This window comes from Seriola dumerili, unplaced genomic scaffold, assembly GCF_002260705.1.
Source record: "Seriola dumerili isolate Sdu_G_001 unplaced genomic scaffold, Sdu_1.0 BDQW01000822.1, whole genome shotgun sequence".
In the NCBI taxonomy this organism is placed as follows: domain Eukaryota; kingdom Metazoa; phylum Chordata; class Actinopteri; order Carangiformes; family Carangidae; genus Seriola; species Seriola dumerili.
In genome coordinates this window covers 3,199,811-3,263,493 of record NW_019175077.1, presented here as the reverse complement: position 1 = coordinate 3,263,493, position 63,683 = coordinate 3,199,811, and the positions used below count along the sequence as shown (strand labels likewise).

At 40.3% G+C, this 63,683-nt stretch overlaps 1 protein-coding gene across 2 annotated transcripts; it reads right to left on the bottom strand.

Annotated features, from left to right (window-relative positions):
- Nucleotides 1-3,005: 3,005 nt before the first annotated feature.
- pdcd6 (programmed cell death 6) lies at nucleotides 3,006-32,304 on the bottom strand. 2 transcript variants are annotated; one of them, XM_022766289.1, is made up of 6 exons: nucleotides 32,108-32,304; nucleotides 24,872-24,933; nucleotides 14,277-14,321; nucleotides 10,939-11,109; nucleotides 10,046-10,155; nucleotides 3,006-3,497 (listed from the first exon to the last, which is right to left on the bottom strand). In XM_022766289.1, exons 1-6 carry the CDS (start codon nucleotides 32,188-32,190, stop codon nucleotides 3,399-3,401), a joined length of 570 nt encoding a protein of 189 aa, XP_022622010.1. In that variant the 5' UTR covers nucleotides 32,191-32,304; the 3' UTR covers nucleotides 3,006-3,398. The 2 variants fall into 2 exon arrangements, with proteins under 2 accessions (XP_022622010.1, XP_022622011.1); XM_022766290.1 differs by having other exon boundaries at nucleotides 10,951-11,109.
- Nucleotides 32,305-63,683: the final 31,379 nt, after the last annotated feature.

Below are 63,683 nucleotides of genomic sequence, written 5' to 3'. Positions count from 1 at the left end.
CACACACTCACATACACACACACTCACTCACTCATAAACACTCACTCACTCACAAACTCACTCACTCACAAACACACTCACTCAGTCACTCACAAACACATTCACTCACTCACTCACACACACTCACTCACTCACTCACAAACACACTCACTCACTCACACACACTCACTCACTCACTCACAAACACTCACTGTCACACACACTCACTCACTCACAAACACACTCCAACTCACACACCACATCAACACACCACACACTCACTCACTCATAAACACACTCACTCACAAACTCATTCACTCGCTCACAAACACACTTCACACACACCCACACTCACTCACTTAAAAACCACCACACTCACTCACACACTCACTCACAAAACACACACACCCACACTCACTCACTTCATAAAACCAACAACTCACCACACACACACACACACACACACTACACTCACTCACTCACACACTCACTCATTCAACACACTCACACACACCACACACACACTCACTCACTCATAAACACACCTCACACAACACACACAACTCACACACACACATTCACTCACTCATAAACACACTCACTCACTCACCAAACTCACTCACACTTCACAAACCACACTCACTCACTCACTCACTCACTCACTCACTCACTCACTCACTCACTCACTCAAAAACACACTCACTCACTCATAAACACACTCACTCACTCACAAACACACTCACTCACTCACTCACTCACTCACTCACTCACTCACTCACTCACTCACACACATCACATTGGCAACATCCAAAAGTGACATTCAACAAGGTGAAATGTAAATAATATGATCACATGACTGGAATAAAAAAATATTATTTCCATGTCTAAATATAATTTCTATTAAAGTCAGACCAGGAACAGCTGCATATCAAGTTATTTTCAAGCACTATGATGGCATGATGATGAATTCTAAATCTGCTTTCATCAGATCTTAACCAACATAACTCTTTTGTTTACAAACAAGGAATGAAGGGACAGAGTAAAAAATGTAAAATCAATAGACTTTTAGACAATTGCAGCCATGTTTTGGCATCATCAAAGTAACGTGATATGTCATGTGATAAACACTTAGAGCAGTGAAAATGTTTGTGATAAGATACTGAAAAATATCACACAGCATTCAACTGGGTTCACATTCATTGTCAAAGCTACCAAAGCAAGGACATAGCATCAGAACAATCGGACTACAATTGGTTTAGCCAATTTTAATCCATGAACATTTATGTAAAATTTATCTTAAAGACATAGGTTTAAAAATGTAGAATTTCAAAACAAATCGACATATTAAAGTTCCTTTAACAACCTTTGTCAAATTTGTCTGTAGATGATTTATATACATATATATAATAGTGAGAATAAGATGAGCAGCCTTCAATAGTTTGTTTAAGTGTAGAAGACCTTTGGTCTTGGAGATTAAAATGATGAAAAATTTTGAATCTAAGCCAAGCCGTTTTGGAGATAGTTGTGAAATGGTAGAACTGATCGATACCACACCAATGAGTATTACTTTTGGTGTCTGAGTAGTGAATGGAATTTGAAACAAACAAAAACATGTTTTTTTTACACATATACAGATGGGTTGAGATCTGGTGACTGTAAAGGCCAAAGCCATCAATTAAGTGACCCCTCATACCCTATGGATGGAAGCATTGTCATCATGGAAGTGATCACTCCCATCAGGGTAGAAATATTGCATTATACTATAAAAGTGATCAGTCAGAACAACTTTGAATTGATTTGCAGAGACCCTTCCCTCTAAGGGCAAAAGTGGACCCAAACCATGCCCACATGCCCACAGAATAACAGAGCCACCGGATCCCCTAACTATAGGGGTCAAGCATTCAGGTCTGTACCGTTCTCTTGGTGATGAGTCTTCTGACCATATTACTTTTTTCCACATCTCTGTAGACTAATGCTTCTGGTTTGTGCACCACTTAACTCTCAAATGTTCATTCATCTTTTTAATGAGGGATTTATGCGCTGCAGGCGTACTATAATATCCCTCTCTAATGTCATTGTCAATGGATGCATCGACATTCTCAGGCACCTGTGGAAGAATTGCTCTTCTGTTTTTCCTTACATAATCATAAAAATGCACAAGCATCTAGGTCATCAAATGTGGAGTCGACCACAATTTCCGAGCCTATCTACTTTCCTATATATCTAAATGCAGATGTCACTTAAATCAGCGTTCCTGTTAAAACACTAGAAAGTTGAGCAGTCTTTGTGACTGAGGCTCCTGCCATGTGTCCCAACAATGAACCCTCTTTCATCACCACTTATAGATCTTTTCCTCGATACAGAATCATCTGGGCCTGCTCAGCATTTTTGTACATGCTACAGAGCATAATTGGATGTTAATTGCTTATGTATCATGCAATGCACCAGAGTGGAAGTATTTGCATTTGTTACGTTTCTCACAAGTTTGTCACTCATCTGTGGGCACACTGCAGTGGTAAGTACTACAGCAATACAGCAGAGGGTGACATTTAGCTGTGTTAATTCCATGGATTCCCCCTGCATTCACTTGACTTTGATGTCCTGTAAATAATAAAAGCAGAGTCCATTTAAATTTATTTTTATTTAATAAGAAAAAGATTTCTCTTTTGTTTGTTTTTTTACACATTTTAAGGCATCATGCACAAAACAAAATCCATACTAAAGGCATTATGCTTACCCTCTACCAAAAATTCTGTTTTAATAATTGAAGATTTGCTGTTAAAAATAAGTTTGTACAAATATGGCATGTAAGCTGGCATGTCAGTGAATCTCAAAGCAGAACATCACCTGCTTTCACAGTTCTTGTAAACATGGCTTTGAGCAAAATAGAGCTGAGGAAAAGATAAGAGAAAGGGAAAGCATGCTTCAAAGTGGGGCTAATTTCCCTGAAAAGCATGCAATGCATCTTAAATCATATTTACAATGCATCATTTTACTCTCAACAGAGTTATTTTAAATTGCATCAATTAAAGTTAAGAGATTAAAAAAGTTTATTGACAATAACAGACAGACTGACAGATGTGTTCATAATATTCCCAACAGAGAGTCCTCAACACAGACATTGTTCAGATTGGTCACCCAAACAAAACACTGCAAGATACTATTTTAAAACATCGAGCTTTAAAGTTGCACTTCCAGACACATACTCTCATCTGGAAGGTATTACGAACTCAAAAAATGGAACATTCCTTTAAGTTTTCTTGTTAGTTTTATAAATTTGTGTGAAACAGCCAAACTGTGGCTAAAAATTAGGTTTAAAAAAAAATCTTGTTGTGTCCACAATTGCAGACATTCGGGGGGTGCCGGTAGCTTTTGCACAGTTGTTTCCAGTTGTGCTCTCCTGTACTCATCCGTGTGTGTTATACTATATTGAAGACCATGGAAAGGTACTGTTCATATGATACCTGGATCCAGCCATCCTGATCTGTATCGTATCGCCTGAACACGTCAGTCAACCTCTGTGGAAAGAAGGGCCAATAATAATAAATTTAACTTTTTAAACATAACAACACCAAACTGTAATTTATTATTGCTCTAAACTCTCCAATACAAAATTGATATACATTTATTCATACAGTTTAGGTGTTGTATTGAAAGATCATTGCTTCAATACTTTTCAATCACAATTTTACGTCATCATATCATATTTTCATTTCAAGCATTTACCAGCATAGTTAACAGCTATAAACGTTCAACTTTGTTTCACAGAATAGTGCTTGTTTTCTTTACCCTATACTGCTGCACATGCAAATATATCAACTCAAGTTGACTCATTCAAATCTAGCTCAGAAATGGCTTTTTTCTTTTTTTGTTAATAAATGTTTTTTATTTATTATTTATTTTATTTATAAACATAGGTTATACATGATGCTTATAGCATTTTCATGTTATAAGCTTTTGACACCTACTACCACAGAGCAATCAAAAAAAGAGTGGCAAAAACCTATAGAAGTCATGAATTGTTCATCCAAACTGTTTTTTTAGGTCCTGGAAGTGTCTTAGTGTTACCCCATCATAGGGGTCACTGTATTTTCTCAGTCCTTTGTCAGCCAATTTAGCGTCCTTCTTGTTAAGTAGAAAGTCTGAATCATATCCTATCCATCTCATAATTTGTATGGTTCTTTGGTCCTGTTCTCACTGACCATCATATGCCAAATCCTAAGTGATGTCTTTATCCATGGATTTGCCTCCTTTAAATGATTAGTCAAACCACTGTCGTCTATAATCGCTTTCAATGGAATGTCACTTGATATCTGGCATTCTACCTCTTTCCACTTAGCTTTATAAGATGGGTTGCATATGCTGACCAAGGTTTTTATCTGTACTGCCTGGTAATAATTTTTGATATTTGGAAGGGAGAGGCAACCTTTATCCCTAGCCAGTTGGAGAGTCTTAAACCTAATCCCTGGCCCTTTTCCTTGCCAAATGAATCATGATATCAATTTGTCTATTTCCTGAAATCTTTAATTCTGGAGGTCCGCTGGAATGGTTTCGAACAGATATACATTAATAGTCTAGCCACCAGATTCATTTTTATGGCGTCCACCCTCTATGCTAGCCCTAAGAAGGGCAATAGATTCCATGAGGTCAGGTCAGATTTAATCTTGCAAATTAAGGGATTGTGATTTAGTAACACAATCTTGTTTGGGTCCTTTGGGATATTCACTCCTAAATATTTCATTGAATCCAATTCCAAAATTACTTTGACTGATTGGCTAGGGAGTAATTGAATGTGAGAATTTGGGACTTGTGGGCATTTAGTTTATAGCCTGATAATAATCCGTATTCTATTGGAGTTGTAAGCAATTGTGGTAAGGAAATAAATGTATTTCAAGATATTGACCACGGACAGGGCTATATTTTGCTTCTCTTCTCTTTTTTAAATATGTGAAGTGAACGAGTAAAGTGACTGAGAAAACTGTCTTGAGCACACTTGTACACTTAGACAGAGAGGACCAGGAAACACATCGAGGAGCAGAAGTCTCCCGTGCAGCTACCGCCTTGTCTGGACTGTTGTCTCAGGCCTACCACTCATGCTTCCCATCGCCGGGCATTACCCAGTTCGTCATTGTTCACCCATGTTCCAGATGACAACTTAGGGATTTGTGAGTAATAACTAACATGCTATTTTGTTTGTAACTCCGGTTAGCGAGCAGAGCTGTGTGTTGACGGCACGACAGCGGACATTGCTGAAGTTGTAATAAACATCACAATCCAATATTCTGAAACTACAAAAACACAACACTCTTATGTACAAGTTAATTTGTTGGTCCGAGACACACACACTGAGCAAGGGAGAGAGAGAGAGAGAGAAGCCAGAGCTAACTGCTAAGCTAAAGTAACAATCAGTTCTGAATAGCATGTAAACAAATGCTGAAGCAGCAGCAGAGAACTGTGGATGCTAGAGCAGAACTGGTAAGCTTAAATGTACAGCAGGTAGTTAGTCACTGTAGAAGAAAACAACAACATTAACTGTGTTCAGATAGAGCAGCAATAAACTACCGGTAACAGAAACTCACCCGTTAATGAAAGGTAATGTACACTGAGTAAATGTGTTACTACGCTACATTTTTAAAAGGGGAAGAGGAGGGGTAAAACGTCTTATATGGTGATGATAATAAAAATATATGATAAAAGTATTAAACAACAACATTTAGGCTGCCTGGGAGCCAGTATCAGTTCCCAGGTGAAACCAGCACCGAAAGCAATCAATTAATTCCAGTCAGGCTCTTTGCAGCCTGTGCATACAGCTGATAATTATTAATGTACACTCAGTTGACAATTTATTTGGAACATCTAGCTAAAACTGATATAGTCTAATACAACAACCCTGCAATAAATCGTACCTCATGAAGATTATACTGTTTATACAGAGGTGTTTCAGTTATTTAGCCTATCTTCCTTGATATAAATGGAATGGACAAAATAGTAGAAAATAATAGAAACTTGAAAGCCTGGCAAGTGTCTTTATGTAGCAGTAGTTTTGTGTTGGCATCAGCTCCAAATATTTCTGTCTGTTTGATTACTAATAATCGGAATCAGCACTGAAAAAAAACCTATCGGTTGATCCCTATTGCTGTTAGTCAATTTAGGCTAATTCTGTCCTTGATTAATTAATGTGTTATTCAGTTAATACCTAGCAATACACCATGAATGAATGAATCCAAGTTTATGTTAAGTTCTATGTGCTTCTTTACAGTATTTAATATATACAGTTCATCATACTATTTGCTGTTTTTTTTTTTTAATCCTAAGAAGTAGGATACTGCTCTGATCATAGGTACTATCTTCTTCTCTAATGTGGTGTTCCTTAACTAGATATGAAATAAGTACAATAAAGTAATTTGATAAACATGACCTACTCTGTCTCTTTCCAGTCTGCTGAGATCAAGAACTGCCGGGCGAGATGCTGTGATGCATTGTGGGGTTTTTAGTATCAACAACTTCACTTCTGGCCTTCCTTCCACCTTGCAGGTAGCACTCTTCCTGATTTACTCACCTGATATAAACAGATTGATTTACTCACTGGTGTTAAATATCTTTGGTTTTATCTGAAGTTAATGTAAACATTGATGTGTGTAGGGTAGATGGCAGTCCCTGTATTAGAACCCTCCCCAAGAAGGATGGGGTGCAGTTACTGATCTCAACAGCATGCACGTTATTAGTAAGAAGCATGTCAAATAATCAAAGTTAACAGCTCTGAGATATAACTGAATATTTTTTGGTGTGTCCAACTGTATTTAACATTGCCAAGGACCCACAGCAGTACATCACCTGTGAGATCATAATAATGCTGAAGAACCAGTGCACAGCATGCCTGTTTAGCACAAGCAGAGTGTTCTGAAAATGAGCTTGAGATGTTTGATGTTTAGTCAGGCGGAACATTAGAATGCAGCCACAGAATGTCATTCTTTGTCGGTACAGCTAATATAAATAACATTTTTTTAAGCTTTATTAAGGTAATGGTAAAAAAAATAAATAAATAAAATGCTTTTTTAAGAACTTTACAGTGAATCTTAGTGTTTCCTGTTATTTCTTTTACCCCCAGATCCACCAAGGATCCAGCTGATTACTGGCAATTTGAAGGTGGATTTTTCTTCATCTGCTATGTTGCATTGTCACTTCTGATACAGATTCATTGACCTTTGTGGTATGTTTTGATTTTACTTATTAATACACTGTATAGTTGGGATTCTGAAATAAAAGATAGTATAATGTTTGTCCACATATGTTGTCAGACCTATGTGGAGAATACTGTGGAAAACAAGATAAAACTGAATTGGAATATACAGTACAAGCTAAAAAACAACAGACCACAACCCCCTCAGCTCCACAGCACACCTCTTTCAGAGGTGAAATCATGAACTCCTCATCATATTAACCTTAACAGGCAAGACAGACCAATGGAGAAATCCCAGTTTTAGTCTTTCAAATTATCCTGGGGGTCTCTGAAGAACTATTTGTGAATAATTGGTTGATATTGTAAATTTACATCTGAACATATTAAATAAAAGTGCTATAAAGTCAACAGTGGTGCGTATGTTATTTGTAATTAGGTTTCCAACCCCACTTTAGTTGAAAGACTACATATAGCGACTTAATAATTTAATTTGCATTTCTTCAGTATATTATATTTTATGAGAGATGTAAGAAAATGTATCTGAATCATTAAATATTGCATTTAGATTGTGCTTCTACAGGTTTTTAACATAACTTTACATACTTAAAGATTAAATGTTAACACAAATACTGCAAGTTGATGTTTGAGATGATTTACACTGTATTTTTTACTTTGTCTTCCAAAACAAAATGTTTACTTTACAATATTAGGCATGTGTTAATATTTCATTGATTGACACTTAATTTTATTATTATGAAAAAGTTTCTCTGCAGAAACTTTAGTGGCGTCACTTTATTGATGGTGTTTGATCATAATAATTTAGGAAAAATCTGTAAAATAACAGTTTTTCTCTGCAGGACTACGAGTGGCATCACTGAAAGTGTTTGATCATAACAATTTAGGAAAAAATCAGTAAAATAACAGTTTTTTACCTGTAGAAACTTGAGTGGACTCACTTTATTGAAGGTGTTCGATCAAAATAAATTAGGAGAAATCTGTAAAATAACAGTTTTTCGCTGTAGAAACTTGAGTGGATTCACTTTATTGAAGGTGTTTGATCATAATAAATTATGAGAAATCTGTAAAATAACAGTTTTTAGCTGTAGAAATGTGAGTGGATTCCCTTTATTGAAGGTGTTTGATCATAATAAATTAGGAAAAATATGTAAAATAACAGTTCTTCTCTCTATAAATATTAATGAAACTTTCCATAAATTTATTGTTTTTACACTTTATTCAAATTAGGATATTTTACTTTAATTTTATGTTTTTTGGTGGGCAGCTGCTGCCAGTCATTTGACCTTTTTTATAGATTTTTTTTTTTTTACAGTGTTGAGACATCGTAATTGTACAGAGCCCCTAAGGGGACTTGGGGGGGGGGGGAAACTTGTGGGGAAAAAAAAAATATCTTTTGAGTTTCTGGTGCGCACTAGAAACTTTCACGTGCTCACGAGAAAGTTTCATGTGGGTGTGTGAAAGTTTCATGTGCTCACAAGAAAGTTTATTTTGTATCCACCATTAATCTGTATTTTACCTTGTATAAAAAAAGACCTATGAACCGAGTCGAACGCCTTCTCTGCATCTAACCCCAGCAAGACCACTTCTATATCATTTTTGTTTATGTGGTTAATTACATGCAACATCCCCCTAACATTGTTCTGAGTTTGCCTCTGCCTAAAAATCCTGCCTGGTCCAATTGTACAATAGCTGGGAGAATTGTTTCTAATTGTCTTGCTAGGATTGATGTGAAAAATTTATAATCTTGATTCAACACACTGACTGGCCAAAAGTTGGAGCAGTCTGTCTTATCCTTACCTTCTTTTGGTATTACAGCTATGACCACTTCCCGCCATGAAGGGGGGATTTCCCCTTTCTGTAGAACCCAGTTAAATGTTTTCAGTAGCAGTGGTGATAGAGAGTCGCTATAGGTCTTATACCATTCAGCTGTAAATAATGTTTGAGTCTTGATATTGCCTTCTGCAACTCTCCTACTGTCACATTAGCCAGTAGAGTTTTGAATTCTGAGATTAAAGTCAGAATTAAAAAAAAAAAAGTTTAACATGTGGCCCTAATCCTCTTCCGTACAATTGAATTCAGTCTTCATGCAAAAGTATTTTTCTTGTTTTTAATATACAAATCTAGAAAAATAGGAATGTGATCAGACAAATCCATTAGAAAAGGCTTTAAACCCTGTTATATTATATTATATATTACCACTCTACTGTAACTGAAGAGTTTATCAGGCTGTTACATTTGGCAGTAGAAATTAATAATCTGAATTATTAGACTGTAATGAATTTCTTAAATGTGCATAATTAAAAACTGCCTTATAAATACAAGAGTAGGCTTGTTGTGATGCAAGTGCTAAGGATATCCTATATTCATGTACCCTAGCCTCAGAAAGTATTCAGACCCCTTCACTTTTTACACGCTTTATTATGTTGTATTTAAAATTTTTCAAGAAATGGTTGCAAATTTATTAATAATTATTTATTAACAATCAACAAAAGTATTATGTAAAAAAGTATTCCGTTTAGAGAGCTGTAGTACTCTAAACTGTGATCAGGTACCCCCTCTTTGCTTGAATTATCCTTGAGATTTGTCTAGAATTCATCTGGAGAAACCTTTGGCACACTCAATTAATTGGACATAGTTTAGAAAGCCACACACCTGTGTATATGAAGGTCCCGCAATTTACATTGCAGGTCAGAACAAAAACCAAGCCATAAAGTCCAGGCATGGATCAGGGAAAGGGTATAAAACCATTTGTAAAGCTTTGAATGTTCCTAGGTGCCTGTGTAAGCGGCCAGCTTGCATGTGCATGCAAATAAAAATAAAAATTTATTTTATGTGTGTGTTTATTATGATATAGTGGAAATATGTCACCTGTAGTACAATACAGCACTGGATGAAGTCATCAAAGGCCACCTGTCCCTTCCTCTGGCGGTCAAACTTCTCTATCAGTGTGCTGTAGAACTGATCTGATAGACGATAGCCTGTACACAACAGCAAATATGACAACAGTAATACAGTCAACATTTCAAAGGCAAACTACAAAATCTCCCTTTCAAAGTCTTTTTTTTTGATGAATGAAGTTCTAAAATGGATTTTGTCTCCTTGGTTGGCTATCATTTAACCTCTGGTTTTCAGCTTTTTTTAATCCCAACATAAGTGCACTGCACTGTAGATGGCAGGCCTGAGCTGTTTGTCAATAAAAATAAAAGGCTGTACAACAAAATAGTTGCTACATGACTGGTAAATGGTAAATGGACTGCACTTCCAGTGCTTTTCTAGCCTTAATTACCACTCAAAGTGTTTTACACTACAAGCCATATTCACCTATTCACTAACACATTCATACAAGGCTTTTCTATTCATTCAGCACCTTTCTATCACACACTGATGAGATATCAGGGGCAATTTGGGGTTCAGTATCTTGCCCAAAGACACTTCGACATGCAGACTGAAGGAACTGGGGATCAAACCACTGGCCTGATTGGCGGACGCTCTACCTCCTGAGCCACAGCAGCAAGTGGTGATTGTAAAGTTGGGATAGAATTCCAAACTGTTCCCTTATTATAAGTATTACAGTATACAGACATGCTATTCAAACACACACACACACACACACACACACACACACACACACAAACACACACACACACACACACAGCTACTGAAAAGACTCAATCTGACCTATTGACCCAGAGATAGGACAGTCCTATAAACAGCCACAGAACCCTCCACAACATTGATTAAATTTAAATGTACAAGCATACTTTGCTGCTCACCAAATCCAGTCAGTGCCTGTTTAAGCTCATTCTTATCGATGAAGCCGGAGTTGTCCCTGTCATAGGTCCTAAAGATGTTCTGCCAGTCTGTGATGTACTTCCACACACCGGCGAACTCGTTGAAGTTCACCCCACCTTTGTTTTCCCTGTCGAACATGGCTGAAAGAAAGAAGGAGGAAGTCAGCAATAAGGTATAATGTAAGAGATATTATTCACTCTTTGTCTCTCACACACACACACACACACACACGTAGAAACAGTTTGATCCCCCAACCATACTCCACTCCTCACCCCCATGTGGTCAAATTCAATTACCTCCCAACAAAGGAATTGTTATTACAGGATTTCTGTGGGACTATTAAGCAAATGATTACAGTGGGCCCTGGGTTCCTCCTGGTGCAGGACAATGCCCGGCCTCATGTGGCCAGAGTGTGTAGGCAGTTTCTGGATGACGAAGGCATCGATGCCATTGACTAGACCTCACGTTCCCCTGACCCAAATCCAATTGGGCACCTATAGGGCGTTATGTATCGGTGCATCTGACGCTGCAAAGTACCGCCACTGACTGTCTAGGAGCACACTGATGCCCTGATCCAGGTCTGGGAAGAGGTCCCCCAGGACACCACCCATTGACTCGCAGGCACCATACACACTATTGAGTTGTCGTGATGAAATTCACGCAAGTTCGATCAGCCTGTGATTGTGAATCCAGCCCACAATGGGTTGATGATTTTGGTTTCCATTGAACGTGGTTACGTCATTTTGTTCTCAACAAGTTATACAATGTACATCAGTAAAGATTTTCAACTTGAATAATTTGTTCATCAAAATCCGATGTATGACTCAAGTTTTCCCTTAATTTCTTTGAGCAGTGTAACAGTGGAGGAAATAATTATTTGATCCCCTGCTGATTTTGTAATTTTACCCCCTTACAAAGACATGAACAGTCCATAATTTTTATGGTAGGTTTATTGTAACAGAGACAGACAGAATATCAACAAAAAATCCAGAAAAAAAACATTAAATAAAGGTTATAAATTAATTTGTATTTGATTGAGTGAAATAAGTATTTGATCCCCTACCAACCAGCAAGAATTCTGACCCCCACAGACCGGTTATGTGCCCATGAGGCAGTCAAATTAGCCCTGTCCCTTTAGGAAAGTACTCCTAATCTCAACTCGTTATGTGTATAAAAGACACCTGTCACAGAATCAATCTCTTCCATTCAAACCTCTCCACCACCATGGGCAAGACCAAAGAGCTGTCAAAGGACGTCAGGGTCAAGATTGTAGACCTGCACAAGGCTGGAATGGGCTACAAGAGCATCAGCAAGAAGCTTGATGAGAAAGAGACCACTGTTGGCGTGATAATTCAAAAATGGAAGAAATACAAGATAACAGTCAATCGCCCTCGCTCTGGAGCTCCATGCAAGATCTCACCTGGGGTTAGGATGATTCTGAGAATGGTGAGGGATCAGCCCAGAATTACATGGGAGGAGCTTGTTAATGATCTCAAGGGAGCTGGGACCACAGTCACCAAGAAAACCATTGGTAACACACTTCGCCATAATGGATTGAGATCCTGCAGTGCCCGCAAGTTCCCCCTGCTCAAGAAGGCACATGTATAGGCCCGTCTGAAGTTTGCCAATGAACACCTGAATGATTCAGAGAAGGCTTGGGAGAATGTGATGTGGTCATATGAGACCAAAATTGAGCTCTTTGGCATCAAGTCGTCTCGCCATGTTTGGAGGCAGAAAAATGCTGAATATGATCCCAAGAACACCATCCCCACTGTAAAACTTGGAGATGGAAACATTGTGCTTTGGGGCTGTTTCTCTGGTAAGGGTACAGGAAGACTTCACCGCATTGAAGGGCCGATGAACGGGGCCATGTACCGTGGAATCTTGGATGAGAACCTCCTGGCCTCAGCCAGAACACTAAAGATGGGTCATGGATGGGTCTTCCAGCATGACAATGACCCATAACATACGGCCAAGGCAACAAAGGAGTGGCTCAAGAAGAAGCACATTAAGATCCTGGAGTGGCCTAGCCAGTCTCCGGAACTTAATCCCATAGAAAATTTGTGGAGGAAGCTGAAACTTCGAGTTGCTAAGCAAAAGCCTCGTAACCTTCAGGATTTGGAGAGTATCTTTAAAAAGGAGTGGACCAAAATCCCTCCTGAGATGTGCGCAAACCTGGTGACCAACTACAAGAAACGTCTGACCTCTGTGCTTACCAACAAGGGTTTCTTCACCAAGTACTAAGTCACGTTTTGCTTGAGGATCAAATACTTATTTCATTCAATCAAATACAAATTAATTTATAACCTTTATTTAATGTTTTTTTCTGGGTTTTTTGTTGATATTCTGTCTCTCTCTGTTAAAATAAACCTACCATAAAAATTATGGACTGTTCATGTCTTTGTAAGGGGGTAAACTTACAAAATCAGCAGGGGATCAAATAATTATTTCCTCCACTGTATATATGGCAGTTGCATAGTGCAATGTGTAAACACAATAGGGATCCAACCATTAACTGTCCACTGATAAGATTAAAATGTACTATTTAGAATAGGTGTCTATAAGCAAAACACACATTGAATCCTCTGGCACAGAGTGCACTGTGTACAGTATAATACCCTATCCCACGTAGGAAAATATAAAAAAAACAAAAAAAAAAAAAGCATATAATAGCCAGACTTTCTAATGTATAAACAGATTAACGAAACGAAAACACACATTGAATCCTCCAGCGCCAAGGACACTGTAATAAAAACCTAATTTTTCAAACCTCAAAATAAAAGAACCAGGCCAGGCCTACCTCAGCCCCCCAGCATAGTGGGCAGCTTGTCTACTAGTTTTATTCAGAAATACCAACATGTCAACATACTTTGGGGTTAGTCTGGTGCGCAGCTGTAAATGTGAGACCCATGGCAGAGAACACCCACTCAGATGGTACTGGCGTCCCAGGATATTTTAACTGTTCAACCTATAGTATTAATTGGTCAAAATTCAAATTGTCAGTTAATGGTTAATTATGAACACTAAAACAGATATTATACTTATATATCATTATATATGGAGTCTGAGGCAATCAGCAGCTGACTTTTAAGATGAGCTGTCCCATTTCCTTGTTGTTGCTCTCTTATTGCTGCAGGTTACAACTAAAGCAATACTGAATGCAAAAATAAGTACCCATCATTTTTCTCAACCCTTAATGAATCTATCTGGTTGTCATGGGGAGGGAGCAAATCAGCAACTTGCATAGTCTATCACTAAAAAGTAAATTTGTGAAAATGAGCTCAATGTCAGTGTAGGTGTTACTTACATATGATGGAGCGGACGGTCACTGGGTTGAAGGGAGTCCATGTGCCTGTGAGACAGAGAAATACCAGTTACTTACCAATGCAACTAGTGGGCTATTTTGGTATTTGTTGTCAGAACAATAAAGAAAAAAAAATCTATAATAATTTATGTAGCAGTTAAAGATGCACGAGAGAGATAAAACATAACAGATCATAGAGCTACTCAGGTAACAATTATGACTGAATAAAGGGTTTAAATTTTTGGTAAGAGTACATGCAGCTGACAAAGAACAGAAGCTGAGAGGAGCTGCAGCAGCTTTAATAATAATTATTTGTAGGGCAGGTAGCTCCACATCACAGCTTAAATTTTACATCTCCAGAAAATAATGTTTTCTTGTCACATACCACATTTTCTCAATATAAATATTTCTGTGGTGGTCTATATTTATTTTGTAATAAGGACCATCACTGTATCACAACATACTAATTTAAGGATTTTGTCTTCTCAAAATTTACAATTTTTTAGCCCTGGAATATTCACTTCATTATCTTGGGACAAGAAATGATAGACATGTTAATAATAATAATCTTGAGAAGAATAATATTGATATAAATATGTGCAGGCCAATTGATGTTATGCTCTTCATTTTTATTGTGAAAGCCTGTGGGACAACTCTTTATCTCAAGATTAAAAGGATGACAATTTGCATACACAGACCTTTATCACTTAAGACATTCTGACATGTCACAGTAGGAAAAATTCAAGTGTAAAAAATTGAATTAATTATGGCTTAATTCCATTTAGCTGTGTTAGTTTCAGGTTCCTTAGCTTTGTTCTTTTTTTACTATACAATATGTACTGTCTGACATTTTATTTGAGTTTATTAGTTCTAGGAACAGAAAATAAAGTCAGAGGACCTTATAGTGTTTTTCCACCACATGGTACCGACTCAGCTTGACTCTACTCAATTTTACTCACTCTTGGTACCACGTACACTTTTTTCACTGCAGATAGTATCCCCACAATGCAGCATTGTTACTATAGCGACGATGTACAAAACTATCATGTCATGTCATCTTCAACATGACACACAAGAGCAATGGAGCATATGGAAGGGATATCAAACACCTGCACCTCCTAAATTGATGTGGTTTTGCAGGTTGACTTACTAAAAGTATGGTACAATAACTAACAGAAATGTAACAGGCTACAGTGAGCGATGTACAGTCACTTGGCTGTTCAAAAATGGTGTGTTTGTCCAGAACATCCCATATCGCACATTGATGACACAGCAGTAACATTTCTCTCTGACCAATCAGTAGTCTGCAGTGTTTACATGTCACCTTTTGGTATCGCCTCAGCTCACTTGTAACATCAATGGAGGTGACACCAAAAGAAGGACCAGATACCAAGTACTATCCACAACTTCTGCCCAATGGAAGACCAAAAAAGGTGAGTTAAGTGGGGAGCTGGTACCATGCAGTGGAAAGGCAATCAGCATCATCTTGAAATCGCTTTAATATCGAATGGATGCCAGTGCAAAGTCTGACACAGATGCCGATATGATCCATTTGTAATATCTCTGGGACAAATATAGACTCATAAAACCCAAGATGGATCTTTCAAGATATGTCTTTTACACTCTCCTGTGGATGTGTGAAGCTGACGCAACAAGATCTGGTCAGGTGAGTATAGGTGTAGTGCTGAACGAGCACCGGAACGATGCTCCCCCACTTTTTTTCTCTAAGTGATGAGATAAAATATCTGTAGTTCGCAAAATCTGGTTGAAATGTATCTACATTTTTAAGCGCTTGAAGATCTGATCACTAAAGTGTATGTCATGCAAAAGATCTAGCGAAAACAAATTAAATGGTCAACATTGTCATATTCACATGTAAGGTGTAATGATTGATTTCCAAATGTTAATCATGCATTTTATCTAATGTGTTATAACAGCTTATAAATGATTTATAAAGTGTTAACAAGCTAATTAGTAAACAAGTTATAAACCATTCATAAATCCTTTATAACGATAGTCTTATTGTAAAGTGGTACCTTTTAATCTAGTGCCATCATCATCAGGTCAAAGTTTTTATTTGTCCAATACTTTGCTTTATTACCAACTACCTGCAAATCTAAAGACAATCCCATTGGTTTCAACAATACTTTGTGTTTAATTCTAATTAGCAAATATTAGCATGCTAACATCCTAAACCAGCTTTGAACATGGTAAGCATTATACCTGCTAGACATCAGCATGTTAGCATCGTCAGTATGAGCATGTCAGCATGCTGACGTTAGCATCTAGCTCAAAGCTACACTCTGCCTAAGGGACAGTATCACAAACACAAGCTTGAGACTTTTTGGCTTGTTTTAACATAGATGTATAATATTAACACAACAGTTTTTGACAAGGGCAGCTTTAATTTGTTTTTTAAAGAACTGTGACCAACATATCTACCAAGCGGACATTTTGCAGTTTAAATAAACTTATCAGTGTTCTCTGGTGAACAAACTATGTAATGTAAATGCTGACTCCAAATAACCAATAAAATGGCAGTGGATGCCCAGTGTGAGGTGGTCAGTATAGTTGAGATGTTTGTGTATGTCTGACTGCCAATTGGGACAATACATCCTCTGTCCAGTGTGCACAGTGGGCTCTCTCACAAGTGAGCTTAACTGCCAGTGGTGAGGTTGAGCAAGACGAGTGAGGTAAAGGGGAGAGAGAGGGAATATAGAAGGTGAGAAGAGAGGCAGACTGGCTAAAAAACAGAGTGAAATGAGTGCAGTGTGCACATACATATAACAGTTGTGCTGGGGCTCAGTGAGCTGCTTGCAAATACACACTTTTTTTTAGCCACACATATACACACACATAAGTTAAATGCTGTTTGCCAAAGTACAGAAGAGGATTAGGGCCACACAATTCTGACTTTAATCTCAGAATTCTGAGAAAACTCAGAACTCATTCTGAGAAAACTCAGAATTCTTTCATACTAAAGCAACGGTTTGACCTTGAAATGGAAAAAAATTGCAGTTTTCATTAAAAATTAAGAAACAATGACTAGGTGAAAACATAATCCCTAATATCACTCATAAAATCCACCGTCTCAACATTATAATTATAAATACATTTTTATAATTAAAGTTTTTACTATTTCGAACATGGCAGAGAACATAGCACCGAAATTTTCACAAATTGCAGAAAAATAAGTAAATAAAATCAGACAGTGGACTGGCAAATAGGTTAAGAAAGTAAAGAGTGTTCCTGGACACAGGGGAATCAAATTGCACTAAGTATACATAGTCTTACATAAAAGCTTCTAATTGGAAGCCACAGGCCTTTTCCCCCTTTATTCTGGCCAACATTACATCATATGATGCAATTTCAGTCATTGACACTTTCCATTCTGAAGGGGTTGGATGTATGGGTGATTTCCAATGTCTCAATATAATTCTGGCAGCTGAGACTATCTCGACCATCAAAACTAAGTATGCACTTTTTGTCACATTTGATATTTCTGTTTTATCTCCCAACGGACATAGATAGAGAATACTGGCAAGGTCAGTCCATAAATACAATTTTTTCTTTTTTTCCAATTCCTATATAGTAACACTGGGATTCAACCAAATCATTGCTAATGTGCCATAAAACATTAGAGATAATCACTAGCCAATGGGTCACACAGCAAGTCATTCTCAGTTTCTGTGTTTTTTTGTGGTTTATGCCACACAATAGTCATGATGTGAGTGACATAGACACAGTACATAGAGCAGGCTAGGTCCAAGGAATCCAGGCACTCATTAACAACACGGGTGCTTCAGACCATTATATAAAACTTACAGGGACTAACAGACAGTGACTGCATGAAGCATCTCATCCACTAGTCAGCTGAAGCAGAAATGGCTAAGCAGCATTGGTGATTGATAACATGGAGAAGATATTGCTTAGCTTGACACACACAGTTAAAACGGAAGGCATTTTGGTTGAAGCCCATCAACTTGAAATGAGAATTTAGAAATAGGGAAAGAAATAACGGAAAACCATCCGTTTCCTGTTTTTTGTTTTGATAATAAAAACAGAGCATATGTTGCATTAGTCTTGCAGTTCGCTCATTCACTTTATTACACACTTTGGGGATAAGACTATACGAAAGGAGCAGAAGAGACAGAGCCAGACCCCGGCTCTGAGACTTCGACATTATTGAGATGCGGAAGAGCTGACTAATAATAAACAAGTAACGTTAGCATGCGGCTGTGTGTCTGCTACAACTGTTAGCTCACTTACCTGTAAATGAACGTGCTTTCGACAATAAACGCATGTTCATTTACAGGTAAGTGAGTTAACTCTTTTGTGTTTAGTTTTCCTGCCCAAAAGCATAGCTAACCTTTAGCTAACTGCAGCAGATAGCCGGTGCTAGTTAATTGATCTGGTTGACGGGCAAACTGAAAGCTAACTGTTGTAGCTGACAAGCAGCTGTATGCTAACATTACTTTAACATCACAGCTGTAACTGCTGCACTGACTTTGACAGTTTTTATTTATAAAGCTCTAGTGTGGTCTTTATGTTAACAAATGTGTATGTTACCAGCATCATGTGTGACAATGCAGACTGTACAGACCAAAGAAATGTTTGGATTAATTTAATAAATGTCCTGTGTTTCTGTTTGGTGTGGGTCCTGCAAAGCTGATGTATAAACTCAACTGTGTTAAAGGCCACCATCAACAAAATGGATCTTAAATATACAGCCAGTGCAGGCAGAGAGGTTTTTACCACCCAGCAGCAGGCTAACTTGACTGGCAAAGTCATTCACATTGCCTCAGTCCATCTGACCCAGTGTGTCACAAAATCAGACCAAAAGCTAAAGGTCAGTTTGCAGTTTAGGCCTAGCAGAGTAATTTTATTTTAACTGATCAAATTATATTTGGTCCACTAAAAGTTACAACTAAAAACTAAACCTACACTTCTTACACTGTTCATCTGTGGATGTAAACACCCTCTAAAAAAAGAGGAAAGATTAACCTCAAAGTCATTGTTCCATTTCAAAGCCAGATGTGGCACAATTTTAACTATTTTTCAGATGCACACTTGAGCTACCATCTTACCTGGACATTTGTTTGAAACATTACAGCATTTTTTATTAATCAGAGATGACAGTAATCCAGAGGGGTCCCATACAATTTAACAAAATTTTTTTATCAATATGATTTCTTATCAAAGTTTGATAAGATGTGTAATGTCAGAGGAAACAATTGTAAACAGGAAGTAAAAACATCCAAGGCACGTTGAGTGATTATAATGAAAAGCCCATTTTGTTTCATTAAATACAAACTAAAAAACAGAGTGATTTATAATACTTTAAGTGTTAGATTTAAACAGTGTCTTTTAATTTATTGGGTGCTTAGAGAGGTTTATCTATGTACAGTCAATGTATAAACATATTCATTCTTGTTCTTGTTTTTTGTCATAATCTCTGCCTCATTCAAAAATAAATAAAAGCAATAATCTTGTTGAAGTTGTGGGTTTGCTTCATTCAGCAATCCCACCAATAATAATCAAAAAAACGAACATTCCATTAATTATTATTGGTGGGATTGCTGAATAAAGCAATTTGCAGTTTGTTGTAGAAACTCCATTCAAACGTCAAAACGTGTGTCTCGATCAGGACATTCCAGGTATTACTTTTCTCAGTGATATGTCTAATAATTTCTGAAATATTTATCATTTTGTTGGATTTTTTTTTTTTTTTTTTTTTACAATGGAAGAGAATGTTCAAATCCTTGAAACCTGTCTCCTCTTTGAAACTCAATTACTTCACCATACTTTTAGCTAGAGACTTCATTTAATCTTTAAACTAGTCCCAAGACTCTCAGCTATTTAACTTGAATTCAACTTTTTGATATCTTGTACAATTTTTAATTTATCACAGTTTATGGTTTATGTTTTTTTCTGATCACTTTTGAGTTTATAATGGGTGTGTATTGCGTGGAATGTTCAGGGCTAGAGTGGGTGACATTACCGCTAGAGTGGGAGAAGTGGATTAACTCGCCGTTAAAAAAACAAAAAAAAAAAAAAAAAAAAAGGTCCTTCAGGCCACAAATTTCACTCTACGCACATAATCATTTCCCACCAACCAGGCAAACTTGTTGTCTTTCAGACAATGTGACTAACAAAGCAAAGTGGTAGGGTACCATCTACATAACTGCCCCAATCACTCTAATGTAAAATGAGAGCAGAAAATCAGGAGGAAACAGGAAGGGAGGCATTTTTAAAATTGCTGCTCGGCCACATTTTTGGCACCACAGACAAACATTTTATATGACTGTGATGGGCAAAGTCTCCTCTCTCAGAAAATCTAAACACTCATGTGACAAGCCTCAGTTAGAAAGGTATATTTCAACTGAATCTCTGTCCCACTCAGTCAAACTAAACCAGTTAAAATCACCAGGGCAACCTCTGAGTGCAGGAAAGGGGCTATACAGGTGGATCAAATGACCTGATTAGAGACCCCTCTGATATCTGAGGTGTTTATCAACCACCTAAGTGACATTTCTGTCAAAGTCCAGCTACAGACTGCTCCAACAGTAAATATAGACAATGATTTACACACATTTCAACAGTTTTTACTGGAAATATGTTTCAGTCCAGTTTTATTCCGGAAACATTCGGCAGTTAATTTCAGTTTGTCATTCTAACTGACTCCACATTACAGTATAAGGCAAATCAGCACTGTGTGTGTGTGTGTTCATGTGAGCTCTGTGTCTTCCAGCTGCACACAGGTGATGCTCATTAACAACCTGATTGATCTCTATAAGGTTTACAAGCAAGCACGCACGCACGCACGCACGCACGCACGCACGCACGCACGCACGCACGCACGCACGCACACACACACACACACACACACACACACACACACACAGAGTTAACACAGTTAATTTCAGTTTGTCATTCTAATTGACTCCACATTGCATATATTCTAATTGGTGGAATACTTTGGAGCTACTTTTGACACCACAGACAAGTACTTTATATCACGTTCAACAGAGTCTCCTTTCTCAGAAAACACAACGCTTCAGCTGATAGGATTTAATAGTCTTTGATTGGCAAGCCAGAGGTTGAGAGGTGTGTCTCAGCTGAGTTGATGTCTCACTCATTAGGAATTGAGCACTCAGGATCACCATGGCAACCTCTAAGTGCAGATGGACATACACAACTGATTCAGATCAGCTAATTAGACAAATTCTGTGATGTCTGTACTGTTTTTCAAACATTTGACTAACATTTGGCAGTTTTAATGCCTCCGTGCTGGCAACAGCCAGAGGCGTTGACATATTGGTTTTAGGTTGTATGTCCATCCATAAGGACAAATGTCCCATTCTGGTGGACATGATATCTCAATAACGCCTTGACAGAACTTCTTCAAATATGGCACAATTGTTCACTTAGACTCAAGGATGAACTGATTACATTTCGGGCATTGAAGGTCAAAGGTTAAGGTCACGGTGACCTGACAAATTATGATTTTGGCCTCATGAATGCAATATCGCAAGATCTCCTCCAGGGAATCCCTTCACATTTTGTACAAATGTCCACTTGGACTCACGGATGAAGTGGTTAGACTTTGGTAGTCAAAGGTCAAAAGTCAAGGTCACAGTGACCTCAGAATACCCTTTTTAGCCATTACTCAAAACTAACACAGACAGCTAGTTGCAGCTCCATTTTAAATGTTAGTTGCTGGCATTTAACAATGAAGCTCAGCTTCAGATTTTTTTCAGCAGCCAGCAATGCAGTTTAGCTTCAGCTTGGGCACAAACGGCAAAGATTGGCAATATTTAGTTAACTGTAAGAGAAACAATGCAAAACAGTGCTTGTGTAAACCTGCTGACCTTCATCTGTGTTTTACCAGACCCATGATTTCTCTGCAGAGAAGCTCAGTATCTTCCTAATGAAGGTTGAGTAGCATTTTCGAAAGCAAATCAATGTGTCACTACTCTAATGCTTGAATTATTATTATTTTATAATCAAAATTTCTGAACACTTCTCATTTCCATGTCCCTAAGTAGGATCAAGAGGAAGGGGCTAAACACAAAGCATTTTCTCTTTTGTTTCTCATAGTTACACATACATTAAAATGTACTTATATACATCACTACGTCAGATTTGTATTACAAATATGTGTTGTGTGATCAAACATTTTTTAAACTCACAATAGTGGGAGACCACAAAGTTATCACAGTGGATTTCTGTGTCATTTATGCCTTGTCAGTCCTAACCCCACTGGTCTGCACTGGTGCCCACACTGGCTGCTTCTCTGCTGTAAATTGGAATCAGAATAACAACTCTTATTGTATTGTCACTTATTGTAATACACTGAGTTGTACTACAAAACACCTATTTAATGTGAAGGTAATACATTTAATTAACACCCCTAAATCATCAACAATCCATGTACATCATTTATTAGCATTTAAGAAAAAAAAACTCTTATTTCTTCACATATATTATTTAAAAAGACAGACATTTAGTCTCCAACAAAAGCAAGAGGAGAACCTGTTGCCAGTTTCAGCCTGGGTCTCTCCAGTTATCCACACGATGCTGGTAACACACATTTGCTAACATAAAGTCCACACTAGAGCTTAATAAATAAATACTGTCAAAGTCAGTGCAGCCATTACAGCTGTGATGTTAATGGCTAGGCTAACTAACTCCTACAGTAAATGTAAACATTTCACAAAGCCTTACGTTGGTGAATACCCTCTGAGATGCAGAAAAGCTGACAGAAATGACAAACAAGTAACGTTAACATATGGCTGTGTATCAGCTACAACAGTTAGCTTTCAGTTTGCCTTTCAAACAGATCAATTAACCAGCACCGGCTATCTGCTGTAGTTAGCTAAAGGTTAGCTATGCTTTTGGGCAGGAAAACTAAACACAAAAGAGTTAACTCACTTACCTGTAAATGAACATGCGTTTATTGTCGAAAGCACGTTCATTTACAGGTAAGTGAGCTAACAGTTGTAGCAGACACACAGCCGCATGCTAACGTTACTTGTTTATTATTAGTCAGCTCTTCCGCATCTCAATAATGTCGAAGTCTCAGAGCCGGGGTCTGGCTCTGTCTCTTCTGCTCCTTTCGTATAGTCTTATCCCCAAAGTGTGTAATACAGTGAGCGAGCAAACTGCAAGACTAATGCAACATATGCTCTGTTTTTATTATCAAAACAAAAAACAGGAAACGGGTGGTTTTCCATTATTTCTTTCCCTAGCTTTCAGTTTGTCCGTCAACCAGATCAATTAACTAGCACCGGCTATCTGCTGTAGTTAGTTAACGGTTAGCTATGCTTTTGGGCAGGAAAACTAAAACCCTATTAAATGCCTAATATGCAGACCATCGTAGACGTTACAATTTACAGATGTTCCCTTAATGCCTCACATGTAAGCTATTAGTAGACGCTAGCTAGGCCGCTGTGAACAGCATCCAGTCCCCACTCAGTTACTGCAGCGCACATAACTCAAACGGGTATGTGGCAAAAAATTTACCTACGTTGAAACCAAGTGATTTTATCTACCTGGTAGATAAAAGTAAGGCCTATGTGTGGGAAATGCTGCACTCACTCTTATCAGTATGCTGATCCGCAGCCTCTGCACAGACTGGTAAAACCTTTTTTCACTGCTGCTACTGTCTTTAACTCCTCTTTTATAAAAATCCAAATCCAAAAATGGATTTCTGGGGAGAGTAATCTGTTCAACAGTCTTGGAAAAACTGCCCAAGCAATTCAGTCATAAACTTGGTGGGGAACACATTATATTTTAATGAGAAGACAAAACATCAACATGTGTTACAGTTTCTAGGTAAACTCTGCTCTAAAATATATGTCTCATTAATCAGTACTGTATTTCCGCTCTGCTGTAACATTGAGAGCAAGATGCAATGCTGGTGCAGTGTTGTGTGTGGGCATGAAAATAGATATTTTTACCAACCTGCATTGTGGCAGCTCTTCAAAGTCCAAGCAAGAACAAAACTGACTTCCCTTTCCCAGATTTGTGCAGAGAAGATGTCCTGTGTAACCTATAGATTGGGATCTGAACCCTTAATACTGTTTGAATCCTTTCTCTTCCTGAGCTACTCAGGGCATAGAGTTATTGCACCTCCATCACTAGCAGCTGTTATCCTCATATTCACTCTCTGGGTACTTTGCATGTCGATTTTTGACTTTTATTTCCTCTCAGGTCTTTAATATGCACTTGATGGCTATCCCAGGCAAAATGCTAGCATCATCACCAGTTGATGAGCCATCAATCTAGAGCTAGTGACTCCTAGTATTATAAGTGAAAATCAAAATTCCTGTTTTAGCTGTTTAGCTTACATGCTTGTTTAAGTCAGACAGAGGTTAGAGTTTTCCTCTACTGTTCTAAATTTCAAATGGCCTGTTTCACTTTTAACACTAGAAGAGGAAAGTCTGTTATCCTAATTATTCATAATGGACATAAGTTTGAATTAACACCTCTAAAACAATTTCATTATGATGGTAGGATTTATTACCAGACTGTTATATTAGACATTAGTTTTAGCTAGGATAACCTGCCAACTGAGTGTTGGCATTGATACATACCATTTGATAAGGCCTGCTGAAGCTCTGAGTCTGATATCACTCCGCTCCGGTCCTTGTCAACCCTGGGGAGAAAAACACAGATTAGATACTGCCTGCATTAACCACTTCACAGACCCACACACTCCAACACACAATAGCAGCTGAAATCAGCACTTGTCAGCTGAAACTTTATCTTCCTGAGCACCTGTTAGTATTTCACTGGTCCACTGAGATTGAATGGAGTTCTATGATCAAGACACGCGAGAAATGTACACTCGTTAACTACCCTGAGACCAGCCAAACAGGCTGGATATGTGTGTGTTCATCCTGAAAAGTGAAACTGAATGTTGGCAACCATAAAACTTTTACACCTGGGACATACTGTCTGTCCGTGACAGCTACCTCACTGAACTGCTGTGGCTTGTGTGTCCACACTGTTTGCATGTCTGCTGTGGCCCTGCTACTGCCAGCTCTATCTTTCAAGATTGAATTTGCCTTGTATAATGGCCATCAATAATTGAGCTTTTGATTTCTTTTCATTATGAACCTTATTACCATCATTTACCCTCATAAAGAGCAACAGAGAGAGAGAGAGAGAGAGAGAGAGAGAGAGAGAGAGAGAGAGAGAGAGAGAGAGAGAGAGAGAGAGAGAGAGAGAGAGAGAGAGAGAGAGAGAGAGAGAGAGAGAGAGAGAGAGAGAGAGAGAGAGAGAGAGAGAGTACATATCAGAAAAATACTGCCCTTCACCTGTTAAATTATTGACATATAACCGCATGCGCCACGTATGAAAAATAGGTGATAACCAAAACTTGCGCCATGCGTCAGACGCATCTCATATCGCTAAATTAACCTGTTAACATGGGCACTGAAATGAAAACCAAGATGCCACGCAACGCTGGCAGTGTGCCAGCCAAGTTCAACTAAATTGCATGGTGTAAAATTACAAGAGTCTCAGTGCAACATATTTATAAAGTTTTTTTTCTTGGTAAATGATGGAAACAATTATTCGATTGTCACAATAAGGGAAAATTGCAGTCCACCTGGGGTTATTGATGTGATAATGGGTGTTGCCCCATCTTTAAATAACAGGTAGAAATAAAGAGAATGGAGGTAATGACCCACTGGCAAACATCAAAGAAAGGAATGCCACTTAAGTATCTAAAGGTCTAAAGGTAGGTTATTGTTTATGAGTGTATGTATGGGTTGTCAAGTTATTATGGAAAAATAATGAATGACTGGCTAAATATTTGTCTTTGGTCTATCTTCACAGAAGATCTATAACCTTTGGATTAGTGGTGAGATAGTTTTAATAACTCTTTATATCCTTCGGGAATTATGATTGTCTTCTTGTGTTTGATCAGAGTCAAAGAGAAATACATTGTAGATGCATCATCTCCGGACCAACATTCAGTAGTTTTAGGTCATGAGCAGGCATGAGGGAAATTATTCTGTGCTTACTTTTTCTTTTGATTCTTAAAAAGCGCTAACTCAGCCACAAGGTTTTCACTGAGATTCATTCAGACATAAAAAAAATTAAAAGACTGGACTATGACACGAATACTGGGTTTCACAGCTGTGAAATAATGTAAGCCACAGTAATGTAGGTACAGTCAAACATCCAGTGACTCGGTTGCTCCTTAGCAACCTGTCAGGCCCAACCTATCAACATAGAGCACACTCAGTAAACACACTGAATACCAGCAGAGGCGCAAGAGAGGAGGAGACAGGAAAAAAAAAACCCCAGTGAACACAACCACAGGACCAGCCCAATGCTGACTTTGTGGGGTGGCTTTCCACTTCCAACTGTGACTCTTTATGTGAGGTTGTATCACAATATCAGCAACCTTTATATAGGGCGATTAGATATACACTATGTCTCTGTGTACTCCTCTCTTTAACTTCCCCAACCTAAAAAAAGAAAAACAAACATAAGGAGACCTGCCTGGTCACATATGAGAGACAAATAGCTCTTAGCATACCTCCATAAATGAGAGCTTTGTCACAGTGACCGTGAGGAGTGCAGGCAGTGCCCAACCATTCCACTGACATAGGGGTGGTTGATCCGACCAAAAGATGATATGACTATTTGAATTACGAGTCTCCCCACAAAATTTAGTTGAACTTGTAATCACATGACTAGTTGTGTGATCACATCATTAAAACTCCCTCTTGTCTGTAGAACATTCATTATCAAATACAAAACTGGTTTGTAAAATAGCCATAGCTGAGTCAGTTACTCTACTCATGTTTTCCTATGTTTCACTTTGTCCTATTAAGCAGTCAGTATATGGCTTGTGGAACAAAACCTGCCCTACTTTCCACAGTAATGGTCCAAAAGTAAGGCAATGTCAGTGTGGCTTTCATGGCAGAAAAACAGAGCTTTCAAATTAAAGCTGCATTCACAAAACTGTGGGAAACACCACTTGTTACATGTTGTCATTCCAAAGATCCAAGTGACAAGTATTGACACTGAACTAGCAGACATTCAGTGTGTTGCTGTTCTTGTACAGCAATGGGTATGTATCAACTCTACTGGCTTTGTGTTCAGGCAACCATATGCATAACTAGTCATGTGATTACAAGTTCAACAAAATTTGTGGGGAGAGCCGTGATTCAGAATTGTGGATCATGATTCTACCTAAAAAGATTGTCATATGATATATTGGTCAGATCACCCACCCCTACATGCAAACACCTGCCAAAGCACTAAAAGGTTTCTCATGGATGGATGGATGGATGGATGGATGGATGGATGGATAGATAGATAGATACTTTATTTATCCCCTAGGGAAAATTCAGGTGTCCAGTAGCCCATTAGAAAAAGTAATAATAATAATAATAATAATAACACCACCACCAACAATGATAATAATAAATAATAAACAATAATAGTTCAATTAGTCCATTTCATGAGCCACTTCTTTTTGATTGAGGTGTTATGTAGCCTGATGGCAGTGGGGACAAAGGATCTTCTCAACCACTCTGCTCTGCAGCACAGCGAGATGAGACGCTGGCTGCAGCTTTAGCTGCTTCTCTATCCTGCCAGAATGTTGTGAAAAGGGTGGTTGGTATTGTCCAAGATGGTCTCCATCTCACATTGCATGCGTCTCTCAACAACACTCTTGAATGAGTCCAGACTCCTACCAAGCACAGACCCAGCTTTTTTTACCAGCTTGTCCAGTCTCCTTGTGTTCATGTCGGACATGCTGTTGCCCCAGCATAAAAAGAGAACACTGGCCACCACTGATAAAACATGTGCAGCATTTCGCTGCAGACATCAAAGGACCTGAGCCTCCTGAGGAAAAAGAGCTACCTGTGCCCCTTCCAGTAGATGGCATCCATGTTTAGGGACCAGTCCAGTTTACTGTGCAGGTGCACACCTAGGTATTAATAAGTGTGCACCACCTCAATGTCCTTCCCTCGAATCTTAACTAGCTGAAGGGTGGGCCAAGACCTTCGAAAAGTCCATGACCATCTCCTTGGTCTTGGAGGTGTTCAGAGGGAGACAGTTCTTGTCGCTCCGTTCACTGAAGGCCATTGTCAAATCCCTGTACTCCTCTTCCTTCCTGTTCCTGACACACGCCACAATAGCCGTTTTATTCAAGTATTTCTGGATGTGGCAAGACCCAGTGCCAGAACAGTCCCCTGTGGAGCCCCAGTGCTGCTCATCACTGTCCCTGAGACAGTTACCCAGCCTGACGTACTGTGATCGTCAGGTAACACACAATCAAGGACGTGAAGCAGGGATCCACCCCCATCCCTTCAAGCTTTCCTTTAAGAATGGGGAGTTGGATGGTATTAAAGTTATAGCATGTAACTTTTCCACTTTTCCCAAATGTTTCCAGTAATTCGCAAACCTAGAGAAATATGTAATTTTAATATGGTAACACTCCACGTCATTTGGTCGCCTGTCAATATCATATCCCTTATGCATGGGTAGGTGTTGTGTTTGCCTGCCAGATGCTCAAAATTGACTTTTATCTAGTAATCCACTTCACTTTTTACACCTTGGTTGAAGTGAAACTTTATTCGTTTACTGGAAAGTAGGGAACCTTTGTGGATAATTAGGCAGCTGGGAAAAACCTGTTGAATGTCTGCTTCATAATTTATTGAAAAAAAACAAACAAGCAGTATCAGTTACTATACAAGTTACACAGCTTTATTTGTTTACCAGTTTCAATCCCCTGTTGCGTTTGTTATGGAGAGGAGGAGATCACTGTGAATTATTGGGCTGCCATTAAAAATCTGCTGTCACCCAATTCCATCTTTTCATACACTTTTGATTGAAAGACTCCTGGCTGCGGAAGTTACATACTGTGCATTTAAATGCACTTGAAAAATCAAAGAACATAATCCTCATGTAACCACCTGGCTCATCCAAGTAAGAATGGGCCCGTTGGAGCATGTAAAGGACGGCATAATCCACTCCAATATGTTCTGCCTCGGAAGGCAGAGAAGCAACCGCTCCAGGGTCTTCATGATGTGTATTGTGAGGGCCACCGTTCTGTAGTCATTTATCTCAGCCCATCGCCCTACTTTGGGTACCAAAACAAGACATGATGTTTTCCACAGAACCGGGACCCTCCCTGTTTGTAAACTTAAGTTAAAGACCCTCCGGAGAGGCTCAGCCGGCTGGGCTGTACAGTCCTTTACCAACCTCAGACACACACCATCTAGGCCTTTTGCTTTTCCAGGACGTAGCCTCTTGAGCTCCACCCTCACCTCCTCTACTGTAAAAGACAGGAGACTTGACCTAGTGTGGAGGGAGATGCAGACCACTTATCAATCCGGTACTTTAACGGTACTCTTATCAGTACTTTTTGTCATTTTGTAAGAGAAAAAGAAATTAAGAACTGACATTGCTTATTTTCTCATATGCACTCAGAGATCGCTCTTACATGCAAAAGACTGAACCACACTTCAAAACGTTTAGCTCTATCTGCCATAGACACTAAGAGAAGGGTCTTGTGTATGTGTGTGTGCTGTACGGTGCTCTTCGGTGACATGGGAGAACTTTTATGTCACAATAATAAACAGGAATTCTATTTTCTTAGTTTCTCAAGTACCAAAGGCAGAACCGATAACGTGACTACAGGTGCCACTCATGGTTGAATTCAATCAAAAATGGCAGCGATGTGAGAGAACTCCCTTGGTACATAGTAAGGTCTAAGACCAACTGCCAACAGTTCAATATCCTGACAGCAGATCTTCCCCTTCACTGTGTTGAGACCAGGGTTGCACCTTCTATTGTTTACAAGCAGAATCAGTCCTCCACCTTTATTCTTTCCACTTGCTCTGGCATCTCTGCCTGTTGTTTAACCAGGTCTCTGTGAAACACACGAGACTACACTCTTGATTTGCTCCTGGTTCTTCACTAGTGCCTCCAATTCATCACACTTGTTAGTCAAGGAGTTGACATTTCCCATGAGAGCATCGATGGTAGAAATGGCTTATATCTTCCTCTTCTAGCCTTTATCTTAGCCCTGGCTCTGCATCTACGGTATGGCTTCTACCACTCAGCTGGTATGGGATGTTTAATTCCATATCTGATATACTTTAAAGCCAGGAGTTCTTCCTTCATGCACATTATTTACTCCATCGTCAGACGAAACAACATATGATAGATGTCAATCGGCCAAAAGTACACTAATATACACCAAAAAAAATTTGCAATCATTTGGAGGATTCCATGTTGCCATGATTACACACACACACAAACATAGATCCACATGGTGAAAACATAACCAGCGCTGCTGTCACGGCTGGTGCACTCAATTTATTGGCCAACTAAAGCACGATCGTATTAGTTGGCATCTACCTTCACCATTCACTGTGCAAAACACCTTGAGAATGAATGACTTAATTTCATCAACTGACATGACACATCCAGTAAGAAAAAGACAGATTCATGATTAGACAGCATAAAAATGGAGATACAATGTGTGACATGAGCTGAATGGAGCACATCAGTAGGACAGTGAGTCATATTGGTAGGGGTGAGTCAGATAGAGAGGCCTCTCACGTCAACTATGCTCTATTGAATCTCATCACATGACTGAGGGAATTCCAGCACTGTTATGCCAGATTTTCCTCAAGAGGCAGCAAATGAAGCAGGACAATGCTGTGTGTGTATATAGCAATACGTATACAGCGTCATGATAGGCATGAGAAGTAATGATTGCAACAAACAACATGATATGATATACGAATGATATATATAAGTCAAAATGAATACATCTGACCTAATTTCTAAGGGATGTGGGACGATACATAAATAATTCATTTGGGGGATTTCAAGCCTTGCAATGCCAGCAGCAACTCAATGTTGAGTGAGAGAAAGCAAAGCAGCAAAAATTTTCTGCAGTATTACATAAGTCTATAGTTTACTAATACCAGTGGCCAAAGCATAACAGCCATTTATCTCTCTGCCTACTAACTGCGACCTTCTTAGCTGCTGACACACTTTTGATCAGACTATTGTGAAATTAATGGCTATCAATGGTTGAAAATTGTCACTGAGACTATACCATCAAAATGGGGAAATAATAATACAGGATATGACAGATTGCATTATTTTTGCAGATCTGCTTTCTAGTATTCATGCCATCCTCCCATAAACACTGCATCAAATAGACCTACAATTATCAGACTTTTTTTAATCCGTAACTTGAGATGATTTTTCTCGGCTGACTTGATACAGAATCATTCAAATTGTGGTAGAAGGAGTCATTCATTAAATATATATATTTCTGCTTTTAACAAAAAACTTAAATTGAACTGTCTTTCTTTTGCGGGGAACAGCTGGGCAAAACCCCGTCAAGGACTCCTGGAGGTCCTTGGTGTAGGTGACAGTTCGCTGATCCAGCATAATTTCAAGACGGTTCAACACCTATAATAAAGCTGTGTAACACCGATCGTACGTAATGTAATGAATTGTAATGTGGCCTGCTCAGTGACGTGTCGTAGCTATAGCTATGGCTATAGCTATTTATTTCACACTGTGCAGCAGTACTGCCAGGAAGCTCCGCAGCTGAGAGGTAATCTTAGAACTAAAAAATCACTAATTACACTGCGGAGCTCTGTTGTCAGCCAAAAATAGTTACACGGGAGCGTAGACAAAAAACTAGCAGTCAATGAAACATATAGTGTCACCACCACTCAGCCCCACTCCCTTCGTCTCTTCCGTGCTACCAGCGGCAGCAGTCTGCAAAGCAGACAGGCTGAGAGCAGCGAAACAAACCGCCTGCTCCAACTCACCTCTGAAAGATATTCCACAGAAAACCTTGATCCGGGGGAGCGCTGATCTGCGGTGGAGCTCTGTAAGGACTGTGATACGCCATTTTAGAGGAAATAGCCTGTCAAAATTGTGCAAATAAGACCGGCAGACTGTGTTTCCCCCTGCTGTTGTTTCTCCTCAGTAGCTTCAATCACACTCCACCACCCGACGTTCACTTTACTGCCTGAATTCTCGCGCACAGAGGCGTGGCCAATCATTCACCACAATCACCACTACCCTAAGGAGGGTGACGTCACATTTTCCTTGGCTTTCAAATTAGTGAAAATAGAAACTGTGATATTTAGACTACTCAAACTGATATCAAAAATAGAAAAAAAAAACATTTTTAACATCTCTTCAAATTTGAAAACATTTCAATTTGAAAACAATTAAGTATTTCTTATTTTCTGGGATTCTATCACTAGAAGTTGTGAAATTGACACATTTTGAAATTCATGTGCCAAAATATGCCACTGAAAATACTAAAATCTTGTCAGTAAATTGACAATGATGATATGGTGAAATATTATTTTTGCTTTAAATTTGTTTTAGATACTATCAAATCAATTTCCTATCATATTTAACTCAAAATTCATCCTGATTAAGCAACTATAATTAATTCAAAGGAGTGCATTTTTGCCCTGTTAAGAAGGGCAGTCTCTGTTCATAACTTGTACGACAGGTCGGGATCAATCATGAATTTTGTTTATACATAAGAGAAAACTGTAAGTATGAGAAAATTGATGAATACCATAAATTCTCTTAAATTGTTTGTATGTACCGTTTAAGAATGTTAAATTTTTGTAACAAAATCAGAATTTTAGAAATTGTTACAAATTTATTATTTCGGTTTTTCCTTTTTAATAAATTTGGAAAATTGTATTTGTCATTATGGGGGTACTGAGTGTAGATTGATAAAGGTAAATTAATTAAAATTATTTTAGCATCTATGCAGAACTGTTGCTGAAGGTTCATAAAAAAATTGGTTTCATTTTAAGGGGTTACAAGCCAGAACCACTGTTGGGTGCCAGTGTTTAAGACAAATGTGTGTTGATAATAGGTCCATTTTACCAAAGACATTTAGACATATGTTAAATGAAGCACTGGTGTAAATACTGAAATTAATGATGGCTGAATATCCCAATAGATGCTTCAGTATCAGACTACGTCCACCCTAATGTTTTCATTTTAAAACAGCATTTTCCATCAAAAACGATGTCTGTCCAGATGAGCGTTTTTTCTCTATCCAGACTATCACACCTGAAAACGCACACATACCTGAGCAATCACGTACTCTGGGCATGTGCAAACTGGTATAAACAGGAAGCACATTGTTTAGTCTGCAGTTGATTAGTGGTAAAAATGACAATGAACAAAGAAGAGCAGAGACAGTGCAGTGTTAAAATGCAGAATTTAACTCCTCAACAGCTGGTAGCACAGACAAGGTCAGTAACACTTGGAATTATATGCCTGCAATGCAATGCGATGAGATGCTTGCTTCTGTAGCTGCTTCTCTGTCCTGCCAGAATGTTGTGGAGAGGATGGTTGGTATTGTTTAAGATGGCCTCCATCTTACATTGCATGCGTCTCTCCACAACAGTCCTGAGTGAGTCCAGACCCCTGCCAAGCACAGACCCAGCCTTTTTGACCAGCTTTTCCAGTCTCCTTGTGTTCATGTTACACATGCTGCTGCCCCAGCAGACTGCAGAATAAAATTGTACACTGGCCACCACTGACTGACCTCCCTGTTTGTAGACTTAAGTTAAAGATCCTCTGGAGAGGCTCAGCCAGCTGGGCTGCACAATCCTTTAACAGCCTCAGACACACACCATCCAGGCCTGTTGCCCTTTCAGGAAGTAGCTTCTTGAGCTCCGCCCTCAGTAGTAATAGTATGGCACCCTTGCACACTCCCAACATTGACTCCTCCCGTAAGCCCGTAATTAGGGAGAATTTTTCTATTGGTTTAATGGTTTAATGGTTTAATGGTTTAATGGTTTACGGTTTATTGGTTTACGTCACTTGCTCACGCACCTCATAGTGGGTGTGTTTCGATTGTAATACTGTATATATGCGCTGTTCATCCGCAGTCATTTTTCCGCCTTTTTTTTTCAGAGAAGAAGAAGAAGAGGACGCTTTTTAGCAAAAACATGCCTAACAATGGAAAACTGGACATCAACAATGCCTGCAGTATTGCAGGTATGTGTGCTTATTCTGAACCGGATGTGCCTCATCGCAAAAAGAGACGTGTAGAGCCTTTGGATGGTTTTAAGATAGTGTACGTTCATTCTGTTGAATATCATGATAGAAAAGTTACACTGTGTGGGGGTACTAGGTCAGGCGTTTTTTACAGAAATGCTGAATCACAGGGCATGTCTGTGAAAGATTGGAAATTGTTTTACTCTGTGGTCTGCCCCGACCTTGACCAGCCTGGTTTCCCTGAGACTATTCATGTGTCGCAGTGGGTCAGTGCTATGTAGCGATAACGCCATATTTTAGGATTTACTCTCGTTGAAATGGGGCACCAGTCCTCTAGGAGGACAACAATGAATTACTTCATTGCCAAATTTATCAATCTCATATCGGAAGCCATGACTTCTCGATTCAATGGATCTCCAGTCTCTACGTCAAAAGAATACAACAGGACAACAACTGGGTGTAAATAAAAGAGTTTATTAACTAAACTACTATCTACAGAGTAAATGCAAGGTGTAATAATCATAAAGATGAAAATAATAAGGAAATGAGCAGTGTGATGAGTTGGCAATGGTGGGAGAGGATATGTTATGGCTATACACTATGGCTATACAGCTAATGACACTACATCTACGAATAAGGTTTGATGATTAAATATTGCTATATTTCAACATCAACCCAGTCATGAGCAGAGTGTTAAGACCGGCCTACTGTGAGTTGCACTGTAGCTGAAGACCCTCGGCTGGAACCCAGGTAGCTGTGGTTGCCGTGGTAACCCTGGAGACGCAGGATCTAGGTGGATTCTCCTGGAGGCCGTGTCCCGTTATCAAGATGACGGATTCTGCCGGTGTCTCAGCGGTTCAGCTCTGGTGGAGTTTGCCAGTAGACTTTCTGTCTCGGGCACTCTTGATTTCTGCTCGGCTTCTCTGCAGGCGGTTGTGCAGAGGTGTCTCTGCTGGTGTCTCTTGCGGGTTGATGCGAAATAAACTCTAATGCTCTTCACTTTGGCTGGATAACTTTAGAGGAGGCCGGTGTTGACCAGATGACTCTAAAGTTGTCAAAATCTTCAAGAAGGAAAACTTGATGATGATTAAAAGTTACAAAATTACTCTGAGGCACTTCTGTTGTTTTGGTTCAGTTGGTCTAGACTTGGCTTATAAAAATTAAAAGATTGCGCATGTGAATTATTTGTTATGTATGCTGGCCTACACAGGTCTGGCCTTAATTCTCGGTAAGAAGAACTGCAGCTGCTCCAGTATGTTGTTATCCCTCTTTATTCAACACATTTTTTTTTTTTTTTCTTGTACTACTTAGTGTGATTTCTTCTCATACTACACCGACACTTTAAGCAAGTGCAGCTATGGGTGTTTATACTTTTACAGTCGTGTTTTGCCTCTTGCTATTTTTTGAACTTTTTGATGCAACGTTGGGAGACTCACTCTACCACGGACCCATTGTTTACACTCGGGACCAGCTGTTAGCTATATCCCACACACCCCTTCACTATGCTGGGCAGCCGGAGATCCCTGCCGAGATCCGGAAAAGGAGGAGAGGCTGTAGAGCTGGAGTGAAGTGCAGACAGCGGAAAAAACGCTATAAACCATGTTTACCGTCTGTCATCATGGGGAACGTAAGATCACTCCCAAATAAGATGGAAGAGCTTACTGCGCTAACCCGGCTTCAGAGAGAGTTTCGCGAGTGTAGCATCATGTGCTTCATGGAGACGTGGCTGAGTGAACTTTCTCCCGACTCACATGTCACACTGGATGGATTTCAACTGGTACGGGCGGACAGGAAAACCACGGAATGCGGTAAGAAGAAGGGAGGAGGGGTTGCTGTGTTCGTTAATGAGAGATGGTGCCACCCTGGACACATCAGTGTCAAGGAACAACTCTGCACTAGAGACTTGGAGCTGCTAGCGGCTGTACTATCTCCCGAGAGAGTTTTCACATGTCATTGCGGTGACTGTGTACGTCCCCCCCTCGGCCGTCACCACTGCAGCCACAGACCAGATCCATAGTGTTGTCTCTCAACTCCTAAACCAGCACCCCCATTCCCTCCTCCTCATCTCTGGGGACTTCAACCACACGTCCCTGTCCTCTGCTCTTCCTACCTTCACCCAGTATGTGGATTGTCACACCAGGGACAATAAAACTTTGGACTTGTTGCATGCTAATATCAGGAATGCATACACCTCATCCCCCCTCCCCCCGCTGGGACGCTCAGATCACAACCTTGTCCATCTGATCACAGACTACATCCCTCTGGTGAATAAACAACCACCTGAGAAGAGGTCTGTGAAGGTGTGGTCCGAGGAGACCAGTGCCAGACTCAGAGATTGCTTTGAAATAACAGACTGGGAAGCACTCTGCAGCCCCCACGATGGCGACATCGACACCATGACCCACTGCATCACAGACTATATTAACTTCTGTGTGGAGAACACTGTGCCCTCCAAGTCAGTACGCTGTTTCGCCAACAATAAACCCTGGGTGACCTCCGAGATTAAGGCCCTGCTGAACGAGAAGAAGAGGGTCTTTAGATCGGGGGACAAGGAGGCCAGAAGGAACTCAAACAGAAAATCAGGAAAGGGAAGGACTGTTACAGACAGAAACTGGAAGAGCGGCTAGTGCAGAATAACACCAGAGATGTCTGGAGTGGACTGCAGAACATCTCTGGCCACGGAAAAGGAGTGAGGAGAGACCTGAGCTGCGGCGACAAGAACTGGGCCGATGAACTGAATCTGTTCTTCAACAGATTTGATTCTGCCCCCTCCCCCCTTACCTGCCCTGCAACCTCTTCACACCTCCCTGGGCCAGCTCCCCCTCCTCTCCTCAACCCGCTACTTTCAACTCCCATTCACCTCCAGCCCTCCCCTCCACACCAGTACAACTGCCCTCTCTCACCCTCCACCACCCCCATATCCTCACCTCAGTCATCCACCCCCTTCTCCATAACAGTTGATCAGGTGAAGTGTCAACTTAAGAAGATCAAGACAAGGAAGGCCCCAGGCCCGGATGGCATCAGCCCCAGACTACTGAAGGACTGTGCAGATCAGCTCTGTCGTGTGCTCATGCACTTCTTTAATCTGAGCCTGAGCCTGGAGAAAGTACCAGTCCTGTGGAAGACCTCCTGTGTGGTCCTGGTACCTAAAACCCAGCGCCCCAAGGAGCCTAACCATTTCAGGCCTGTTGTCTTGACCTCTCACCTGATGAAGACTTTGGAGAGAATCATCCTGAGTCACCTGAGACCACTGGTGAGCACACAGCTGGACCCCCTGCAGTTTGCTTACCGGCCTGGTATTGGGGTGAACGATGCAGTGATCTACCTACTGCATAGATCACTGCTACACCTGGAGGACAGTGGGAGCACTGTGAGGGTCATGTTTTTTGACTTTTCTAGTGCTTTCAACACGATCCTGCCGCTACTGCTCAGAGTGAAGTTGGAAAGTGTGGGAGTGGACCAATACCTGGCTGCATGGATGATAGACTACCTCACCAACAGACCACAGTACGTGAGGCTTCGTCACAGTGTGTCTGAAGTGGTGCGCTGCAGTACAGGTGCCCCCCAGGGTAAGGTGCTCTCCCCTTTTCTCTTCACCCTGTATACCTCGGACTTCACACACAACACCACACACTACCACAACAACACCCACGCTCTCTACAAGAAGGGTCAGAGTTGTCTTCACCTGCTGAGGAGACTGAGGTCCTTTGGCGTGTGTGGGGCTCTCCTCAGGACCTTCTACAACTCTGTGGTGGCCTCAGCCATCTACTTCGCTGTGGTCTGCTGGAGAGGGGGCAGCACTGACAGGGATAGGCAGAGGCTCAACAAACTGATCCAGAAAGCGAGCTCTGTCCTGGGCTGCCCCCTAGACTCCATTGAGGAAGTAGGTGACAGGAGGATGTTAGCTAAGCTGACATCCATCATGAACAATAACTCTCACCCTCTGCATGACACTGTAGGGTCTCTGAGTAGCTTCTTCAGCAGCAGACTTCTACATCCTCGCTGTAAGAAGGAGAGGTTCCGCAGGTCCTTCATTCCAGCAGCTGTCAGACTCCACAACTCCTGCTCTTCCTGACCATGTGCAAACTTGCACTTTTTCATGTACATATCGTGTGTATTGTGTATATTGTATTTATTAGTGTATATTTGGTGTATTTTTGATGTATATTTCCATAGATGTTTATTCTATAGATGTTTATTTTTCTGCTGTGGTAAATGAATTTCCCAGTTGTGGGATTAATAAAGTTAATCTAATCTAATCTAATCTAATGAACATACAGGAAGTGTCGGGTTGTGGTTCCTCTGCATACACGCACAAAGCGACGACACTGATAGTCCCGACCTAGCTCCAAACGACACCATCACAAATACCGAGGATGTGTGCAGCACTCAACAGGTAATGTAGTTGCTGCTGTGCTCTTCAGTTGTACCTCGGAACTGTCTTTCCGGTGAAGTTCGGTGACGTGAGAGTGACATCCCAAACACAGCAGAGCAGGGAAGTTTGCACAGCTGCCCCCGAATTCACCTGGTGTTGCAATAACACAAAGGTCCCTGCTGGGCTGTGAGATCAGTCTCAGTCCTCTGGCATCTCTGACAGGGGGATGAGTTTAGCCACTGGCCATGTGTATGTGGACCCTTTAATGTTTGCCTCAGCTGTACGTATCCGGCCGTCATCACTGGGGATCACTTTGGTGACTCGTCTGACCGGCCACAGTACTCTGGGCAGCTGTGGGTTGATGATCATGACCACCTGATCTGGAGTGAAGTCCACAGTAGAACTATGCCACTTTCGACGATGTTGAAGATTGGGGAGATAGTTCTTGGTGAACTGGAGCCAGAAGTGATCTGCCAGCACCTGGCTGTGTTTCCAGTGGCGACATCCAAGCAGGTCACTGTTGTGGTACACAGCTTGTAGTAGTGATGAATCCTGCCGCCCCATGAGTAGGAGATTTGGCGTTATGGGGTCGGGATCTGCAACGTCCGGTGTAGCATAGCCCAGGGGCTTATAGTTGAGAATCCCCTCAACTTCTATGAGGATCGTCATGAGGACTTTCTCTGGGAGCACTTGATCTTTCAGCATGACCTGCAGGGAAGCTTTAACAGATTTGATCGCTCTCTCCCAAACACCACCGAAATGAGGTGCAAGTGGTGGATTAAATCTGAAGCTGATGCTCTGCTGAGCGAGCTGGTCCTTTAATGCTGGCTCAAGTGCAGCGAAGGCTTCTTGCAGCTCTCTGTCACCTCCTCGGAAATTAGTGCCTCTGTCACAGAATCTCAAACGGCTTCCCTCTTCTCGCCACAAAGCGTCTTAAAGCGAGCGAAAAGGAGTCAGTGTCCATGCAACACAAAAGATCCAGATGCACACCGAGTGGTGAGGCATTTAAAGATAATGCCTCACCTTTTCTCATGTCTGCGGCCTATTTTGATGGTGTACAGGCCAAAACAATCTACTCCAGTAGACCAGTATGGTGGTTGGTTGATGCGCAACCGTGCAGCTGGCAGGTCAGCCATCTGAGGAATGACAGGCTTGCTACGCCATTTGCGGCACTCTGTGCAGCTATGCTGATGTTTCTTAACAGCTTGACGTCCACGGATGATCCAGTATGTCCTTCTTATTTCTGCAAATACATGGTCAGGACCTGCATGAAGCAACCGGTGGTCATAGTCCTGTATGAGCAACTTCGTGACATGGTAGTTTGGTGCCAGGATGATAGGATGGATGGTTTCCTCTTCTAGATTCGCTGCCTTTCTAAGTTGACCTCCGACCCTTATTAGCTCTACGTCTTTGTCGTAGACAGGGGAAAGAGAAAGCAAGCTGCTGCTTGGGCTGAGAGGTTTACCTGCCTGCAGTGCAGTAAACTCCGCCGGGAAACTCTCCTGTTGTGCTCTCTTCAGGATGGCAGCTTCTGTATTGACTCTGTCGGCTGCAGTCATGGGAGGAGCAGCCGCCCCGTGTAAGGACTGGAATGTGGCATCGACCAGTTCTGACCATGATTTGACCTGAGTTACATCTGGGACTGGAGGGCTGTTTACTGTGATGTTGCCACAGAAGATGGTATCTCGAGCTTCTTCTGCTGGAGTGGGTGTGGAACTTACAGCAGGATTAGTTGGCCACTTGGCTGGAGGCTGGTGGAGGAAAGTCGGGCCACATGTCCAGCGATTGGGCTTCACTAAATCCGCCAGTGATTTCCCACGCGTGATATCATCAGCAGGATTCTCTTCTGAGGGAACATATCTCCAGTTGTCTGTTCCAACCAGCTCTTGAATCTCCGCTATTCGTGTCCCCACAAACACTTTGTACTGCTGAGATTTGGACTGGATCCAGTGCAGAACAGTCGTGGAATCTGCCCACAGTGTTGTTTTCTTTACTTGCAGAGTCAGCTCCGTGTGTAGGACCTTGGCTAATTGTGCACCTGACAGGGCTGCACACAACTCCAGGCGGGGTATTGAGAGTTGTTTCTTCGGTGCTACACGAGATCTTGCCATCACAAATGCCACCTGTATCTTTCCTTCACTGTCTTCAACTGTCATGTATGCTACAGCACCGTAGGCTTTCTCTGAGGTGTCACAGAAAACATGTAGTTCAATTGGTGTGTCAGTAGGCACATTAGCAGTATAGCAATGTGGCAGTGTGATGTGTTGAAGCTGTGGGAGTTTGTTCTCCCATGTTTTCCATACAGGGAGGAGACTGTCCACAATGGGCTCATCCCATCCTCTCTCTTTTCTCCACAGAGCTTGAACCAGGACCATGGCACGCGTGGTATATGGTATGATGTAGCCTAGAGGGTCAAATTGACTAGCTAGAACCCGATATACATATCTCATGGTCGATTCTGTCACTAGGATGGTTCTGTGTTTATATCCAAGAGTGTCAGGTCTGCAGTGCCACAGTAGACCGAGTGTTGACTCCTGTGGGTCAGTCTTATTTACATTCAGCCATAACTCATATTCTGCTGATTTAGCTTCGGGAGGTAGATGAGTGATAACCTCAGGCATGTTGCTGAACCACTGTCTCATGTCAAAGCCTCCGCTGGCAAGGAGAGCTCTCATCTGTCAATGAGTTGTCTGGCTTGATCCTGAGACTGCAGAGACTGGAGACAATTGTCTACATAAAATGCTTGAAGCACAGACTGGACCACATTTTCATTGCTCTCACGGTGTTCTTGCACGTGACGCTTTAAAGCATAAGATGCGCAGCACGGGCTGCAGGTAGTCCCAAATGGCAAAACACGCCACTCATAGACATCTGGGCTGCGATCTTTCTCTCCATCACGCCACAGGAAACGGAGGAGTGGCTGGTCTTCAGGGAGGAGACACACTTGATGAAACATGCCGCGTATATCTCCACTGATGGCCACAGCGTGTTCTCTGAACCTCAGCAGCACACAAAGCAGTGGTGCACGCAAAGTAGGACCAGGAAGCAGGTTGTTGTTGAGGCAGGCTTGTTGATAGTTGAATGAGCAGTTGAATACAACTCTGGCTTTACTGTTATGATAAACTAGATGGTGAGGGAGAAACCATGACTCCTCTGACTTGCTCATCTCATCAACGTTGATCTTGACAGCATATCCAGCTTTCTCCAATTTGTGTATCTCCTCATTGTGCACTGCAGCTTGTTCAGGGTTAGTAGCAAGGCGGCGCTCTGTTGCTCTGAAGAGAGCCATCACGGCTATGGGTGGAGCATGAAGTGTGGGTGCATTTGGTTTACGCAACAATGGAGTAGCATATCTGGACACACCGTCGACAGTGACTCTGATGGTCTTCTGCTCCAGTTGTTCCATAGCTGCTTTATCCCCACCAGAGCGGATTACCTCCTTACTGTTCCTGAAAGGTAATGTGTCTAGTTTCCAGAGCCTTTCAACATGTTGGTGTAGCTCTACCGACGGGGAGAGGAATGAAGAATGGAGACAGCTGTTCTCACCTGATGAATGCTGCAGGAAGGTGGCAGGTTCCTGCACAGACCATCCTGCACAGCTACAGGTCCACCGATCGGACCAGACCGGACTGGGGATACTGGTGTTATCAGGTGAGGGTTGTCAGAACCGATGAGTAGCGTAGGCTTCACTCGTACTGTAGGAGTGCAAAGGAATGTCTATCAAGTGTTGGTAACTTTGTTTCAGATTTTCAGCTGCACACAATTGTTCAGCCTGATTCAGGTCTGCTGCTGTGAAAGCATGTTGAATGTTGTGTTTCATCCCTTTCTTCTTCATGGATGACTGTAGCTCCCTTTAATTGCACCTTGTCCTGTCTGATCGTCCTCAGGGACAGGATTTCTTCCTTGCCCTTGAGACCCAGGTGACGCATAGCAGCTGGTAATATGATTGTTCTTTCAGATCCATCATCCAGAACAGCATTACTAGTACTGAATGTTTTCTTCCCATTGTGCAGCATCACTCGACTTGAATGACTAATTTGGTCCAAGTAGATCATGCTGGGGGACGTACTCACGGTCAGGACAGTCTCTGTTTGAGCCACATCATGGAGCACAGTGAGGTGTTGTTCTCCACAGGCTGAACATGGCTTCTTTAAAGTGCACTTGTCAGATGTGTGTCCTCTCCCGCACCTCCAGCATCTTTTCTTTTCCTTTATCCAGTCAACCTTTGCATTGTTTGTTAGCTTAGCAAAGTCATCACAGGCATTGAGGTAGTGTTCTTGGTTATTACAGTAAGGGCAACAGGGCTTAAACCTGTCACGCTTCTTAGACTGTAGTGGGATGCTGGATACAGGAGCTAGATTAGGTTGAGGAGCCCCCTGGTGATTACCCAGTAGAATAGTTGCAGACTTCACTCTTGGCTGCTTCACTGATCTACGCTCGCGGCTGTCAGCATGTGTGGGTTCTGGTGGACATGTGCTTATCCGACGGGATACCTGCAGGGTCTGGACCTTCCTCTCAAGCCAGTCTGCCAGGTCTGGAAGAGTATATGTCCTGTCACTGCCACTCTGGATAATTCCCCTGGTGAAGCAGTATTCAGCGAAGGCATCTCTGAAGTTAGCAGGCAACTTAGTGAGCAGTGTGTCAACATGAGAACCACACATCAGCTCTGAAGATGAGGGACCTTGCATTGTGCTTAACATGCCCACTAATGTTCCAACTGATGCTGCAAAATCTTCAATACCTTGATAGTCTCCGGCCTTCACTGGTGGAGCATTCAGGATGGCATTGAGTTCTCCTTGCACAAGCTGTCTAGGCTGACCATATCTTTGCATGAGGGCTTGCATGGCAGTAGTGTATGGCGTTGCACTGTTGATGGACCGCTTGGCTATTTGAAATGCAGCAGGGAATCTGAGGTGGTCAAGGAGGACTTGGTACTTGTAGTCTTCACTTAAATGTCTGTGGGGCCCAAGAACACTGTCCAAGCCCTTTTTGAGCAGCAGGAAGTCACTTTCTCTCCCTGAGGTAAAAACAGTCAGTTTGGGCTTCGGGATGCCGAATGATGAAGCAATAACCATCTCTAGGACACCTGGTGCATTGGAGTTATCTGGTGGCTGCACAGGTGCAAGGAGCTGCGGAGGATAATAGTGTTGGACAGGAGGAGCAGGATAGTGTGCAGGAGGATAGGGGTATTGCTGAGGAGGAGGCTGCCAATACCTGGGTGCACTGTATGCTGATCGTGATGGGGCAGGAATCGCAGAGACTGCAGGTGGCAGCAGTGAGGTAGTTGGATGTGCTGATGAAATGGAGGCTACAGAATCCACTCGTTCCTTCTGTGAAAGGGGAACAGCCGGGTTGATTCAGCATCTGAATCTTGATCCTCATCGTCAACCTGCTGCTGTGCAGAAGAAGTTTGGTCCACGGCCTCTGTTGGTTTAGCAGGTGTTGCAGCCTGCGTTGATGAAGTAGCAGCTGTGTCCTGATCTTGGGAGAGGGGCTTCATCGTAGTAGCTGGAATGTGGGATACAGTCGGATGCTATACCCTCCTAGGGGGACTGGGACACATGCGGACTCTCTCTAGATGGGGAAGGCTACCGTACTGAGACATATCTGCAGCATATCGATGTGGGCGATATGTGGGGTGAGTATAGCCAACCTGAGGGTGAGGAGTCAGTCTTACATTGTCCATTTCAGCTTCCAGCTCTCTCATTTGGTGTCTCACTGTCTGCCAGCGTGCCTCTAGGCGCTGAAATCTATCATCAGGGCTCTCATAGGACGGATATGTTGGCACAGGATATGGAGGGAATCCTCCCATATTGGGTGGTGCTGCATATGTTGATGTCGTCGGTGACACTGGCCTTGTCATGGTGGGATGAGGGTGTTGTAATGGATAGCCGAGCTCATAGTCCTCCAGATGTCCGGGAATGTGTCGCACCCTGCTGGGACGGGGACTAGGTGGCTGCTCATCATAATATCCTCTGCTTGTAGCCATGGCGCAGCTTGTGTACATCCGGCTCGAAGGACCACTTGTGAATTATTTGTTACGTATGCTGGCGTACACAGGTCTGGCCTTAGTTCTCGGTAAGAAGAACTGCAGCTACTCCAGTATGTTGTTATGCCTCTTTATTCCACACATGAACATACAGGAAGTGTCGGGTTGTGGTTCCTCTGCATACACGCACAAAGCGTGACTCCGGATGACACCGTCACAAATACCGAGGATGTGTGCAGCACTCAACAGGTAATGTAGCTGCCGCTGCGCTCTTCAGTTGTACCTCGGAACTGTTTGGGTCTTTCCGGTGAAGTTCGGTGACATGACAGTGACGTCCCAAACACAGCAGAGCAGGGAAGTTTGCACAGTGCATGTAAACAAAAATGACGTTATTTGGAGCTTGTGGCAAAGAAAAATAAAAGACGCAAAAAGTGCAAAAATGACTAAGAGCCATGAGTTTATGGCTAGCAGCTTAGAGCTAAGAGTTTACATGGCTACAGAGCGGGCTTTGAGCCGGGACTCTGAGCTTTGAGCAAAGATCTCAGCTTCTAGTTTCTGCATCGTTTCTCGCTTCTCGCATCTTCTTGTCATCTGGGTTCCTCTGACTTTTCTTAACTGACATCTGACCTCTTCTCACCTTTCAGGCTTTTCTGCACTTCTCCGACTTTTGTGACCATGTGTGAATTGATCACAACTGTTTTATCCCCTGGGGGCAGGTGCATGTTTCAGGGGCATCCATCTTCTCCTATGTTTCCACTTGGAGAAGAGAGTAATTTTCTGCTGAACTTTGGAATAATTTAAATCTAGAGTTTACTTATAAACTCACACATCCGTCTTCCACCATGACCACAAGACATTAAGTGAAATAACATAGAAAACTACTTGCACTAATAATGGCAGAGAGGAGTAATAGGAGTGTTGATTTCATATTACATCCTTCAAACCTGGAATTAATCATGATACAAGTGATTAATTGATCAAACAACAATATAAACATTTCCCAAAGCCAATAGTCTATAAATGTGGATTACACAGCAGTTCATTGACTGTAATAATAATAATATGGACATTCTGGATGTCATGTAGTGTGTGTTACCTCGTGTGAAGGATGCTGACAGTATGGTCACATGAAGGACATTGTGTTAAAATCTACATGTTACATTTAGAACATTCTATGGGATAGAAGTTTGGGATTAAACTATTGCATAGGAACATCTCATGAGTTACAGAACAGCTAGATATTTAATTTTACATTCTTCCTTAGATCTGTGTCTGTGACGAGAGTTCTGCTGGTCACTACCCAGGATTGGAATGTGGGTTGTAGTTAATGACTCTTATCAAGAGAGGGACAGAGGAAGGGAGGTTGGTGTGTGTGTTCATGCATGGCACAGAAAGGCCAGGATTCACACCTTAGTGTTAATCAGTCCTTTTTGTTGTTACTTGTCCTATACAAGAAACAATCAAATATCAATAGACAAAATCTTATTGTTACAAACTGGAGATTTTGCCTATATTCTCCAGTTGTCTGGTGTCCATTGGTTAATCCTCTGGAGCTGACCCTTTGACCTTTGGTCTGGTTCTGTGTCATTCTGGTCTGTTTGTGGAAGAGGGGTCCTTTGTCTCTGTTTCCTATAAATTTGATAGTTTGATGGTGAGAAGAGTCGCAAAGTGTCAATTGTGGGTCCGTAACTCTGTATGTCCTTACAATGAACTTCCTTAATGGCTTGTGACTGATGCCAGGTCACGTATATACGCTACAGCTACATGTCTGAAAATGTATAGTGTTGAAGCCGATCGCTTCAATTGCCTGTCAGAGGATTTTATTTTTCTCAGTGTTTGTGAAGACAGAGAGAGGGTGATTGTGACCAGAGGTCGTGAAGAATGGCTATTATGCTCATACCCAGTCACTCTGGAAGAATATGATGCATGGTTTAAAACCCTTTTCTTCATCCACTGGTGCAACTGGCAGGCTCTGCAAGCTGTGTTTAGTGAAGTTTACAAGGCAATCAAAAGAGACAGAATCATCACTTCTTATGAAGTTGTTAGAAAACATTGACGATATATACCGTCTGGTGCACAAACTGGTCATCTGTGAAGGCTGAAAATCATCTGACACACAGACTATTAATGACGAATGGTAGATAGGTTGTATGTGTATTATATTCTATATGTTTTGTTGTTGTATGCCCAAATGTCTGTGTAAAGTGATTTTTAAAACAGTGTGTGATGTTTTATTCTTTAGTTTTTTATAAACAATACCCCGTGCAGCAGGGTCCCTCTATCACAACCATCCTGGTCACCGCCATCACTATCATCATCAACACCGTTTCCTCCATCTTCTCCTTCTCAGCATTCCTGGACACCTCCCCCATCACCTCGACCATCGCCATCTCCTCCTCCATCTCTTATGATTAGGACACCCCTGATATCTCCAGTGTCTCCACCACCACCTGCCGACTCACACAATGCAGTGGGGGTCGGCTCTGCTGTCGACAACAACCTGACTGGTAGGTCTTGGATGGCGTTAAAATCAGTGTTTTCCACTTACTTAACAGTATCATGTACAAGTTTTGAGAGGAGAACTGCTACGGCTGCCAGATCAGTCACTCCAGCCAGAAACTTCACCAGTACCTGTTGGAGATCACTGGGTGTTTCTATGAGCGCCACTTTGATAGCCTTATGAAAAGACTCTGGAGTGATCTTTTGTCCCCGCAAATGACATCAAAGGCTCTGAGGGCCGAGTCCAAGGTCCTGCAGAGAGTATCCTGCACGAGCTACAATCAACAGAGAGCGTCTCTGACAAAATAAAAGAAATGTATGTGTTATGAAGTGACTGTCTGTTATGGTAGTTCGGGACCAATAGGGGGCACCAGTGCTGTAGTAATAATAATAGTAGGTGTAGGTAGTGCCATGCGCAGTTGGTGTAACTAGTGAGGAGAAGAAGTTGTCACCTCATGTTGGTTAGCATGTAATGTTGCTGCAATGTTTTAGGTAATAAATCCAGCGTAACTGAAAATGTGTCTCTGCCTGAAATAATTGATATCTGAAGATACCACAGTATGATAACATGATCGGCGACAACTTTATGGAAGTAGCGCAAATTAGAATGGTTGGTAACTATTGGAGAAGGTTAGAGGAGGACTGAAAGCAATACCCCACACATTGTTTACTATTTTGCATGTTTTTTTTAGATCGTTTCGATCGTCATTTTAGATCGTTTCACCCAGTTTTTTCTTGTGAGAAAAAAAATGTATTCTGTGATTAGCACAAGTAGTAAAAATAAATAAAAGGTTTTGTAACAAACGTATATTTTACTCAGTTTTTTTTTGTGTGACAATATTTTTTACTGTGATTAGCACAAATAGGAAAATAATAAATAAAAGGTATTGTAACAAACATGACATGGTCATTTGGTCACTTCATATCAATCATGGAAAGCAAGTTGCAAAAGATCTATTACGATCCGTCTCACCCGGGGGTCTTGGAAGTGTAGTACACAGTAAAGGAACGTATTGCCAGACAACCCCCTGTGCATATACTAACGGATTGTGCTGGTGAAACACTGAAAGGCACATTTTATGAGTCAGCGTTACAATTAGTAATTATTGATAAAAAAATGCAACGCTTTTAAAATAGAAAAAGTATTGGCCAGAAAAAGATCGGGGTGTAAAAATATTGTCCTAGAGAAGTGGCTTGGTTGGCCCGAGAAATTTATCTCATGGCGCTCCGAAAAAGACATTGTCATCGTACAATAAAAGGCTTACGTCTGCTGGTGTGTTCACTTTTGAAGCGTTTCATACCCATGTCACCCTGCCTAGTAATGCCTCATGTTACGTGTGCCCTTGTGTGGTGTCCTGTCCTATCTCTGTTATTCTTGTCTGAGGGAGGGGCTGAGAGTGAAGAGACAGGGAACACACACACACGGACAGCTGTACCTGTGGTGAGGGTTCTTTGTCTTTTCCTTCCCCAAGCAGGATTCTCTCCTGCACGCACATTTAGGTGCTGTGGGGTTTTGTTATTTCAGTTTATTGTGTTAATTTGTGCTGGAGATGAGCGGTAGTCATGTTATTCGTCTTTTGTTTTCGGTTTAGTTTGGTTTAGGTAGTTTAGGTAGGAAAACTTTTGTTTAGTTTGGCTGGAGTCTCCAGTCCTTTTTGTTTCCCTTGGTTTTTTGTTTGCAACCTTGAATATTTTGGGGGTTAATTCAATAAAGCTTGAGTTGTTAAGTGTTACTTAACTGGCTACCTTCTTTCATATGTTGCAGCCTCCTACCCCCTTTTTGAGCCTTAGTTTTGGAGGCCAAACATATTTGGGGGCTTGTCCATCCCGTTTTTCCGCACTGACGTTGTTCTGTAGGCTTCCTTCAAAATGCAGTGCACTCAAAACAATGAATTCGATGGGTTGTGCACTTTATATTATTATTTAATGTTCAGTTTACTTAAAATACATGTCTTTGTTAAGTTTAAATATTTTTTTCTAATGAAGTCCATGTAATTTTGTCTCTTGTTATCTTTACAAAATATTAATGTGCTGTTTCATTACAAAACATTTAAGTTAAGTGAATTAGGATTGCGATACTTCTTACATCCAGAAGGTGGCAGTAATAAAACGCCAGCTGCCATAAAACCCCAAAGAAGAAAAAACTTAAGGTGAGTCAGACTGCACATGCGTGAGGCCACTTGAACTCCAGATCTTTTTTTCCAGTTAATTTTGGCGGAAAAGTTGCTGTTGGTTTTCGTTTCGTGAGTTGGAAAAGGTAGGAGGATATTTCTTTTCACCCATACATATTTTTTGTATTATTTTCATGTTGAGCATAATTGTATTTTTGGTTTGTGATACAAGACGTGTTCTATATTTAGACGTGCTTGTGTAACTTTACAGATCAGGTCGGTCTCGGACATGTTAGCTAGGTGCATGACCCAGGTCGGTCTACTTTTATCCCGCCGAGCCCCACCAATCCCTGAGCATATGTTACAACGGTGAACCCATACCATAGTCGGTCTGTAAATGTCATTATATAACTTTCTGTCAATGAACGTTACTCATTGCAGGCGATAGCAACCTTGTTTACAGGCCATTAAAAACCTGAGTTTATGCTTGTGACCACAGAGTGTGTTGCACATGCACGTGTTTAGCTCTTAATAGGATGCTTTTGTAAACGAGTGTCTGTGTTTTAATTTGTTTCACTCCCGTGTCCCTGTCTGTACCTTCAGATATTACGCTTATTTTACCGGTGACTTATTCCTGTCAGCCTTTTCAAAGCTGGTGAAATTACTGCTGATACAAGCCATTTTCCTTCTGCTGCTTCATATTAAAAGCTTTACACTGACGAACTAGCCTGAGGCTTTTATTGTTAGGCAGGTACAGGAAATGCTATGTATTAGCATGCGAGTAAAAATAGACTTAGAGTAACGTTATAGAATTGAAATAAAGCACCGACAAGTGGCTGTAGGCTTGAGGTAACGTTACCAGCTCACATTTCGCTCACGTCTTGTCTTATAAGAGTTGTTTTCTATTCGGCCGATACGTTACGTTTTTAGTGTTAATTAGCTTGAATGAACCGTTCTGTAAGCTATATGCTAACATAAACGGAAAAAGGAGTGCCGTGTCACAGAGCAGACATGCGTTTGAGGTAAATTTAACGCTGCATTTTCGAAAATCTAAGCCTGTCTGTTTTACCCTGCGAATTTATATATATATATATTATACTTATATTTATATATATATATTTTTTTTTTTTTTTTTAATGGGGTTGGTGTGTGAAAGTCATGGCAGGCTTAAAGGAAATGTATCTATTGTAGCTCTAAAGGATCCTATAAAAAGTGCACCAATAATTGATCTCAACATCAGGTTTATTTTAGTTTAATTTTTATCTCTTTTTGTAATCATCATGTTGTTATTTCAGGTCCTGAATGATTGTTCATTGATGATTCGTGCTCCCCCCTTTCTGGCCAAGGCACTGTAAACATAACAGGTATGATCTAAACTAACTACTTAATTACTGCGAATCAGGTTGTCAGCATTTTTATTTATTGATTTATTTTATTTATTTATTTATTAGATTAGTCAGCTTCATTCTTTTACTCTCATTCTGAATAGCTTATTTATTTTTAGGTCTATAGTTCTCTTAAGAGCAAGTCATAAATCTTATTAGTTAATTGCGTGTGGAATGTTAACAGGTAGATCTTACTGAAGAAAACTGTTTGACAAGTTAAGTTTCCTTTACTGATATCATTGTTGCTCTTTTTTCAGATTTGAATGTGGCAGTGTAAAGGTTGCAGTTCAAAGACCTCAACTAGGGGCCAGTTACTTAAACATTATAGGTTAAAACATCCACATTATGGGCGCAGGCACCCATATCCTTGCCCATATATTAGTTGTCCATGTACATTTAAGTCATGGAATGCGCTCAGGTCACATCTCTGTAGAGTCCATACCAGAGAGACATCACGGCAAACATTGTCAATGGCCACATTCAACTGCCATGTTTGTGGATTCTCTGAAGTAACCTCAGAAAAGGAGTATTTTACTCATATAAATTTGCACCTCAAAGCCAATGAAATAGTCCCCTGCATGTTCGAGGGGTGTGCATTTAGGACAAACATCTATGGGACATTTAAATCGCATAAAAACAGAAAGCACCTTGTTTATTCCCACAGTGACTTTAAACCTGGAATAGTTGCAGTAAGAGACAGTTTTGAAAGTTCAAGTCTTTCAGTTGAACATGGAGAGAGTGAAGTATTAGAAGAAGCCCAGCTCGAGGTGCAGTCTAGTTTTCAGACAGACAGCTCAGAAAATGTTGAGAAGATGATAGAAGAGAAATTTGCAGCAGTGTTGCTTAAGCTGGAAAATATACTCCATGTTCCCAGCAGTGCAGTTGATGAGCTTTTACAGGACTTGCATTTCCTGATGAGTTCTGCATCGCTGACTACATTAAATGCAATTGTTTCTGATTTTTGTACTAAGCATAATCTTGGTCTTAATGTGACAGAAATTGAGGAATTGGCTTCTGCAGTCTGTCTCTCAAACCCCTTGACAAAAACAATTGGAGATCAGGGCCCACTTTGCACTGCTTTTAAACGGAAACAGTACTTCAAAGACAAGTTCCAAGTAGTTGAACCAGTTGAATATATTTTGGATAAGGAATGCAACCATACCTACCAATATGTACCATTATTGCAATCATTGCAGCAGCTCCTGAGCAAAGATGGTATAATTGATGACATGGTAGAAAACTATAGTGCTCACTCAAATGAAAGTGCACAAGAATTCAAGTCTTTTCAGGATGGGCAGTTTTTCAAACAAAATCAGTTCCTATCTGCAGGGGAATTGAGAATAGGTCTGACCTTTTATATTGATGAGTTTGAAGTGTGCAACCCTTTGGGTACATCGAGAAAGAAGCACAAACTTTGCGTGATGTACTGGATCTTGAGTAACTTACCCCCAGGCCAGCACTCCTCTTTGTCATCCATCTACTTGGCAGTACTGTGTAAAAGTAGCTACATCAAGGAATATGGATATGGAAAAGTGCTTGAACCTCTTCTGCATGATCTGGTTGTCTTGGAAGAACATGGGGTGTTTGTCCCACAGATTGGAAAAAATATTAAAGGCACCGTACAATGTGTAGCCGCAGACAATCTGGGTGCCCATGGGATTGCAGGCTTTGTGGAAAGTTTTTCAGGAGAGTATGTTTGTCGATTTTGCACAGGACGAATGAGTGAGTTTCAGACCAAGCAGGTTCTGTCGGGTGAATTTAGTCTTCGTTCCAAAGACAGACACAAAGAACATGTCAAAGATGCAGTGGAGAGTGGAAAGCCGTGTGTTGGAGTGAAAAGGCCATGTGTGTTGACAGAAAATCTTTCTCATTTTAATGTAACAACTGGATATCCCCCGGACATACTTCATGATCTATTGGAGGGTATTGTTCCAGTGGAACTTGCACAGTGTCTGGGTGTGTTAATATCCAAAAAATACATCTCTTTGGACACTTTAAATAAGGTGATTCTCAGTTTTCCCTACAAGGGAGATGATAAAACAAATCGTCCCCACATTGTGCCACAAACATTTTTAAGCAAAAACACAATAGGTGGCAATGCGGCTGAAAATTGGACTTTCTTAAGATTGCTGCCTTTCATGATTGGAGATGTTATACCTGACAGTGAACCAGTGTGGGAGATCATTTTGGATTTAAAAGAGATAGTTGAACTTGCCGTTGCCCAGATCCATACTGAAGAATCCATTGGATATCTTCAGTTCAAAATTTCTGATCACAGACAGAAATATCAAGAAGCATTTCCCAACCGAAAACTTCTGCCAAAGCATCACTACTTGGAGCATTACCCTCACATGATCCAATGTTTTGGTCCTCTAGTTGGAGTCTGGACAATGCGATTTGAGGGTAAACACAGTTTCTTTAAGAAAGTTGTTCATCATGCCAAGTGTTTCAAGAATGTTGCTCTAACACTGTCAAGGAAACATCAGCTGATGATTGCCTATCACTTACACTCATTGCGTCCACAGAAACCTGGAGTTGAAGTGTCAAGTGTATCGAGAGTTCCACTTGAGGTGCTCAAAGATGATGTATCTTTTCCTATAAAGCAGGTGTACCCAAACATGGCAGAAGTAAACATGGCTAAAAATGCAGATTTTAAGGGCATCAACTATAGAAAGGGCATGATAGTCATCTGTGGATTTACTGATGGGCTACCAGAATTCGGAGAGATAATAAGGATATGTGTACTTCAGGATACACTGAATTTCATTGTTAAGACGTTCTCAGCTTGGTTTAGGGAGCACTACCAGGCCTTTGAACTGCAACCATGTCCAACTGGCAAAATGTCACTGATAACACATGATGAACTGGCAGAGAAGTACCCATTACATGACTACTTCGTTGGGCCCCTTCGACTTGTTACGTTTAAAAGATATCCTTATATTAAAAGTTGAATATGTAAGTAAACCTGTAATTGATATCTTACTAAATGTGCACTTTATTCACACTAACATGAGCACCTAATACTAACCTTAACACCTATCACCTATGTCCATTTGGCTGTATAAGTAATGTGTTTCTGTGCATGTTCTAAGTCCTTGTCACTGGTTGAATCTGATGGTCTATTAGGTACATCTGTACAATTTTTAAGACAATGAAGCTTTAAATATATTTTTTGTTGGAATTCAGTCTGAGATGTGTTTATGTTCTGCTTTAAACTGAGGTGTTTGTGATTTTTGTTTCAGAATCTCAACAAAAACTGAAGATTATAAGCTGCGCAAAGGTAGATATCACAGCAGTGCAGTTGTATTTGATTACATAAGATTGTACAGGTGTACCTAATAAAATGGCCACTATTTATATATCAGGAAATACTGGCTGTCATAGTGTAGGTCCAAAAGCAAATGCCAATTTCCTATTTGGGGTGTAAAGTAAGTGAATAATTGGGTCTTGTTTGCATCCATAAAGATTCAGGCCTCTTAACACTGTTTTAGTTTTCATTGGCATGACACTTCTAAATTAAAACATAGGTGTATGGGTTCAGTAGTAAATGATACATTATCAAAAACAGCTATACATGGCAACTATTTCTACCTGTTGAATACATTGAATGTGGTTAAAATAATGATAATTTTCTTGATTTCATTAATTTGTTAAAATTCTTCACCATGGCCATCTTTCCTATCATATGGATGCAACACAAATTAATATTGCGGTTCACAATTAGACGTGTACTTCTAAAAATATCATAAGGTATTAATGTATGGTGCCTATTCTAGTCTGAAAAGGAAACCTAGTTGGGAACTAGTAACAACATTTAAGTGGGTCCCTAGTGGTAACATAAGATTTTGTGACTATGGCCCCTATTTGCTTCAATGTCCAGTTTGTTTTACATTTGATCAAAGCTGATTGTTGATTTTCCAATTTTAATGCTTGTAATTTATACATATTTAATGGCTTTATACTTGTATTTTTGTATTTTCTAGACTGAAGCATTTGGATGATGGCTGCACCAGTAAAACTGCGGATTATCCTTGGCCCCAACAATGCTGAAAAACTGACCATAGAATCAGGCTTGCCAAAGTCTGTGGAGGATCTTTCAAACGAGATCAAACGTCACTTTGATATAGAGGGGGACATTAGACTCCAGTACATGGACAGTGACTTTAATGAGTTTGTTAACCTTAACCAAATTAGTGATATTCAAGACAAGAGCACAGTGAAAATCATCCACTTGTCAGATGCTCCAGACCTCAACCAAGGCAACATGAACCAGAGTGGGGATGACACATCCTTTTCATCTTCTGACACAATATTACTCTCCTCCCCTGATTCAGTAACTGCTCGATCACAGTGGCCCGCAGAATTCCAAATACCAAAGTTTCCATATGATGTGGAGATGCAACTTCACAGTGCAAACCAGGCCTTCATTTCAAATGAAGTTCTTCTGATCCCCAGTCACAAACTTAAATCAGACATCTTGGAAAGTCTGGCTGAGCAAATCATCAAGTACAAGGCATACCCTTCAAACTTGGAGATAGAATCTGTTGCTGAAGCTTTAATCAAAGCACATCCATGTTTGAGAGAACAAGGATCTTCAAGTGGTTTCTACGGATGGAAAATAAGCCTTAAGTACAAGATGGCAAACTACAGGACAAAGCTTAGAAACTTGGGGTCCCCAGAACTGAACATTAATTCCCTCAAGCACAAACCTGCAGATAGATGTAAGCCTGCCTATGATGTCAAAAAACCCAGAAAGGCAGAGGTAAACTTTTGTCCTCCCTATCCTGCTGGAGAGACCCAGGACAGCCTCGAAGGTGAAAGATTGGCATTGTTGTCTGAGGTCAAGAAGAGACATAATGATAAAGTTGTCAAAGAGAAGATGGCCAAGACCTTCGCATACAGGAGGCAGGAGGTCGTCAGAGACAAGCCCATGATCAGCGAGTTCAAGATCAGATGGCCAGGACTGTTCACTGTGGCAGAGGTATGGCTTCTCAAATTGGCTATAATTGATATTTTTGTCATTTGATTCATACATTTGATACAGTGATTTGATATCATTTTGTGTAAAATGTAACTAAAGCACAGAGCATCTCTGTTCAAGTCTCTTAGTACTTGGGACAGTTACAGGGTTGTACTGAATTATGAAATATGGCATAACATGAAAAAAACTTTATGAGGTCTTACTATAAGATTGAATGTTTTAGTAGGTACCAATAATATGTTGTGTTTGTGGACATTATGTTTTCAGGTGGAGGCAGAATTTGTGAGGATCACTACTGTTCCCCTTGTCTCAAAGTTCCTTGCACAACTTGACCAACACACTGCCCAGCTCATCAAAGTCTTCAAGAAGAAAGGAGGCTCAGCAGGGAGGAAAATTAGCATAATTTTGGCCCCAGTCACACAGGTACGTTTTGCTGTTCATAGAATTTTCTTCTCATCATACAGCATGATGACAATTCACACAAAAAATCAAAGCCTCTATTTTCAGGTTTATCATTTAGTGAGTGTTGTGAAAAGTTTGGGGTGAAAAGTTCAGTTTTTGGACCTGAAAGATTTTAAAACAAAGAAGGAAGATGCTGTTTTTTCTTTCTCTTCCCTGCTTAATGTGGACATCTATAAAGTGGTGGTAGCTTTTAATGTCCATGTGCTGATTAATTGTTTATTGTGTACCCATCTGTCTCTACAGTTGAGATGTCATCCATTTCACTTGCTTATGAAATGTGAGGTGTATGTGTACATCTACAGTCCTAAGTATGTCTGTATTTTCTTTTCTTCAGAATGAAACTGTTGAAATGAGGAGGGAGTGCATCCTCAGGGCACTTTGCGTCTACCTGAATGAAGACCCAAACAACCTCTTCAAGGAATACCTGGTTGGTAATTTTAGTTTCTACCTGTATTAAATCAAATCTCAAATAATTAATCTTGTTACTTTGTTATTATTTGCATGGAATCAGTTTGTTTTAACTTTTTCGGGAAATCTAATATATTCACTTACCATGCATTTTATTAGTAACACCTGTGCAATGTGTTGCAATCCAATACTACAACTCGGCCATACATTCTACCTTAATCAAACATATACATTTTTAGTTTTGCTGACATTATCAGAAAGGTGATAACTTCACTTTATGGCAAAGTGCCTTATGGCAAAATGTTCGGAACAATGTAAACAAAAAATGAAAATAATAAGATTAGAATAAATTTAATTCTATGGCAGAGCTGTTGCATTGGATTGCATTGGATTGCATGTGTTCCTAATGTTCCTAAGTGTGAGAGAATCACCCAGCACTACTTCATCTTGTTATTTTATACACATAGCACTGTTTTGTAGTATTATGTTATTTTGATTAAATTGTTATTCAAAGGAAATTTGAAATGCAAAGTTTACTGTTTCTCATTTCATGGTTTGGTTTCTGTCTCTTCTACATTAAGGATTCTGATGCTACAGCTGTTCAGAGGGAGCTGGATAAACTTATATTCGGTATCTACAGCATCAATGTTGAGGGAGGTGATGCCACCACTCCTCGAGCCGATGTTGGAATAGTGATTGAGGGTGTTGAAGTTCTGCATGACATGGGAGACATTGCCTCTGCATGTTCACTCTTAATGGGTGTTATATATGCACTGAACCTCAGTTATCCTCAGGAACTGAAAGCCTTCTTTGAAGTGCTTCAGAAGCTCTTCCTCCAACTGGATGCTTGCAGACTCTCAACCAAAGTGCAGATGCTCAAGAACAAACTGTATGAATGAGCTAACCATTGAATGTTCCATGGAATAGGAAAAAATATATTTTCCAATGTTTAAATAAAAGTTGAGCAACAAGTTTGTTGTTAAATGGTTAGACCATAGTTCTGTTACAAAAAAATTGAAAACTGCAAACCTGTTGTATTGTTGACAATATTTAATCCACAATTATGCTCCAATTGTTAGTATTGGACCATGCTGTAGCAATGATGCCACCTGGACGTATGTTTTATTATATATAGGGCTGCAACTTACAATTGTTTTCATTATTGATTAATCTGAGAATTTATTTTTCCTATTAATCGATAAGTTGAACTGATTGAACATTTTTGACCATTTTCTGATGTTTTCTGCAACATCAAGTGTCCTATTTTGTTGTTATGTTTGTTGGATCAACAGTCCACAATCCAAACATAGAGGTCTAACGAAAAAGATATTCACATTTAAGAATTTTAGTATTTTCATAGTTGTAGCTCTAATTATGTGTTACACTTTCAGTACCAAAAATGTCACTGTATTGTTTTTTTCCTTGACCAAGTACACCAAAACGTAAACTGAATCAGTGTGCTGTTTGGTAAATAAAGGAAATAAGAAAAATGTGTTGGGTGTACCAAATTCATTTGTGTGGAACCAGTTGACAAATTAGAAGTATGTCAAACTAATTAGTAAAACATGAATTAGATGAAAACATAATGTTAATTAATTGAACTTAAATGTGTTATTTTATTGCTACAAATAATATTGATGTTGAAACAACAAATATAAAATATGTAGCCTGCACATATATTCTTTAAGTCCATATAACTTAATTGACTTTGGGTCAACTTAAATATTTCTTGTTGATCAGAAATAATTTTTTTTTATTGGCTCAATTCACAATCATTGTGTTACCGTAATAAATGTTAATTATGTTAGGTTTACTTTATAATTTTACTTTTAACTAACCTAATAAAATTTCGTGGAACCTGTTGACAAAATAAATTTAATTAAAGTCAACGTTTCACTTTTTTGAGTGTGTGTGGTTGCTGATGGCTTTTTGTTTTAGTGCAGTTACTTGTGTTGGCAGACTGTATCATAGTAATTTCTTTTTCCCTGCGTTACTTGATGTTTAGCGTGACACTGTGGATGGTTACTTTGATACTTTGTATTGTTTGCTGTTGTTTCATATGGCCTACTTTTGTGTGCTTTGTAATTTTGTGCATCCCTTTTTTGGAAGGCACTGATTTTGTGCTGCTGCTGTCCGTGCAGTTTTTTTGTGTGCTGTGCCATACTTTCGAGGCAGTGTTTTTGTGTCAGCCCGTCCTTTTTCCTCCTAACTTGGCAGGGTTTTTGCGGTCGTTTTTTTTTTTTTTTTGTTATTTGTGCTTGACAATGGAGTTTAATCTTGACAAATTTGTGGCGCAGCCTAGTCCTGATAAATGACATTGTTGCACATAAGAGCATTTGATTGTTATTGCTGATCACTTTGGTGTCACTGTGCCTAAACAGATGAAAAAGTAAGTGATAAAATCCGAGTTATTTACTGCTTTGTCTGGAAAAGGGGTTTTGCCTTGTGATCCCAGTGTCTTGACAATGAGTTCACCTCCACAAGATCCGGGGGAACAGCTCCGTCTTAAGGAGTAAGAAGTTGAAATGCATTGCCAAAAGATTTGCCGGTTCAAAAAAACAGACAATCAGACTTATGTTGAAAGAAGCTCTGTTCGATCGTTGGTGCCAATCTAAAAATGATGATGATTTTGGCAATCTGCGTAATCTAATACTGATGGAAGAATTTAAGAACTGTTTACCAGAAAAAAATCGTTATTTACATTAATGAGCAGAAGGTATCCATGGTGTCTGATGCAGCTGTTCTGGCTGAGTACATCCTCACAAACAGGGATGCCTTTGAAAAGTTTCACTTGTACTCTGAGCATAGTGCTCCTGTAGCCAAATCATTTGTTTTTTCAGGGACGTCAAACTCTCAGGGTGAGATGAAGCACAGCAATAAGAAAGGTGTAGATGCTAAGGTCAGGCCAGTTTGTTTTTAACTTTAAAAAGCGTGGCCACACCATTAATCGATGTTTTACCTTAAACAAACAAAACAAGTCTCCAAAAGCAGTTAATCTGTTGAAAACCGAAGCTTTGCCCAGTCAGCAAACATGGCCCAAACAGCCCGTTTCAGTTAAACCTGATTTTGATGTGTATGCTCCTTTTTATCATGAAAGGTTCTGTTTCCCTGCAATGTTTTTTCTGGCCAGGATTAAAACAGGACGTGCAGCAGTACTGCAAAACATGTCATGTCTGCCAAGTCTCTGGTAAACCAAATCAGACCATACCACCATACCCTCTTTATCCAATTCCAGTTGTGGCTGAGCTGTTTGAGCGCATTATTGTGGACTGTGTTGGTCCTTTTCCATGCTCAAAAGCTGGTAACAAGTTTCTTTTGACCATAATGTGCTCCGCAACTCGGTCTCTCGAAGTCATTCCCATGCGTAAAATCACGGCTCCAACTGTTGTGAAAGCACTGAAGTTTTTCTATTTGTTTTCCTAAAGTAATACAAACTGATCAGGGATCCAATTTCATGTCGCAAATTTTTGCACGAGTCATGAAACAACTTAACGTCACTCACTGTAGTTCAAGCGCATATCACCCAGACAGTCAGGGGGTGATTGAACGTTTCCATCAGACTCTAAAGTCTATGCTCCACACTTACTGCCTGGGGTCTAGTAAGTACTGAGACTGCTTCCCTTAATTATTGGACAAATTGTGCCAGAAAACGAGCCAGCATGGCAGGTAATTCTAGATCTGAAGGACATAGTTGAGTTGGTTGTGGCCCCTGTTCACACAGAGGAGACCATTGCATATCTAGAGGCCAAAGTCTATGATCACAGACATCGCTATCTTGAGCTCTTTCCACATATTAAACTCCTTCCAAAACATCACTACCAAGAGCACTATCCTCAAATGATTCGTTGCTTCGGACCTCTAATTTCACTGTGGACGGTGAGATTTGAGGCAAAACATAGCTTCTTTAAACAGATTGCAAGTCATTCAAAATGCTTCAAGAACATGCCTCGTTCACTAGCTATTAAACATCAGTTCATGCTTGCCTATCACACACATTCCTCCATTCTCAAGAGGTACTCCTTGGAGGTCATAGATGTCTCACTTGTGCCTGTTGATGTCCTTAATGAGGGAGCTGTGTCTGTACTGAATCAGAGATACCCAGATATGACTGAGGTTCATATGGCAAAGAATGTGTCTTGCAGTGGTATACGTTACAGTGAGGAAATGCATATTGTACACGGATCTGCAGATGGACTGCCTACATTTCCCAAGATCATTCAACTGTGCATTCTCAGGGAGCAGTTGTGTTTCCTGTGAAAGATGAATGTGCCTGGTATAGGGAGCATTTTGGTGCATTTGAACTTTCTGCCTCAACCACTACAGAGGTTGGCCTCATTGAGCTTGGTAACTTGGAAGACCCATATTCCCTTGTGAAGTATATGGTCAGGGGTATGTGCATGGTAATGTTGATAAGATTCATCATTGTCAAAGGTTAGTGCCACTGTTTAAACTTAACTGTGTGAGTTCTGTATGTCAGGGTCTTAGAAAATATAATTAAAAAAAATCTTTTTGGTAGCACTTTACAGTACAGTAATAAAATAGGTAATACATAGGTAATAACATGTAATTTCCAAAGTAATAACTAGGTAATTGCTTGGTTATAACAATGGGTATATCTAAGAAATTACAGTAAAATTTATGTAACAGGACAATAATGGCCCAAAAACTAAGGGTAATAATGAGGAAACAAATTTAACGATGGACAAGGTAAAACTATTTGGTAATAGTACAATAATACTTTGGTAACATGCTAACTATAAAATGGTTATATCAGTGCAATATTACTACCACAAGTGTCTCCGGGTAATTTCTGCACCTCTGGATGTTTGGTTTCATCTAATATTTCCATGAAATTAACTACAAACAGATAGTTTAGTATTTTGCAAAACCGACTCATGGTTATCACACAGAAACTATCAGAAGCGTTTCCAGGTAAGAAGTCACAAGTTTAAACATCATTTGTACAGTATTACGTTGAAACAACAGGGAATGTTTGGAACAATATTTGGATTCAAATTTGGTAATAGTGTGATATTAATATTGTCATAACATAATAATGAGGTTAATAATAATAATTATGAGGCTACTCTGCATAATAGCCTCTAAATAAGATGAAACTTCTTGGAAGTCAAAATTGGTTATTACTATATTTTAATACTGAAATTCATCCAACCCTTCTGTTCCAAACATTCCCTTTTTTTCAAAGAAATACTGAACAAAATATATGTTTAATCCTGTGATTTCTTACCTGGAAACATTTGTAGTTTTGAATTTTGAATCCAAATATTGTACTGATATAACCATTTTATTGCCAGCATGTTAGCAAAGTATTATTGTATTATTAACAAATAGTTTTACCTATTACCTTTTACCTTTAAATTTGTTTCCTCAGTATTACCCTTAGATTTGGGCCATAATTGCCCTGTTACATAAATTTCAATGAAATACTACACCGATATACCCATTGTTACTACCATGCAATTACCTAGTTATTATTTTGGTTATTACATAAGTATTATTCCCATTTTTATCAATCTATTAATCAACTATTACCATCCTATTACCATGCTCGAATGTGAAGTGCTACCCTATTTTTATTTTCATCTGAACTATAACATACATTTATTAGTTTCTTCTCCCTTGTTTCTCCTCTAGATTAAAGGTGTTCCATAATGGCAGCTCCTGCTGTTCTGCCGATCATCTGTTGTGACGAGTCTGACTCAAGAAAACTCCCCCTGGTGTCTGGAATTCCAGCAACAGTGGAAGAACTGCTTACAACAATAAAGATATTCTTTCAATTGAAAGAGGATTTTCGGTTTGCAATACATGGGTGCTGACTTTAATACATTCATAACCTAACTTCAGTGTATGATATTCAAAACAAAAGCACACTGAAAGTAATATGCACCCTGATCTTGGCACCTCAGGAGCCCTACATCACCTTGTACCAAGTAGACTTAACTGATGAAACCTCAAGTACCACTGTCCCAGAGCCTCAAACAACAACTATAACTCATCTATAGCCTCATCCTGCAGTGATGATACCCCCTGTCCACAGCAACCCCACATTCATCACAAGAAGTTCAGCTCTCAGGATTGTGCTGACCTCGGGGTTTTGTGGTCCCCAAGTTCACTTACAAGGCTGAATTTGAGCTACAGCAAAAGAATACAGAGTTTGAGAAAAATGGAACATACATCAACCCTGGCCAAACGCTGAAGGGAGTCATCCTTGATGGCCTAGCTCAAGAAATGATGAAATACACAAAATACCCAAAAGACTATCAATGTGAAGAGGTAGCAGAAGCTTTGACTTGTTTGGGACAGCTGGGAACCAAGACAGGTTTTTGGGGTTTGAAACAATCACTTAAGTATAAAGTGCAAAACTATCGAAGAAAACTCGGGTGGCTAGGACATCCTGAAATCCGTGTGAACTCCTTGAAGCACAAACAAGAAGGCAAGGGCAAAGCTACAGCACAACATCAAAAAACCAAGAAAGGCTGAAGTTAACTACATTCCTCTGCACCCAAAAGTTGAAACTGCAGAGAGCTTGGAGGATGAGAGAATCACTTTATTATCATTAAAGAAAAAGCATGACAATGAAGTGGTGATAAAAGCAAAAATGGAGAAGACCTTCTCCCACAGACACCTGGAGATTGTGGAGCAGAGGCCATTGATAGGAGACTTGAAAGACAGATGGCCTGCCCTGTTCCAGGAAAGTGGAGTAAGTACATCCATACGTGTTTATGCAGGGGTGAAACTAACTTCTACTCAAATTACTGCAATTAAATAAATTTTCCCTTTAGAAATGTTTGAAGTCTGTAATTTTACTCTAACTTAAGTATGCATTAGTTTTAAATTCATAACTGAGTAATGAGTACATTTGAATAAACATTTAAAACTTTTATCTACATTTGTGTAGCCAGTAAGGTTATGTGAATCGCACACGAGCCAATGAAAACCGTGACGTACCCCCGCACGGCAACATACTCTCAGGTCTGGAGAGGTGACCATGACCACTGAGCAGAAGAGAGCAGGAAATAAAGCATTAAACATCAATGATTAAAAAGTAACTAGTACAGAATACTCTAATTACTTTTACATTAGTACCAGCAGCTTTGCTTGTAATTAAAAATATTTCAGTAATGTAACGA

What these genes read in the sequence shown, in the direction of transcription:
- pdcd6 (XM_022766289.1), bottom strand. Translation starts at nt 32,190, where the DNA reads ATGGCGTATCACAGTCCTTACAGAGCTCCACCGCAGATCAGCGCTCCC. An exon ending in GACCGTCCGCTCCATCATAT is followed by an intron (nt 11,110 to 14,276) that starts GTAAGTAACACC and finishes TCTTTCTTTCAG; the next exon opens with CCATGTTCGACAGGGAAAAC. An exon ending in TGGATTTGGTGAGCAGCAAA is followed by an intron (nt 10,156 to 10,938) that starts GTATGCTTGTAC and finishes TGTTGTGTACAG; the next exon opens with GCTATCGTCTATCAGATCAG.